Source organism: Mus caroli, unplaced genomic scaffold, assembly GCF_978045245.1.
Source record: "Mus caroli unplaced genomic scaffold, Mus_caroli_1 scaffold_5, whole genome shotgun sequence".
Classification (NCBI taxonomy): Eukaryota; Metazoa; Chordata; class Mammalia; order Rodentia; family Muridae; genus Mus; species Mus caroli.
In genome coordinates, this window is record NW_028227260.1 from 4646698 (window position 1) to 4718786 (window position 72089).

Consider the following 72089-nt stretch of genomic DNA (forward strand, 5'->3'; position numbering starts at 1 on the left):
CTTTACATTATAGTGCTCATTCCAAGTCCTTAGGTTCCTATAGCAGTTGCTAAGATTTTCCTTATTTTTGATGTTCTTGATTTTGAGGAATCCGGGTGAAGTTTTCTGTAAAATGTGCCTTTATTTAGTTTTGCCTAATGATTGTCTTGTAGTGCCAAGAAGGAGATGGTGATCCCTCCGCCCCACCCTACCCCACCCCCAAAAAACAGACAGGAGCTGAGCCAATGCAACTCACAGCAGGGTCTTCATTCTATTGGCACTAACTCAGGACCCTCAGCTCACACACAGGATGGTTTTGGAGAAAGGAGCCCCAAATATCTACCAGGCAAGCCTTTATAGAAGGCTACGATGGGGGAGGGAGGGTGAGTATGTAATCATCTAATTGAAAAGTTATTATGGCCTTTAAACATAATGGGCTGGTGCTGGGAGTCATATCATAAACATAATTTCTGCTTCTCTCTGTATAACCTGGAGACTGAAGCTAGGCTCAGGTTTTATTGGGGAGTAACTTGGAAATTAATGCTAGGTACCAGCCTATTAGTTTACCTGAGTTCAAACTTAGGCCAGGTTCTCTAAAATGGAGTCTGAATTTAAAAGATTTGGCTTCTCAGTCTCATGATTAGACTGGGGTCATGTTTTTTTTTTTTTAAATGGGACACCCACAGATAGGTGAAACACCATTCACCACATGTCTTAGTAACTATTCTACTGCTGTGAAGCGTCCCCATGACCAAGGCAACTTAGAAAAGGAAGTGCTTAACTGGGGGCTCATTTACAGTTTCAGATGGTGAGTCTATGACCATCATGCTGGGGAGCATGGCAGCAGGCAGGCAGGCAGTCATGGCACTGGAGCAGTAGCAAGAGTTTACATTTTGAGACAACAATGACAAGTCAGTGACAGACTGGGCCTGGAGTGGGCTTTTGGAACCTCAAAGCTCATCCCTGAGCGCCGGTGGAGATGGGGGTGAGGAAGGGATGCTGGAGAGATGGCTCAGTGGTTAAGAGCACTAACTGCTCTTCCAAAAGTCCTGAGTTCAATTCCCAGCAACCACATGGTGGCTCACAACCATCTGTAACGGGATCTGATGCCCTCTTCTGGTGTGTCTGAAGAAAGCTACAGTGTACTTACATACATAAAATAAATAAATCTTAAAAAAAAAAACAAAGCTCATCCCTAGTGACACACCTTCTCCAACAAGGCCACACCTAAAACAGATGATTCACCCACTAAGGACCTAGCATTCAAATATATAACTCTATGTATATCAGCCTCATTCAAACTACCACATATACACATAACAGAAGTTCCAGTTACCAAGTCACATTGTTGGTTACATGGGTGACTTAGAATTTCCAACTGTGAAAAAACATCCTTGCTTCCATGATGTAGTCTTTGAAAATGAATTACAGCCCATGTAAGAAGAAGACAGTTGGGTGGCAGGGTGGGGTGGGACTGAGTCTTCATCTTTTTGGAATTCTTTAAAACATGGAAGTTGTCTCTCTTCTCCCAAGTGCTTAATCATTTATTCATTTATGTATCTCTGCATGGTGTTTGCTTCATACATTGGGTTCTAATCCCATATCATATATATATATATATATATATATATATATATATATATATATATGTATATATATGTAATCCCATATCATATATATATAATATATAATATTATATATATATATATATATATTCCCTACTAGCCATTGGGATCTTATTCTGGTTAGGACATTTTTTTTTCTATTTTTCTTTTCATTCATTCTTTGTTTTCTTTCAGGTAGCAGACCTTATTTCATCAAAATATTTTAAAATAGACTGTGCAAAAGTATTAGAAGTCCCAACCTATCCCAGTATTCACATCAAGAAGCTAGTCATTAGAAGATGCTGTGCAAAGACAAGTTCTTAGGACCCAGACCTTCCTTTGTGCCAAGATGCAAGCTTCCCTTTTCTCCCCATCCCTTCTTTTTTCATTTGGTATGGTAGGTGTATCAATGAATATAGTGAAGAAAGATCTCAAATAGCCTAGGCAATGATGATGGTATCATAGCCACGAGGAACAGCTGACAGGAGTCAGCCAATAGGAAGGGTTTCTTTTCTTTTAAGAAGATTCTTTAACCCAGTGCTCAATTTCATATGCACATGTTCATGAATGCTTTCTTGTCCCTGAAGCCAACACTTCCCATGTGTGACCAACCTTCTGGAAACAGTCCTTCAGGTTGATCTCAAATGCAGTTTTCAGGTGAAAGGCATTAAGCAACACATAATAGTTCTCTGGGAACTCCTGAGTCATGACAAGAGGTATCCTCTTGTTCATGTCATTTAGAACTTAGTGACACATCAACAATCCCCCTTGAAATGTTTTGTGCCTTTAGCATAGGAAGTAACTGTGAGGAGTCAGTGCCATATAGTATAACCAGGGGAACTGCCTGGCTGATAGGATCAAGTGTGGACAAAATGCCCTCAGAGGCAAGGCCACACGGGCTCTTATTGCTGGAGTCCTGGCAATGGCCTGTGGCTCGACATCAGGAGGCCCCTGAGCTCCACTTGTAGTTGTTGCCTCTCAAGTCTAGAAAGCTATTATCTCCCATTATTCATTGAGAATGAAGACTGGTGATGAAAATGTAAGGAGCTATAAAGCATTTCCATATGATGCCATGTGGGGCGGTGAGCTGTGCACTGGCAGCCTGGCCCCCAGTTGAGCTCAGACTTTGAACCCCGGAGACCCAGCAGGTGACTTTCGCTCTAGTTCTTGCTGTCTCACTGGGTGCAACAGGAACTGCTGGAACAGCCCTTGTCCAAATACAACATCTGGCCAGCAACTTCCAAGACAAGCTTCACCAGGCAATGACTTCCACTACAGACAGCCTTGAGTCTCTTCAACGCCAGATAACTTCCTTAGTAGGAGAGCCCGAGACTAAGTGACTGCTGAACAGGGAGGGGCTTGTGTTTTGCTGGGGGAGAAATGTTGCTTTTATGTCAATGAATCTGGGCTGGTAGAACAAGATATACAAATGCTCAAAGAGCTCTGGAGAAACCTCCAGGCACGCTATACTCCCAAAACCCCTTCCCCTTGGTACTCTAACCTCTTGGTAGCCTAGACTCTTCTGCTCCTTGTCCCTATATTAGCCATTGGAGCCTTGCTTCTCTTGGCACCCTGTCTCATTCAGTTTCTAAAGCAACAGATGAGTAACATTACAATATCTCTACCAATCAGGTCTTGGTTCAGTATCAAACTGTTCCCAACATAGGAGACAGTTATTCTGGTGACACCTCTCCCTTATAAAAGGAAAAGGGGGGAGTTGTGGAGCAGTGAGCAGTGCACAGGCAGCCTAGTCCTAGGTTGAGCTCAGACTTTGAACCCCAGAAACCCAGCAGGTGGCTTTGGTCTGCAAGGGATGACAGGTGTTCGATCATGCCGCTTGGGCACCTGGCTCCTGTCGGAGCTACAGCATCCCACAGCCCCCCCCCCAGAGGTATGTGGCCATCAGTCACATAAGAGCAGCACCAAGCCCTCCCACATGCAAATAATGTTTCCCCAAGCTCTCAGACCAAGCCAGTGAGAAGTACCCGTTGTCAGACCCTGACCCACCCCAAAACTGTATATAAGAATCCTATCCAGAAGGATTAACGGTGTGCTAGAACTACTCTGTCATACAAGAACTTCTGTCATAAGAGCTGTAACACTTGGGAACAGGTCTGCCCTCTCAAAACGCCGCCTGAAACTCCCCTGCACTCCTCACTGGCTAGTTGGCCTCTCGTCGGCCCAGCCTGACTCAGTGCAGGGCAGCGTGGAGTAACCAAGACAGCATGGCAGAGGTGAAGCCAACTGCAGCAGCAAAAGTGGTGGAAATGACTTCCCCTCCCTGCTCACACTTGCTTCCCTTTGCATGAACTCTCGCATCCGGCTGGGCTAGAGATCTCCGTGGAAAGCCTCCAGTATAACAGGCCCACAGTGTCAGACTCAGCAACAATCCACAGAATGCTCTTGCTCCATCAACAAGCTCTTACTCTTTAATGCATCCACAGGTTCCCTGACCTGACTGGATATGGAATCCAACAAACATTTACTCCCTCTCTGGAGTCTGTCCTCCCCTCTCCCATGATATTCTGGGGCTTAGAGTAAGCCAGAGTAACAACTTTGCGTCTTCTCTGTTTCCACTCTGTGGTAGTGAGGAAAATTCCAGATACTACCATCTCCCAGACTTAGATGGGCTATGAAGTAACAATTTCCTCTTGTTCTGAGTCTCACAACTTACCCAGGACTTCTAAATTTGCATTGGTGGGTCAGGAAAAGCAGAAATAATCACCAAAAAAACCCTATTCAGTCCATCCCTAGAGAAAGGAACTGGATGGCTGCCATGAGGGCTGGAGTACTTTCAGTGGGTAAAAGTACTTGTCATGCCAACATGAGAACCTGAGAGGAAATCACCAGAACTTATGGAAAAGAACGACATGGTGACATGAGTATCTTTAATCTCAGACCTCCTACAAGGAGATGGGAGGTGGTAACAGTACAATCTCCAGAAGCTTGTTGACTAGCCATATTAAAGTCAAAGAAACTCTGTCCCAGACAAAATAGAAAGTGAAGACTAACACAAAAGGCTGTCTTCTGACCTTCACATATGCACTGTGACATGAATATAATTCACACACACATAAAGTAATGAATATAATTTAAAATTATTAAAATATTTGTATACAAAAGCAGAGAAACTGAGTGGTTATGATGAGATTTTTGTAAAAGAACTAAGAAGTTAGGACAGGACACCTGTTGAAATAGATGAAAAACTCATGACCAGCCTTTCCTCAAAACAGTGACAGAATACTTGATGTCATCCAATTTTTCACCTGGGATATTAGTGAAGAGAGATATTGAAAATGCATCAGAGCAGAACTTGAGTGGTGAGAGTTCTTATACTTACTTTCCCTGTATTGAACCCTTGATCTTTGGTTCCAGTTCCCTTACCCATAAAATTTGATGACTCTTTGTAGCTTTTAACTACTGTGGTTACTTGTCATTATTTGGGAGAGTCTGGCTTAAGGACATACAGAAAAGAATGGGAACTGGGAGGAAGACCTGGGTTTCAGATAATTATTCTTTAGCTCTAGAGGGACTCAAGGATGAATTTGTCAAGGACTATGTTGGGATCTTGCCTTCTCTTGTATCTGTTATTATACTAGCCATACAATTATACTAACCATAGAGAAAAGGTCTCTTCATCACAGTCAAATGCATTATTGTACACAGTTGCAAAGATTGGCCTCTGCAAACATACTTGTGCAACTACATAGTCAAGTAAGTTTGTCATTTAGCCCTCCTTCCTCTTACCTCGCTCTGTTCACTGATTTGGAACTATATTAGCTCACATAGAAGAAGCTAAGTCATTTACCTAAAGAGCCATCCATTCCATTCCTATTGAGTGCTGAGAAGTTGTATAGTGGAACACTTTGAGCTTGGAGTTGAAGTGAGGAATGAATGTGGAAATAGAAAACAACCATTGAGGCTGAGAATGAGTAGGGAACAAATGGCTCAGCAGAGAAAAATGAAAGATGTGATTAGGAGATATCCAATAGCTTTATACCTTGGATGGCAGGCAGGGCAGAGAATGCAGAGCAATTCCAGCAGTTACCAGTACTAACTCTTGGGCTTGGCCAGAGGGCAAGATCAGCTGACCACTCTGCATGTTGTATGGCAGACCTTCTTCACAGGTCCTACCTGACCTCCTATCAATTCTTTGTTCATTTTCATCATTGGTTGGGAACAATAATGATTTTATGCATTTTTCTGGAAGATAAAAGCCTGTGTGGGTGTGGTTTATGCTCATGTGTAATTGTATTTTATATGCTTCTTATTAACTGTTCTTATTAACTGTTGGTTGGTATTTTGCACCTTTGAACCCAGACCACAAGAGTCATATTCTTCTATCTGATCCAAGATAGCCTGCTCAGCCATCTCACTATGTTTCTGTTTGCGCTGTTATTGTTGCTTAGAGTATTGAGTTTCTAAAATAGGATGTCAACATGACCTGGAATTCACCATGGAGACCAGGCTGTCTTCAAATGAGTGGAGATCCTCCTGCTTCTACCCTCCAAGTGCTCAGATTACAGTGTGCACCATCATACTTGCTTAGAACTTTCTTTTGAACAGTGTTCAGGAGAAACAAAAAAAGTGAGAGGTGTCTAAATATAGCCTTTGATTTCTGAGGCCCCATCCTCCCTGAGGCCATGCCTTCCCTGTGGTAATGGAGCATACTGATTCTTAAACTGTAAGCCTAAGTAAATCTTTCCTCTGTTTAAAAAAAAAAGATTTCTGGTTATGTCACAAATGCTTAAGCTGTCTATGTTCCTTGATGACCTGGATCCTAGAAAGCTCTCCCCAACCATGGCCAAATCTTGAATACCTCAGGGACTGGTACTCAGAAGTCAGTCTAGGAAAGGTAATCCAAGGTATTCTGTGACTTCTTCAAGGCATTTTTTCCATAACCAGGCTTTCTGTGGTCCACATTTCTGTGAATGACACACAGTGTGTTTACCTCTTACTTAGTAGGAAAGGGCTCTATAGAACAGAGCACCTCACTCTGACATACTTCTTTCTCCAGAGGCCAGCAAGGACTTTCTGTTAAAAGTTGGCATTTTGGGACAAGAGGTGAATTTCTGATATCATGTATATCCTTACATGGTAACAGAAAAACAATATCTCACAATTATTTCATTTATAAAATTCAAAAACAGAATAATAAGTGAGGGCAGTATTTTACTATGTACATGGTAATCAGAAAAAAATTAGAATTAGTTTTTGAGAGGGGTGTTTTTATAATTAGAGATTGAAGCTAGTGTTCTTATTCAACATGCCAAATTGCCAAATGTTCCTTTGTAAATTTTTGGTTTTTTGTTTGTGTGTGCGTGTGTGCGTGCGTGTGTGTGTGCGTGCGTGTGTGTGTGTGTGTGTGTGTTTACTTGTGGACCAGATGTTGCTCCAAGGTTTTTGATTGTGGATACCTTTCTATGGGATATGTGGTGGGGCCCTGGCCCTGGAAGCTCCAAGTCTAATTTTATCCAACCAAATCAGAAAAGGGAAAAATCCCCAGCCTCTAGAATGCTCATCCAATCACTCTTGCTCTCACTCAATGGGGATTTCTTTTATTTTTTGAATGAACATTTATTGACCTTACATTGCATGTGAGGTGCTGCATGTAGAAGTGCTCCAGCTACAGTGGGCGATCCCTAGACACCTATGCAGCATGGCAGTCTTGAAAAGGTGTGGAACAAAGCAGAAGTATATACGAGTTAAATACCTAAAGATAAGTTTCAGAAATCCCAAATTTGATACAAATTTATGGTACAGGTGTTTGCTTTTTAAAATATTTTTTCATCAAAATATTATTTTCTCCCCCATTTTATTGCCTGTTTCCCTCCTAATCTTGCTTACCTAAACCCTACAGGTATCCATAGACATGAATATATGCCAACTCAAAAAAGTATGATGTGAGGGTTCTATGAAAATAATTTTATAAATGACTTTTCCTCTGAATTCAGTTTCGAAATTTTTAAAGCATAGCCAATAAGTGATTTGGCAACAGTTAAGAAATCACAAGTTCCTGTCTTCCAACATAAACTTCTGCAAATCCATTGCTAGATTTTGCTGATGCTAAAGCGACCAGATTTCAGAAGTTTGCCAAAGTCTGCTCTCTGCACAGCTACTGTACACAGAGGACCACACTGCACTGCTACTACAAGCTATTGAAAGAGAACCTTGAAGGGATCCCAGCCAGAAAGGGGTAAGCTGTGTGCGAGCTTGTCTCAAAGATCTCCTGCAAAATATAATTTCCCATCTAGAGATCTGGGTTGGTGGCTACTGATGGAAACAAAGAAAGTACTAACTGAGCCAAGTAGTAGCAGAAGCCAGAGGAAACCAGCAGCACACATTGTATGCTGGGAGGACTGCCTGTCTGATGAGTTTGTGTGAATGTTAAGATAAACTAATTAGAGAGGAAACTTTGAAAGCCGAATACAATGATAATATTATCATTCTGAACAGGAAAGCAAGAGCCTTCCAAGGAAGAATTTGAGCTGTTCTATTATTTTCTGGTCCAGCTATAAGCACATCTTCTTCCAGAAAAACAGAGTTGGATGTTAAGAGAGAAACAAACGTTTTACCTTCCTTTGTCTATAGAACATGGTAAGTTCCCTACTGCTAGAGCAGTGGTTCGCCACCTCTCTAATGCTGTTACACTTTAATATAGTTCCTCATGTTGTGGTGACTTCCAACCACAAAAATATTTCATTGCTACTTCATTACTGTAATTCTGCTCCTGTTATAAATTGTAATGTAAATATCTGTGTTTTCCTATGGACTTAGGCAACCCTTGTGGAGAGAATTCTTTGACTCCCAAAGGGGTCATGACCCACAGGTTGAGAACCATTGCTTTACAAACGTGGTTCAGTATCTGCAGTCTGGTGATAGTTGGTTTTAACTACTAAAAGCTGGCATTTCTGTAGCAGCAGCTCCTTTTCCTGATTGAAGTTTTCAAACGCACATCTCACTGCATCTGCTGCTATTGCCTTACACTGTCTAGATGCAGCAAGAGTTCTATTTTTATCAGTGTCAAAAGATACTTGATTGAAAAGCAAACAAACTACAAGTTTCTCTGAATGATGTATGTTATAGAAAATCCAGGGAAGTATAAAGAGAAATTGGAATATCTGACTTGAAAAGAATCTCACTTAAAATTGACCATGTATGTTTTCCCTAGCCATTTAGTGCATCTGAAAGGCCTTGGTGTGCTTTTGACAGTAATTTAATGTCTATTTAACTTATTGGAAGTTAATTTTTATGCTCAGTTAGGTCCATTATGGAGCTTGAATATCAATTCATTTTGCAGTAAAATTTTATGATCCTTACAAATGACTGTGATCTATATGGGATTGGTCCAAAGAGACCAAAAGCACATATGACACTGCAATTGAAGTCGTCCAGTTTCTACTTGGTAAATTGCTATGAGAGTCAAAATAGCTATGTCGTAAGAATGGAGAGTAGAGAACAGTAAGTGACTCAAAGTAAGCTTGTAAAGAAGTCCTTGGCTTCCACCTGTCACCAGAGGGAAAGAGGAGGGTAGGCTTTACACGCTTACATTGATTCTCTTACTGTTTATATTTTACTGTCTTATGTTATGTTGAATATCATTTCATTTTCTTTCGATCACTGCTTCTCATCCTAAATGATAATCCTAAAACCAGCAGAACTGATGGGGAAAAAGGCAGGCTATCAGGAAGTCCAGTTTCAGAGAACACCATACACAGGAACTCATTACAGCAATGTCAGTGACGCTTGCTGTGGTGACTTAGTAAGCACAGAAAGTCAAAGTGGAATATCTGTTCCCAGAGTCTATATCCTGTAGATTTGAAATGTATGGTAGTTTATTATATTTTTTATTTGTTTGATGTGTATTTGAGTGTTTTGCATGCTTGTGCATATTGCCTAGTGCTTATAGATATCAGAAAATGATGTCAGATTGCCTGAAACTAGAGTTATGAATAGTTGTGAGTCAACATAGATGTACTGGGAAGAGAATCCAGGTTTTCTGCAAAAGCAACAAACACTCTTCACTGCTGAGTCATCTCTCCAGCCCCTATCTATGATTCTTTCGCTCATTCCTGCAACCAGATCATTCTCAATTTGTTCTTTAGCTCCCAGCAGTAACTCATGAATTATTTGAGCATATCTATGCTCTATTTCAGTTTGGCTGCTTACTATGGGAGTGAACTTGGGTAAAGTAACCTTTCAAAGCATCAGGGTCCAAGTCTGGGAAACAGGGTTTTGATACCACCCACCTGTGCTGATTTGGATGAGGATGAAATAAATATATGGGTGCTTTGTACTCAACTTATGGCAAATCCGTCTATGATCCAAAAAGCATACTTTCCATATATCTTTAGTTGTTGCTGAATCGGGAGGCATCACTTTAGCATCAAGTTCATTTGACTGGCATTCTGTTTCTCTTGCTCTCCAAAGCAGTTCATGAATCCATTAGATTTAGAGTAGACAAAATAAAGCATCTGCTATTAATTTCAACTGAGATGATAAATCATATCTGTATATCTTTTATAAAATATTCTTATTTTATGTATATGAGGGTTTGCCTGTGTGTATATAAGTGTACTGCATGCATGACGATGACCTCAGAGGCAATATCAGAACCCCTGGAAGTGGAGTTATGGATTGTTCTGAGCTACTATATGGTGGAATTCAGGTTCTCGGCAAGAACAAACAGTAGGTGTTCTTAGCCACTGAGCCATCTCTGAAGCGTCCTGTATATAGCTATTCTTTAATTTGTTAACTGATATCAGTTAATCAGTGATCAACATCATCAAACAAAAACTAATTGAAGACCATTAAAAGTAAGAAAGAACTCCAGGCTAGCAAATTTTCAGCTCTGCTTCCCACCCACATGGTGCTGGAATGGCTAAATGATTTAGTTTGTTGTGCATAATAACCAATAGTATTGTTGGATGCCTTGGAGTTATCATGCCTAAGGAAGAACATGTCCAGAGAGGGGTACAGCTTGTATGAGGTAAATCATGCCATGTTAAAAGAAAACCATTTTCTTACGTTGCTACTGGGAAGGCTTCAAGGCCTTTGCCGTGCTCTGTGAGCACTCAACTGCTAAGCTATACTACAAAATTCTTTTGCTGGGTTAGTTTGGTTTTTATTTTATTTTATTTTATTTTGAGACAGGATTTTACTAGATAACTTGGGTTGGTCTTGAATTCATGATTCCCTTGCCTTTGGGTCCAGCTTGTCTTGAAGAAAGCCTTGAAGAGGGAGAACAGAGTTATCTGTGTGGATTGACTGCTTGAATCCTAAGAGCTCTATATCCTCCTACCCAACATGCACTGTGAACTGTGTGGGCTTCATTTAGGCCTCACTGAGAGGTGCTACGGTTCTAGTACTCATACATTTAAAGTTTTCCTGTCCGAAGACCACTGGACCAATGAGTACAGAATGGCCCCCAGCCCACTCATAATCAGTTGGGGGGGGGGCCTGTGGAGCTGCTCTTTTCATCACAACAATGTTTTCAAAGGGCTCTTTAGGTGTCCATCGGGGTATAGTGTGAGAAGAAAGATTAGTGTGTGAGGTGACAGAGGTAGAGTTCCTTGAGCTGTTTGATGTCCTCAGGAGAACTGAAGGCCATGTTCCATGGATGCAAGCAGTGTGCAGATCATGCACAGAAAAATAGGGGAAAGGTTGTGAATTGGCTACCAGAGCTGCTTTGGGGTACACAGAAAGGGAAGTTAAGCAGTTTTCCTTCTTTCTGTTGTTAATTTTTTGGTTGGTGTTTATGATTCATAGGCTTCCTTTAGATAAATGAGTTTCGGTTTTCTCCAGCTGACCAAGGCAACACCAAGTCCTTGGGTCCTGCAGCTCCACCCTCCTCTTCAGGGATTTTCATGCTGTCAGTTCATGAATTATGTCTGTGCAGAGACCATTTTGGACCAATTGCCCAGGTAGTGGGATCCACTGAATCATGCTTGTTTACACACTATGACTTTCTGTGTCACAAATGTGAGTGCTCAAACAGCAGAAATATGTTCCTTCTCAGTTTTACAAGAAGTCTAAAATCGATGTGATATAAGCAGACTTGAATTTTTTGTGGGTGCCCTGAAGAAAACCTAAGAATGGACAGGGGCACCAGGAAGTTCAGTATTCAAGATAAATAATTGCTTTGTTCGGTCTCTAAAAACAAACCAAGGGCTGGAGAGATTATTCAGCAGTTAAAACCATGCATTGTTCTTATCAAAGATCTTAGTTCAGTTCCAAGCACCCAACTAGGGCATCTCACAACAACCTGTAACTCTAGCTCTAGGAGATCTGATGTCCTCTTCTGGCCTCCAGGGGCACAAGAACTCACATGTACTCACCTCTCCCCATCCCCCACAAGTATATTAAAAATAAAAATAAACTTAAAATAAACCTTTTTAAAAAAATCTACAACTCAGGCCAGGTATGCATATGTAATCCTGGCATTCCAGAGGCTAAGGAGGAGCGTGAATTCTAGGTTGGGCTGGGCTTCACAGTGAGATTCTATCTCAAAACAAAAAGATAATCAAAAAAATTGGGGAAGCCTCAGTCCTCAGCCGATACCTGATTGTGTACAGAAAGTTATGCTGGAACTGGTGCCAGGCTGAGGGAAGCAAACAAGCTCTTGTATTAAAGATTCCTTTTCAATCATCATGGATTTTCATTGACCAAGTTCTGTTTTCATGGTCCCCTAACATTTTGCAGTTATGGCACATGTCTGCCTAGCCTCACCTTGATCAGGCTCTACTTGCCCAAAGTGAGTCCATGGAGCTTCCTGTAGGGAATACTGATGTGGATGTTCATAAGCAAGGTAGATGCTAGAGATCTCAGAGCTGAGCCTGGGATAAATATGGTGTTCTGTGCTCCACCAGCAGAGCATTCTTTAACCCTGCATCTCTTGTTTTCCCTCAGGATAGTTCATCCTGGCTCTGATTTGTGTCTAGGCCTCCTAGATTTCATCATTTGAGACTGTAAATCTTGGCAGAGGGTGCAACAAAAACAACTGCACACACACACTTGCTTGTATGTCTGTCCATCACTTGCATTCAGTGCCTGTGGAAGCCAGAGGAGGATGTTGGGTCCTCTGGAACTGGAGTTTAAAATAATTATATGATGCCAGGTGAGTGCTGGGTATATATTTCAGGTCTTCTTGTAGAGAAGTCAGTGCTCTTGACCACTGAACCCTGACTCCTGTCACCAGTACTCTTATTGAGATTCTTAGTTAATTTACTGGCCTGCCTCCTTTGGAGATGCCTTTGCCTCCCAACTCCAGAATCCTCCCATGATTTTATACTGCAAACTAATCCATGAAATTCTCCACCCCACCCCCCATGTGTCTGTCTCTGTATGTACTGTCTTTATATATCTTATTTTCATTAATGCAATCCTGTAGTATACTTGGAACATTGCTGCTTCTCTATTTTATTCTCATAGTTATCATGTCACATGTGTTTCAATTATTATACTACTGTTAACACAAATTTGTGGGAGGGTGCTGGAGAACATGCCCCAGTATGCACAAGGCCCTGTATCCCATCTTGAACATGTCAATGACATGCATGGGTGGAAGAAGAGGAGAGAAGAGAAGAAGGGAATAAGGAAAAAGAGAGAAAGGAGGAGAAGCTTCCGGTTTCCATCTGCACCTGGAGCTGACCCTGTGCCACAGCTCTCTATACACAAATCCCACTGTCAGCGAGATGGCCTCCCAAGAGTGTTGACACACCTGAGAGCACAGGTGAGACCACCCCTTCTGCTCAAATTCCTGGACCAAGAGGGACCTGCCCAGAACCATCAGGACACAGGAACAAAGGAACACCTGTGGACAGTATCCTTCCAGTTTCTGTCTGTGCCCCTGAGCTGACCCTGTGCCACAGTTCTCCATACCCAAATTCCTCCCAGAGAGAACTGGTCTCCCAGGAGGGCTGACACATAGCCTTACAGGAAAGACAAGCCACAGTCAGAGACAGCAAGACCAGCTAACACCAGAGATAGCCAGATAGCAAGAGGCAAGGGCAAGAACATAAGCAACAGGAACCAAGCCTACTTGGCATTATCAGAACCCAGTTCTCCAACCATGCAAGTCCTGGATACCCAAACACACCAGAAAAGCAAGACTCTGATTTAAAATCACATGATGATATAAGAAGGACATAAATAACTTCCTTAAAGAAATATAGAAGAACACAGGTAAACAGGAAGAAGCCCTTAAAAAGGAAACATTAAAATTCCTTAAAGAATTACGGGAAAACAAAAAAAACAGGTGAAGGAAATGAAGAAAACCATCCAGGATCTAAAAATGGAAATAGAAACAATAAAGAAATCACAAAAGGGAGGCAATGCTGGAGATAGAAAACTTAGGAAAGAGATCAGGAGTCATAGATGCAAGCATCACCAACAGAATACAAGAGATAAAAGAGAAAAATCTCAGGTGCAGAAGATACCATAGAAAACATTGACACAACAGTCAAAGAAAATGCAAAATGCAAACAGCTCCTAACCCAAAATATCCAGGAAATTCAGGATACAATGAGAAGAGCAAGCACAAGGATAATAGGTATAGAAGAGAGCAAAGATTCCCAAATTAAAGGGCCAGTAAATAATTTCAACAAAACCATAGAAGAAAACTTCCCTAACCTAAAGAGATATCCATAAACATACAAGAAGTGTACAAAACTCCAGATAATATTGGACCAGGAAAGAAATTCCTGTACCCTGCAGTTTTTATCACAATTGCTCTGTAGTACAGCTTGAGGTCAGGCATGGTGATTCCACCAGAGGTTCTTTTACCCTTGAGAAGAGTTTTTGCTCTCCTAGGTTTTTCTTATACCAGATGAATTTGCAAATTGTCTTTCTAACTCCATGAAGAATTGAGTTGGAATTTTGATGGGAATTTCATTGAATCTGTATATTACTTTTGGCAAGATATCCATTTTTACTATATTAATTCTGCCAATCCATAAGCATGGGAGATCTTTCCAATCTTCTGAGATCTTCAATTTCTTTCTTCAGAGACTTGAAGTTCTTATCATACAGATCTTTCACTTGCTTAGTTAGAGTCACACCAAGAAATTGTATATTATTTGTGACTATTGTGAAGGGTGTTGTTTCCCTAATTTCTTTCTCAGCCTGTTTATCCTCTGTGTAGAGAAAAGTCACTGATTTGTTTGAGTTAATTTTATATCCAGCTAATTCACTGAAGTTGTTTATCAGGTTTAGGAGTTATCTGGTGGAATTCTTGGGGTCACTTATGTATACTATCATATCATCTGCAAATAGTTATATTTTGACTTCTTCCTTTCCAGTTTGTATCCCTTTGATTTCCTTTTGTTGTCTAATTGCTCTAGCTAAGATTTCAAGTACTATATTGAATAAGTAGGGAGAGAGTGGGCAGCCTTGTCTAGTTCCTGATTTTAGTGGGATTGCTTCAGGTTTCTCTCCATTTAGTTTGATGTTGGCTACTGGTTTGCTGTATATTGCTTTTACTATGTTTAGGTATGGACCTTGAACTCCTGATCTTTCCAAGACTTTTTATCATGAATGGGTGTTGGATTTTGTCAAATGCTTTCTCAGCATCTAATGAGATGACCATGTGGTTTTTGTCTTTGAGTTTGTTTATATAGTGGATTACATTGATGGATTTCCATATATTGAAACATCCCTGCATCTCTGGAATGACACCTACTTGGTCAGGATGGATGATTGTTTTGATGTGTTCTTGGATTAGGTTTGCGAGAATTTTATTGAGTAATTTTGCATTGATATTCATACTGGAAATTGGTCTGAGGTTCTCTTTCTTTGTTGGGTTTTTGTGTGGTTTAGGTATCAGAGTAATTGTGACTTCATAGAATGAATTAGATAGAGTATCTTCTCTTTCTATTTTGTGGAATAGTTTGAGGAGAATTGGAATTAGGTCTTATTTGAAGGTCTGATAGAACTTTACACTAAATCCATCTTGTTCTGGGATTTTTTTTTTGATTGGGAGACTATTAATGACTGTTTCTATTTCTCTAGGGGATATGGGACTGTTTAGATTGTTAATCTGATCCTGATTTAACTTTGATACCTGGCATCTGTCTATAAAATTATCCATTTCATCCAGGTTTTCCAGTGTTGTTCATAGCAGCCTTATTTATAATAGCCTGAAGTTGGAAAGAACCCACATGTCCCTCAACAGAGGAATGGATACAGAAAATGTGGTACATTTATACAATGGAGTGCTACACAGCTATTAAAAACAATAAATTTATGACATCTTTGGCAAATGGAGGGATCTGGAGGATATCATCCTGAGTGAAGTATCATAAGATATGCATTCACAGAGAAGTGGATATTATCCCAGAAACTCAGAATACCCAAGATACAATTTGCAAAACACATGAAACTCAAGAAGAAGGAAGACCAAAGTGTGAATACTTCGATCCTTCTTAGAAGGAGGAACAAAATATCCATGGAAGGAGTTACAGAGGCAAAGTTCAGAGCAGAGACTGAAGGAATGACCATCCAGAGACTGCACCACCTGGGGATCCATCCCATAAACAACCACTAAACCCAGACACTATTGCAGATGCCAACAAGATTTTGCTAACAGGAGCCTGATAAAGCTGTCTCCTGTGAGGCTCTGCCAGTGCCTAGTAAATACAGAAGTGGATGCTCACAGTCATCCATTGGATGGAGCACAGGGTCCCCAATGAAGGAGGTGGAGAAAGTACCAAAGGAGCTGAAGGGGTTTACAGCCCTATAGGAGGAACAACAATATGAACTAACGAGTACCCCCAGAGCTCCCTGGGACTAAATCACCAATCAAAGAAAACACGTGGTGGGACTTGTGTCTCTAGCTGCATATGTAGCAGAGGATGGTCTAGTTGGCCATCAATGGGAGGAGAGGCCCTTGTTCTTTCAAAGATTCTTTGCTCCAATATAGGGGAATGCCAGGGCCAGGAAGCAGAAATGGGTGGGTTGGGGAGCAGGGGTAGGGGGTAGGGAATAGGGGATCTTTCGTGTGGAAACTAGGAAAGGGGATAACATCTGACATGTAAATAAAGAAAATATCTAATAAAAAAAGAAATGAAACTCCTCCTGTCACACAATAGTCAAAACACCAAATGCACGAAACAAAGAAAGAATATTAAAAGCAGTAAGAGAAAAACGTCAAGTATCATATAAAGGCAGACCTATCAGAATTACACCAGATTTCTTACCAGAGACTATGAAAGTTAGCAGATCCTGGGCATATGTCATACAGACCCGAAGAGAACACAAATGCCAGCCCAGGCTACTATACCAAGCAAAACTCTCAATTACCATAGATGGAGAAACCAAAGTATTCCATGACAAAACCAAATTTACACAATAGCTTTCCACATATCCACCCCTATAAAGAATAATAGATGGAAAATACCAACACAAGAAGGGAAACTAAACCCCAGAAAAAGCAAGAAATTAATTTTCTTTCAACAAATCCAAAACATAGCCACACAAACACAGTTCCATGCTGGTGTTAGAAACTTCAAGCTCCTCACTCAGGAATATCTCAACTTCTGTTCATTTCCTTGACCTATAATTCCTACTGTTACTTTAGGCTGTATGAGAATCTGGTTTCATCCTGAAAAAACTTTGACTCTCAATATATTCCTCTGCTTGTGACAAGAGGTTACTGGAGTTTTCATACCTAACTACTCTGCTCTATATAAAATATATAGTAGTATTTGAACCTAGATGGGGAAACCTTAGTTTGAGGAAGTGGGGCCACAGTAGACACAGCCTATTAGCTTGATTCACTAAGGATGTCTTACCAACCAATAGCTCTATTTGCCTGCAAAGGAAAATACCTGGAATCTAATTTTACCAGGATACATGTTCCCCATAGCCTCCTTTACAAATTATTTTTTTTTAGTGAAAAGTTAACCTCTAAGCCATCTCTCTAGTCCCACATTTCATTTTTTACTTTTAATATATTTTGGTGCATTTTCTATTGGGTTGTACTCATAAGATTCTACATAATAAGAACATTTTAAATATAAATAAACAGATGAAACAGATCAAGGAATTTAGAAATAAATTCAAACATGCACGAAAGTTGGACATGCATTATCATTATCAAAACAGGGATCAGACAATTCCACAGATGATAGAAACAACTGGGTCTATCCTGAGAAAAGAATAATTTAGGCTTATTTCTCATACTTTATGCCAAAACAGGTCTGGTTGGGTAAAATATTTTAATGTGGAAAAATGAAATCATAAATTTAATAGGAAAAAAATGTTAGGAAAATTGTTGTTTCTAGAATTGAAGTGTGGAAGTCTTTCCTAGACCCTACAAATAAGTCAAATTCCCTTGTTGGGTTGCTTATAGCATCAAGTTTTTTGTTTTTTTTTTTTTTAAATCACAGGTGAAATCTTGTCAGATTATTGTATGTGACTCATGTTTATCTACACATAAAACGATAGAATAACCAATAAAATGGAGTCCCCAGACCATTTACTGGCTGACACATGCAGGAAAGTATATAAAACGACCTTCAGACCTGACAATGTTCAGATTGGCATACATGTAGACTTAGATATGCATAGGGCCCTAGATAAATATAATATTTCCCACAGCATCTTACAAGTTGCTTACATTCCTGAGAGTCTACAATGCTTCATGTTCTCAAGCACTATCTTATGATATTGTTTTGATCTACGGTCTCATGTAGCCCAGATTTGTCAGGAGCTGGCCGAGAGATGAACTTAAACTCTTGATCTTCCTGTTTCTACCTACTGGGTGCCAGGATTATAAGCTTGTGCAACACCACTCCAGTTTAATCAGAGCTAAAGATTGAACACACAGGGCCACTGGAATGCTAAGGTGATACTTTACCAACTGAGCTACAGCCTAGCTGAAGTCATATTGTGAGGACAACTTCAAGTTGTATTAGTTTTCTATTGCTGCGCATTAGGTAGACTCCAGGTTTAGAGTTTTTGAGTGAGATCCATTTGCTTGCTTAGAGATGAAAGTTCAGTTTGAACAACAACCTGATTTCTACTCTAGAAGTGCATTCAATACTCTAGGTTGCCAGAAATACTTTTTAAGAGTCAGTCATGACTTCCTTAGAGAAATTTCAAATTTAGCAAGTAGCTGTTAATCTCAATGTTTGCATGGTCAATAGTCCACATTTTTTTTGCATGATCACTACATTTGAGGCATCATTTTACCCCATAGATTACAAAAGAAAATTAGTAAATATGAAGAGTGGCTTAAAAGAAATTGAAATCAGATTAGCTTAAGGCCCAGCACAAAACTATATCATTTTGAAAGTTATTTAACTCTTAGAGTTCTCTTGTTCTTCTGAAAAGTATGGACAATAAATGTGATCTTATGAGCCTTATTGTGGGTAAGGAAATGTTGTAGCACTTAGCACAGTACCTGACACTTTTGTGTGTGTGTGTGTGTATGTGTGTGCGTGATGGATTTTTCACGTTTTAGCAATGTAACGAACTAAGAGAATCTGATATGTATCATCGCCACAGAGAAACAGAAAAGCAGACGAAATAATTGTGAGAACTATGGAAAGCAAGTGATGACTTTGATTTAAGTGTCTTGGATGATACTACAATGGATGAATCTTCTTGGGAGACACATCCTACAATGAGCTCTTTTTGGTTGATGGCTGAAGTTTTATCACGAATCATGCCAAGAAGGGCTGGGGAAACAACTCAATGGATAAAGCACTTGCTGTGAGGTTTGATGACTCAAGTTCAGAGCTCCCAGCACCTACACATGAGCCTGGAAAAAGTGGTGGCTGCCTGTAACCCCAGCTCTTAGGAGACAAACACACTGGGTCTCTGGGGGCAAGCTGGCTATCTATACTGGCCAAATTGGCAAGCTCTTTATCCCATGAAAGAGATCCTACCTTGATAAATACAATGGGGAGTGTTTAAGGAAGAGAATTTGTGTCACTGTCTGGCTTCCACATGCAGACACCTGCACACATGCATGCATGCTACACTTGCAAAAGAATATTTATACAAGTAGTTTGTTGCTAAAAATATGTGCCACGTTATGCTCTACACTTATTTGACCCACACCCATGCTTCATCTAAAAGTTAATATAGTGGTCGGGCATCTTGATTAATTTCTTTTCAAAAGCTTCCTATCATCATGTCTCAGAGTTTTATCTTTACCTTTTCAGCTCCCTAAAAGCTAAAAACATATGAGTATTCTGAAATTCATTTGATGCAACATATTAAATAATTCATAGCATTTCAAATCTCACAACTCATAAGTGTGGTGGAACACTGTTAAGTTTGCCAAGCAACACCCATGAAATATTGCTACTCTAATACAGTACTTTCACTTTTGCTATTCCTTAGGAAAACATGCCCCCTCAGTCATGGATTCTGATGTGCTTTTGTCTGCTGTCCTCTGGAACCAGTGCGATCTTCCATAAAGAGAACCATTCCAGAAGCTATCCTTGTGACGAGATAAGGCACAATGCCCTTGTGATTGCAGAATGCAACTATCGTCAACTACATGAAGTTCCCCAGACTATAGGCAAGTATGTGACAAACATAGACTTGTCACACAATGCCATTACACATATAACAAAAGAGTCCTTTCAAAAGCTGCAAAACCTCACTAAAATAGATCTGAACCACAATGCCAAACAACAGCACCCAAATGAAAATAAAAATGGTATGAATATTACAGAAGGGGCATTTCTCAGCCTAAGAAATCTAACAGTTTTACTGCTGGAAGACAACCAGTTATATACTATGCCTGCTGGGTTGCCTGAGTCTTTGAAAGAACTTAGCCTAATTCAAAACAACATATTTCAGGTAACTAAAAACAACACTTTTGGGCTTAGGAACTTGGAAAGACTCTATTTGGGCTGGAACTGCTATTTTAAATGTAATCAAATCTTTAAGGTAGAAGATGGGGCATTTAAAAATCTTATACACTTGAAGGTACTCTCATTATCTTTCAATAACCTTTTCTATGTGCCTCCCAAACTACCAAGTTCTCTAAGGAAACTTTTTCTGAGTAATGCCAAGATCAAGAACATCACTCAGGAAGACTTCAAAGGACTGGAAAATTTAACATTACTAGATCTGAGTGGAAACTGCCCAAGGTGTTACAATGCTCCATTTCCTTGCACACCTTGCAAGGACAACGCATCCATCCACATACACGATCTAGCTTTTCAAAGTCTCACCCAACTTCTCTATCTAAACCTTTCCAGCACTTCCCTCAGGAAGATTCCTTCTATCTGGTTTGACAAGCTGTCAAACCTGAAGGAACTCCATCTTGAATTCAACTATTTAGTTCAAGAAATTGCCTCGGGGGCATTTTTAACAAAACTACCCAGTTTAGAAATCCTTGATTTGTCCTTCAACTTTCAACATAAGGAATATTTACAATTTATTAATATTTCCTCAAACTTCTCTAAGCTTCGTTCTCTCAAGAAGTTGCACTTAACAGGCTATGTGTTCCGAGAACTTAAAAAGGAGCATTTCAGATATCTCCAGAATCTTACAAACTTAACAACCATCAACTTGGGCATTAACTTTATTGAGAAAATTGATTTCAAAGCTTTCCAGAATTTTTCCAAGCTCCATGTTATCTATTTATCAGGAAATCGCATAGCATCCGTATTAGATGGTACAGATCATTCCTCTTGGCGAAATCATCTTCGGAAACCTCTCTCAACAGACTATGACGAGTTTGATCCACACGTGAATTTTTACCATAGCACCAAACCTTTAATAAAGCCACAGTGTACTGCTTATGGCAAGGCCTTGGATTTAAGTTTGAACAATATTTTCATTATTGGGAAAAGCCAATTTGAAGGTTTTCAGGACATTGCCTGCTTAAATCTGTCTTTCAATGCCAATAGTCAAGTGTTCAATGGCACAGAATTCTCATCCATGCCCCACATTAAATATTTGGATTTAACCAACAACAGACTAGACTTTGATGATAACAAGGCTTTCAGTGATCTTCACGATCTAGAAGTGCTGGACCTGAGCCACAACGCACACTATTTCAGTATAGCAGGGGTAACCCACCGTCTAGGATTTATCCAGAACATAATAAACCTCAGGGTGTTAAACCTGAGCCACAATGGCATTTACACCCTCACAAACGAAAGCGAGCTGAAAAGCAGCTCACTGAAAGAATTGGTTTTCAGTGGAAATCGTCTTGACCGTTTGTGGAATGCAAATGATCGCAAATACTGGTCCATTTTTAAAAGTCTCCAGAATTTGATACGCCTGGACTTATCATACAATAACCTTCAACAAATCCCAAATGGAGCCTTCCTCAATTTGCCCCAGAGCCTCCAAGAGTTACTTATCAATGGTAACATATTACGTTTCTTTAATTGGACATTACTCCAGTATTTTCCTCACCTTCACTTGCTGGATTTATCGAGAAATGAGCTGTATTTTCTACCTAATTCCCTATCTAAGTTTGCACATTCCCTGAAGATACTGCTACTGAGCCACAATCATTTCTCTCACCTACCCTCTGGCTTCCTCTCCGAAGCCGGGAATCTGAAGCACCTGGATCTAAGTTTCAACAGAATAAAGATGATCAATAAATCCTCCCTGCAAACCAAGACGAAAACGAACTTGTCTACTCTGGAGCTACAAGGGAACTATTTTGACTGCACGTGTGACATAAGTGATTTTCGAAGCTGGCTAGATGAAAATCTGAATATCAGAATTCCTAGATTGGTAAATGTTATATGTTCCAATCCTGGGGATCAAAAATCAAAGAGTATCATGAGCCTAGATCTCACGACTTGTGTATCGGATACCACTGCAGCTGTCCTGTTTTTCCTCACATTCCTTACCACCTCCATGGTTATATTGGCTGCTCTGGTTCACCACCTCTTTTACTGGGATGTTTGGTTTATCTATCACATGTGCTCTGCTAAGTTAAAAGGCTACAGGACCTCATCCACATCCCGAACTTTCTATGATGCTTATATTTCTTATGACACCAAAGATGCATCTGTTACTGACTGGGTAATCAACGAACTGCGCTACCACCTTGAAGAGAGTGAAGACAAAAGTGTCCTCCTTTGTTTAGAGGAGAGGGATTGGGATCCAGGATTACCCATCATTGATAACCTCATGCAGAGCATAAACCAGAGCAAGAAAACAATCTTTGTTTTAACCAAGAAATATGCCAAGAGCTGGAACTTTAAAACAGCTTTCTACTTGGCCTTGCAGAGGCTAATGGATGAGAACATGGATGTGATTATTTTCATCCTCCTGGAACCAGTGTTACAGTCCTCACAGTACCTGAGGCTTCGGCAGAGGATCTGTAAGAGCTCCATCCTCCAGTGGCCCAACAATCCCAAAGCAGAAAACTTGTTTTGGCAAAGTCTGAAAAATGTGGTCTTGACTGAAAATGATTCACGGTATGACGATTTGTACATTGATTCCATTAGGCAATACTAGCGATGGGAAGTCACGACTCTGCCATCATAAAAACACACAGCTTCTCCTTACAATGAACTGTGGCAAATGAAAGGGCTTGACGTGCTGAGAATAAGTGATAATTGGGTGCACAGCCCTAAACAGGACAATTATACCAGCCTCTCTAAGGCTCAGGTAACTTTGTGCAAGAGGGAGCCTGAAAAATGAATGGCCTAGGAAACAGGAAGAAGGGCTGGAAAATGCTGTCTTCTGGGCATAACAGCCATTGCAACCGTAATCACACAGCAGCTATGGTTGCCTGCAGTGAGCCTGCACAAGACTGGGCCTCTTATCAGTCAATTACAGATGGGGGCAGGTGCATAAAACTATACTTCATCTTTCTAGGGGGCAGGTCCCCTGTACTCCATCCTTCTGCACTATCAACTATTAGTGGGTCCAGGAAAGAGACAATCGTTATCTTCAGCTTTGAACCCATTGATGAGCCTAGATTCAATAGATGGTTCAAAACTCATGGTCACGCAGAAAGAGTTGGTAAAGTCAGTGCCCAGAAGACAAAACAAAAAGACCTGAACATGAGAAATGGTTTTGTAAGGAGGTGGGTAGGTTGTCCACAGTGAGAGAGGAGATAGGAAAAGGTGGGCATGAGAGTCACCAGAATGCATGGATCTCTCTCAGAGATTTCACTCTGGGATCCACTCTCAAGCTCACCCCCATGCAGTTGTCCTCAAGAGTCAGCTTCTCCTGGGTGTTAGCCAACAGAGAAAAGCTCAGCTCCGTGCTATGTGAACTTTCCCCAAGGCAGCTTGTTTCATCAAGGCCAGCGAGAGGGACACAGTTAGTCTTTTGGTAGTGAATCAGAAAGTGACAGCCTACTACTGCAGTTGTATTCTATTTGGTAAAAGTCAACCACAGATCCTACCAGCTCCAGGCACCAAGTATCTCAGGTTCAGGGAAAGCTATTGAAAGCCAGGGTAATAGATCTAGGGGCCTCTCAGCTAAGAGGAAAGAGTTCGAGATAAGTGATCTGATCGTCTGAGTTAATCATTATCCATTTCTTTGGACTGAAATTAAGAGACAGCTTGCCATCTTGGTCACAGATCATCAATACTGGGAAAGTCAAATCACATGGGCAGTCTTATGAGGCAGCTTATTATGCCTACTTTTCAATCCCTAAGAACATTTGCCACTGTATCTAATGATCTTGATATTAAGATGCTGGTGAAGTTGATATATCTATGACTGTGGGGTTATATTACATTGTGATTGCATTAATTTTTCCTTTACAATGACATTTTAAAATCTTAAGTTTTGAGACTATAATATAACTACATCATTCCATCTTTTTTTCTCTCTCCAAACCTTCTCACATGCCCCACTATGACTTTTATAAATGCTGCCTGCAATATTTGCTTTTTAAGCTTTTGATGTTGCTTAAATAAACACTGAAAAGGATATTTTTAAAAAGCCTTTTAATCTTAAATCATTTTAAAGATATTCGCTTAAATGAAAAGCTTTGGGGGGTATTTGTTATTTCCCATTGGTGTATATTTTCAAATGAATGATTAAAATGTCTTCATTTTACATGACAAATGTGTGATAAATCTGTAGTAGAAAACAGAACTCTGATATAAAAGTTGTCATTTGCACTGACTAGTTTTAAGATTCCTTTTTCATTGCTATTATTTTACACCCCAACTTCAATTTTCCTTTCTTCTTCTTCTTCTTCTTCTTCTTCTTCTTCTTCTTCTTCTTCTTCTTCTTCTTCTTCTCCTCCTCCTCCTCCTCCTCCCTATTCCTCCCTCCACCTCCTCTTTACCCATCCACATTCCCTCCTCCTTCATTTCTCCTCACAAAAGGGCAGGGCTCCCAGCCGTATCAACCAAACATGGCATATCAAGTTGAAGTAAGACTACACACTTTCTGCCTTAACCTTCCTTTTGTATTATGGCTGGATGAGGCAACCTAGTAAGAGGAAAGTGTCCCAAACACAGGCTAAAGAGTCAAAATACAGCCCCTGCTCCCACTATTAGGAGTCCCAAATGAAGACCAAGCTACACCACCATATATGCAGATGGTCTTGGTCAGGCTCCCTGGTTAGTGGTTCAGTCTCTGTGAGCCCCTGTGAGCCCAAGTTCGTTGACTCCATGAGTTTTCTTATGATGTTCTTGACTCCTCCATCTCTCCAATCCTTCCTCGCTTTCTTTTGCAGGATTTTACATCTTCTTTGACCACTGTATTAATTTCATCTATCGTTATCTTCTGCACCTGAGATTCTCTCTTCTATCTCTTGTATTCTGTTGCTGATGCTTGAGTCTGAAGCAGAAAATGATAGCCTACCACTGCAGCTGTATTATATTTAGTAAAATAAAGAAAAAATTCAACCACAGATCCTACCAGCTCCAGGCTTTGAGATTACAACTACATCATTTCCTCCTTACTTACTGGCTTGCTTCCCCTGCCTTGCTCAGCTTGCTTTCCTATAGAACACAGGACCACCAGCCCAGGGATGGCCCCACCCACAATGGGCCCTCCCACCCTTGATCACTAATTGAGAAAATGCCTTACAGTTGGATCTCATGGAGGCGTTTCCTCAATTGAAGCTCCTTTCTCTGTGATAACTCCAGCTTGTGTCAAGTTGATACACAAAACCAGCCAGTACAACAAGCAACACATGCTTTAAACCACTGAGCCATCTCTCTACCCCCTCAAAGTGTATACTTTTCAAAAATATAAAGCATTTCATTAAAGAAATACACCGTGAGGTATTTTCCCAGTGTCTTACTGCTGAACATTTGGATTGCTTCCAATATTTTGCCATTGGAAGTAATCATATAATACCTATGTCTTTGTGTTTATATGCACATATTGATAAAATAAAGTAAGATTAGAACAATTATTTGCAAAGAATCGTCTGAAGCACTGGTCTGTGAACTGAGTATGCATGTTCTATCCTTGGGGGTGGGGGTGGGGTTTCAGCAGCAAATATTGGGTTCCCACAGCTCTTCTAGGCATTACTCTAACAGGGACTCCCAGTGGTAGCTCCAGCCCTGCATCAGGTTTCCTCATGGTCTCCCAAGCAGTCGACAAGATCCTTTGTAACCTAAGAAGGGGCTGCCACGCCTCCATGGCTCTTGTATTATACACACCTGCAGAGTGAGTACCACATGGGCATTGCTAGGGCTAATTGCTTGTGATGGTTGAATTGCGTGATAGTGAATTGAGTGATGGTTGAATTGAGTTTGAACCCACTTGAACCACAGCTGAAAACCAGGGAGCAGAGGCCAAGGTGGTCCTGGGCAGTGTGCCTATTCTGCCCTTTAAGGCTTGCCCTTTAATGTTGCTGGGATGGGATGGGCGACCTTAAGATTCTCTGAAATGCCTTCGTTCTGATGCAGAGCACCTGGCTTAATTCATGCTGATCGCTATAACTAGCCAGTTGCTTGCAAACGCTCTTAACAGAACATTTCATTCTTTTACATGTACTGGCTGCAAATTACCCATGTTATGCTCTATTTATATCTTAATTATAATTGTATTTACATCGTGGGTCAGTCCTTTACCCACTCGCCTTACCATAGATGGTTGTATTCGCTACTTTTCTCTTTGCTGTGACTACATCACTAACAAGAAACAGTTTAGAGGAGGGAGGACTTGCACTGCATTCTAAAACCATCAAAGGGGATAAAATTAAAATAGCTATATTGTAAGTCATGACTTAGGTAAGTTGTAGTCATTACCTTAAACCAGGCATAAGAAAGTATTCCTTAAACCATTCATTCTCGGGGTGCTGGAGAAATGGTTCAGAGGTTAAGAATACTGACTGCTTTTCCAGAGGTCGTGAGTTCAGTTCCCAGCAACCACATGGTGGCTCACAACCATCTGTAATAGGCTTTGATGCTCTCTTCTGGTGTGTATAAAGACAGCGACAGTGTACTCACATATATAAAAATAAATAAATAAATAAATAAATAAATAATTAAAAAAAAAAGAAATCAAGGTTTTAAGATACACACTTAGGATGCTCTGAGAACTCCTGGTTCAGCAATATGTTTAGGTCTTCATTGTCAATATCCTTGAACTTAAAGCCATAACATCATCCACTAATTCCATGAATACCAGAGAAAGTCCCAAAGCATTCTCTTTATCTCTGACCTTGAGATAAAGGAAGAGGGGATTGGGAAACCCTCAAAACGAACTTAGCAATCCACTGTCTCCCTCCTTATTCTCAGGGGCCAGAAGGTTGATTGTGTCTAGGCACTATAGAATGTCAACAGACTTGGATGCTATAATGTCGATCCCACAAGGCTTAGCATCTGGGCAAGAATTACAAGCATTCTTATCTGACTCTTGGGCAAATGCTAGAAGTAACAGAAAAAAAAAAGAACTTGTAAAAGCACCCTTTCACATGCTCAGAATTGCATTTAAAGTCACCTTGAGAACTGATGCAGTTAATTATTAAGCTTTATTTAGCCTCCTGCTTTGTATTTGCTAGATATACAATTTGGAACAGATAACTAGAAATGGACATAGATTGTCTAACCCAGATATACTTAGTAGGCCCCTGCCCTTCAAACCTGTCAGAGTTCTACTGAATACAGCATTTAAAAGGCTTAAACTTGAGATGCTTAAAATGATAGACAGAGACTCCCACATCCTAGCAGTGACACCCTCAAGGTCTCCAAGAAGATACGGACACAAGAAGAAAGAGCTCCACATGGATTGTGGTACGATAACTACTGAGAAACCATTGAAAAAAGACTGCTCCATTGCCTTGCCCGATGCTGAGGCCTGTCTTGAACTGTGGACAAACAGGGACACTGGAAATGCCTTGAGTTAAGACAAAGCAAGGTCAGTCTTCCAAGTTCCTCATCTACAGGAAGGCTTCTCTGATTGGCCAGGCCTGGGAACCAAAGTTTCACTCTACCCTGGAGCCTGTGTCCCCAATGAAGCCATCAACATCACAGGAATCTAGTGAAGTGACTAGGTGTTGGGTAAGTCTGTCATTTTAAAGGGCGCATGGGCCATTTAGATTATAATATATCCTTCTCAGATCTCTGAGAGGGTTTGAAGCCAGTGATCAACAAACTGTGTGTCATGGTAGTAATTGGGTAGGAAAAGTTTATGTAAGGTCTGAGGATATGAAGGCTTCTAAGAAAGTATTTGAAAATCTAGGAAGGTGTTTTGAGGTTGGAAAACACAAGTTATGGAGGATTTATCTTTTTTTTTTGGTTTTTCAAAACAGGGTTTCTCTGTATAACCCTGGCTGTCTTTTTGTAAACTTAAAAAAGACTCTTGTAAGCTAGAGGAAATCCACTCAAATCCATTTCCCACTGTCAAATGGACTCAAGATAAGCACTGTCAATTATCAGCCTTTTTCCCTCCCCACCTGCCCATTCCTGACAGTGGGATCTGCTTCTCTTTCCCTGGACCTGGAATCCCCAACCCTCCTACTACTACCAAGACTGTGGGCCTAAGAGTTTCGAATGTACACCCAAGACAGTTTTTCTCCCTAAACTTTATCTTCTGTCCCTAACACCCAGGTGTTCTCTCAGCATCTGCATCCAGGAAAGTTCCAAAGCAGTCATTCACAGGTGCTCTGGCCCAGCCTCACAGACCACTTTAATAGGACCTAAACCTTCCTACTCGGAGAAAGTCCCACAACCTGGATAGCAATGAAACAACCAGCAATTCTTGGATTGGCTGACATTCAGCTTTTTGTCCACACCCCATAACAATGGCATCCCAATGTCAGCGGGAAGTAATCATGGATGATTTCATCGCCCATTATTCATTTATCATAATAATAATAATGAGAGGCTGGGATGTTTGATTTCAGACCCTGGTACAAGGGACTGGGGTTCATATTTTACATATCAAAGCAGACCTGACCTCCAGGTTCTCTCAGCATCCCTCAGTTCCTACCTGGCATACCCTGGCCCCCAACCCTAAACTTTCCAGCCCAGGAGCTGGGCTGCCCTTCCCCCAAAGGCTCCTCCCTATATAACTCAGACATTTGGGTCTCCCTTGCTTCTTCTCTCTGCACATGTATCCTTTCTCTCTTTCTTTGCCCCCAGTCCCCTCTCTCTGTGGCAAGTTCCCTGACCTCCTTCCTTGGGGCACTGAACTCCCTTACCCTAGAGTACTGAAACTAAGGGTTTCTCTTCCAAAATGCAGATTTAAAGGCCTGATGGAGATCCTCCTAGCCTGGTAATCCCTTGAAAGTGTTCCCAAGTGTATGGTGACAGTCACTATTCTGCCACAGATTCTTATGTTTTTAAGACGGGGGGGGGGACCCTTAAACCATATTTCTTGAGCTGTTCATATACAGTTGGTCTGCTTCTTGATCAGAAAGTACTAGTTTTCCAGAGGGGACATTATTCCAAAGAGACAGTTGACAACAAGGTGGATCATACTTCCGAAGTCAAGAACAAAGAAAAAGTAACCATGATAGATTCTTCTTTGATATCGGGGTAAGAGGATATTGTCTCCTTCAGTAACATCATTAGTCATAGACAAGAGAAGCTCAGTACTTGACACAACTGAAAATAGTCCTAACACTTCCCTCCATGGACTAGGCTATCCTCTGCTGCGACTGAAGGAAATGTCTGGTGACTTAATAGGGAATATTGTACTTTCAAAGGCTTTAAATCCCGTGGGCATAATTGAAGCAATTACTTTCTGATCTTGAAAGAATTTCTACCTTCAAAACAGCAAAGCTGATCCAACCAAAGTTAGATACCCTGGAGATACTATTTACATTGGAAAACAACATTAAATATGCATATGTATATACCAATAGTCACGTGTACACGTGTCTACCTGTAGATGGAGATGGCAATCATTAACTGTCTAGTAAGTATAAATAAAAGGGGCTGGAGAGTGGCTCAGTAATTAAGAGTATTTGCTGCTCTTGAAGATGACCAGGGTTTCATTCCTTGCATGCAGATGGCAGCTTGCAGCCATCTGTGACTCCAGTTCCAGTGGATCCGATGCCCTCTGTAGGCACCAAGTACATAAGTGTGCATAGACATGCATGCAAACAAAACACCTATACCCATTAAACCAAATAATAATAGTAAATGTAAAAAAATGAAAGAAGAACATGGAGTAGCAATAGTTTCTATTTCTGCACAAATGTTTTGGTTGTGTACATTATGTTCATGAATGCACAGTTGCACATATGTGTGTACATGTGTGCACATGGATGTAGAGGCCATATGGAAGCCTCAGTTGTAGAAGTAGAGAAGTTCAGGGTCATAAGCACTGGCATGGTTGTTTTGGGGTGTTAGAGAGTGAGATTTTCTCACTGTGGCACTGCTAAGATCTTGGATGACATTACTCTTTATTAGGGATTAGAAGGATCTGTCCTATACATTTTGGGATTTTCCACAGCATTTGAGCCTTGCTGCTGCAGGCCAGTAGGGCCCTCCCTTTTGCAGCTTATATACATTACATAGATGGAAAACATATACTAAATTCTTAGTGTGGAAATATGGGTCCGACAGCTATGATTTGAGAGTGGCTGGCTTTAGCCTTAAAACTTGCAAAAACAAGGGGCTATGTGCCTCCACCAAAGCAACTGCTTTGCCTAGGGGAGAGAAGGAGAAAGTTGCTGATGCTGACAAGTGAATGCTTCTGGAGATTCAATTTCTACTATTCTGGATTGACCTTGGTGGATGCTGTATTCACACCCAGTCAGGGGAGAATCCTAGAAGCACCATGAAAGCCTTTGTAAAGATCACATCTGCAGTGAAAAGTGTGAGGTGATCAACCTCTCAGACTCAGGCCTCAGTCAAGGGCATCCTCAAATTTACCACATACCTGTATTTTCCCATGGATGATGGGGCTTTATAAAAATAAAAGGTCCTAGCTCAGTCGGTAGATGCCTGCCTAGAATGCACAAAGACCTATGCCCCATCCCTACACATAAACTAGATGTGGCACAGGCCAATCATCCTAGCACTTGGCAGCAAGGGGTGGAGGTAGAGGCAGGAGGATCAAGAGCTCAAGGTCATCTTCAGAGTAAGGTAAAAAGGCCATCCTGAGTCAAACAAAAAGACCAAAGACAAGGTACACTGCCATCAGATCGGATCAGGAGTGTCTTTCTCTTATGGCTACCCCATTTTGATATATTGGAAGGAGCTCAATTTGCCTACGGAGACTAAGGTAAAATAAGGAGCCTAACTTATTCAGGCTTTGTTTATCAGAGGGACCCAGCCAGTCTTATGAATCGATACCAAGGACGGCCAGCAGATGGCAGTAAAGGTCCGCCTAGTGCTCTAGCTTTGGGCTAGCCAGGCGTTCAGGGTGTGGTATCTTCATTGTTGATTTTGAAACCTGGCCCCTCACCTGCCTGAAATCTGCCAGAAAAAAATATATATATGGTTAAAAGCCACATTCCCAGTGTATCAGAGAGCACTCCTAAACAGGGCAGTGTTCGGGAACCTCACCCTACACGGTCAGATAAGCCGTCTACGTGGATTCAATTCAGACCTTAACAAGTAAACTCCGGTGCAAATTTTCTATTGGCTCCTGGTGATGTCACTCGCTGCGGCTGGGAGGCTGGGAGAACTGGTTTTCTGAGTGTGGGGAACCTTTGTTCTCTGCAACACCCACCTGGAACCCTGAGGCCTCACTCTGAAGCCAGGGCCCCCAAGGTATCTGGATACTGCACACTGCTTTGCTCCAGCACACCCAGAGTGCCTAAGAAATGGAAGTGCAGAGCAAGGGTTAGGTGAATTCGCTGTACAGGAATGACTCTTACCTTGGCTCCCTGGAACTCAGTCCCTAAGCCAAGCCAGGCTTTGTGGAGCTTTAAGTCACTCACTTGATATTAGTTCTCCCCCTGGGATGGATGGAGTTCTTAAAAGGCCCAGAGTGGTTCCAGGCCTTCTGGATTGGTTCCTGGGTTCATTAAATCACCTCACCCTCTAGCCACTTTAGACTCTTTACACCTCGGGCACATTTAAAATAATATGCAAACCTTAACGAGGCAAGGGTAGAAGAATAGAAGCCCTATTACTATACAAAGTTGATTTCTGCCCCCTCCTAAACTGCCACGATTAGCACTGTTCCCAAGAGGTCAACTTGATTATTTGCTTTGTCCCTTTCTGAAAGAAGCACTTGTGTCTGCTTGTCTTTAAATATCTGCAGGTCATCTAAGAAGAAGTCCGTGTGGTTGTACTTTTGTAGGACCTGGCCATTTGTTTACATCCAAGCTCTTTAACCCTCTACAGCTGCAGGTGGAGAGTCCGTGGTTCTTCATGCACTGCCTGGACTCCACGCTCCATTTAGCTCAGCAGTGACCCAGGTGAGCCTGGTCAAGTGCCAGTTCCTCGGGCCACACTGACAGTGCCATTTCCCCTCCACTACTAATAATGTGGCGGCTGTAGTTGAACTTGCTGTTAAGTCCCACAGTTCTCTTGGGTAGTTAGACTAACTGTAGCCCTAAGAGGTAACCAGTGGTGGAAGAGCCTGGCATGACTGTGAGGATGTGGGAGAAGGAGCCCAAAGCTAGTTGCCAATACACGAGCTGACAACATGACCTGGCCACCACTCTAAAGCTGGGTGAGCTTATTTACAGAGCTTGTCACCACCTCAAAGCTTCACTTTGTTCACCTCTACTATCAAGGAAGAAAAAACATTCCTGAGGCTTTTCTTAAAGGAGGGCTAAACCTGAGGTGCGCTGAGAAATGACAGTGACTGACTTGTGGGGTGGGGAGAAGCCCTTTGCAGTGCTTGCCAATTTTCTCAGCGCAGGCACGTGCCCCCTCATGAGAGGACAGTCTCTTTCCTTGCCCAATCTAGGCTTTTGCTGCCTTCCTTGGCTCCCATACCTGGCTTTTAGCACTTCTGTGATTGCGACTCTCTGAACACTTTTCAGTCTTTTCCCTAATCCCTACGGATAAAATGAATACCTTTGTAGGTCTTTTTTTTTTTTTTTTTTCATCTCTCTCCACCCTCGCACTTCCTCCTTCTCAAGCTCACAGCAAAATTACTAGATTTGGAATGTATGCTTATGGAATAAATGAACGGGTGACTGGAAGCTGACATTAGCAACAGTGAGGCAGGGCCTCCAGTGCCAACCTCTTAAAGCAGAAGAACACGAAATCATTTCTTTGGGGGAGGGTAAGGGGCTACTGCAGCCCTTCCTGCGAGGCATCCTGGGATCTGCAGGGAAAAGCAAGACTGTCTGGCGGAAGCAGCCCTCCCCACAGACACCAGCTATGCCTGTGTTAGCATTTTTCTGCAGGAAGGGAGAAGAGGATGTCGGAATGCAAAGAGACATGGACTGTGCTGCAGGCATCTTTGTTTCTGTAAAGCTCCTACCTGGATATGGCCTTTAGACAAGTTGCTTACTTACTTACTTACTTACATTTCTCATTTATCTAGTGTGACAAAACCTGTGCTCAGCTTACTTCTAAGACATAGGGAAAAGACACAATAGATGTTCCAGCAGGCTTTTTAGACCTGCCACAGAATACGTGGCCAGCAGTTGTTCCCACGTGCTGCTAAGAAGGGGCAGGGCCACTGGGAAAGTTCACATTCATTCGCGCATGGGAAGTGAAAGTGAGTCACGTTGCTGTGTGTCTGTCATGTGACAGCTGTGGGGCACAATCAACTCACTGAGCTTCTGCTTCCTGCTGATAGGGTGACAGGCCATGCCTGGTGGCTTATACCTCTAAATTCTACCAATTGGGAGGCTGAAGCTTGCCTGAATTATAAATGGAGACCCTGTCGAATGAAGCAAAACAACAAAACAGGGGTGATAGTAGGTTTTATTTAGTAACCATGTCCAATGTGACTAGTCCTGCTCTGGCAGTGCCCCTCCCCCTGAAACCCCAGAATTTCAAAATGGCAGCCGCAGCTTCATTTTTGTGTGTGTGTCAAATGGTACCTAAGCTTCTTTGCATCTTTGCTGTGCACCATAAGTACAGCTTTTAGAAGTTGCTCTGTAAATTATCTTTTCAATTTTTTATTTGTCTTTATTACTTGACCTACATTATTGTTCTTGAGAGTATCTCTTTATGTAGCCCAAACTATCCTTGGACACATAATACTCCTAACTGCCTCAGTGTCACAAATGCTAAAATACAGGCATACAGCACTGTGCCCAGGGAGGGTTGTATACTTTCATTCTCTTGAACACATTTTGGGTAAATTCTCAATACACATTTATATTCTTTACTCCATATCTTTACATTTTCTTACCAATTTTTTTTTTTCGGAGCAGAAGCAATTGGTTTAGAAATTGAACATGTCAATGCTTTCTTTTATGGGGTATGATTTCAGTGACACATTTAAGAAATACTCGCTAGCAAGATGGGGTGTTATATGCCTGTAAACCCAGTATTTGGGGGGGGGCTGAGTCAGGGAGATCAGCAGTTCCAGGCTAATCTTGGCTAAATAGAGCAACCCTGTGTCAAAAACAAGCACATTATTCTAATTCTTCCCATGAAAAACAGAACCATTTTCTCTTCTGTTCATTTCTACAAATTTTGTAATTTTATGTTTATGTCTGCAATGAATTTTTAAATTTTCTTTATTCTTAAAAAATGCTATACATGTGTATAGTGAAATATCACATTTAGGCCCATTTCCCCCTCCAAATTCCCCCTTCTCCTCCTCAATTGATCTTCCTACTGATGCCATAATTTTTAAAATAACTTTCCAAGATCAGTTAGTGATGCCCACATGTATGGGTCTGGGTCATCCACTACAGTGTGGGAAAGCTTCTTGTGGCCACATCCTTAAAATGAATGAATCTCCCTCCTCCAGCAGCTATCCACTGCCAGTAAGAAGTAGGGCCTGGAGCTCATGGACCCTATCTACAGTAGAATTTTGTCTGGCCTGCTCTTGTGCAGGCCCCATGCAGGTAAGCACAGCTGCTATGAGTTCACGAATGACGCACCCTGTCACTCCCAGAGGGAAGTGTTTGGAGGCACTCCTCCCTGCCCTCTGGCTCTTACATTCTTTCTGCCTCCTCTTCCTTGTTGTTCTATGCTGGAGTTTATTCCTTATATGGTATGAGCTATGAATTTAACTTATGAATTTTACATATATTGAATTTCCTGAAAAATATTAAACTAATACATAGTATCAGGTTTTTTTTTTTAAAGAATATCAACATAGCGCCAGCTTAATGTTATACCAAACCTAGAGCCTAAGCTTGAGCTCTAAGCCACTGTGTGGCGGCACACTTAGGAAACCATTCCTGGGCAGAATGAGCACATCTACCCTAGCCTCCTGGCTCCAGATTTCTACTCATGACATTAATATTCATGACATATGGCTGCTTGAGAAACATTTGGGAAGTTGAAAGTAGGGTTATGCACCCCTGGACTAAAGAACAATGCGGAAATGGAACTCTGTGGAGGAATTAGGAGGAAGGAACTCTAAACCCGCCTGGCTGAAGTGTTGCTTACTTGGAGGAAGTAGAAATGCTGGCAGATAGGACTGGGTGCAACCAGTAGCACCAGAAGTTCTTCTTTGTCATGCTTCTGGGGGCAAGAAGTGCTGGCAAGTTCAGGAGCAAGGAGTGGCCTAGGCACAGGTCATGGATGTAGCGCTAGGGGGCAGTGTGGAGCAGAACTGGTTAGAGCAAAGGCTCTTTGGAGTCAGTTATTAAAAAGCCTTCCAGGAGTCGAGGTAGGCAGGAAAATGACATGAAAATGACCTTGGCCACTCTCCGGATTATAGCGGGTCAGGGAGGAAAGAACATTTATCATGGATACTGCTGGCTTGCATTTTTGTTTGGTAGGACATTAAGCCTGTCTGGGGTATCACAGATGACATACAGGCTATGTCTTTTACACAGCAATGGCAGTTCCAATCTCCAGGAAGTAAAAAGTCTTTGGGAAGAAAACAAACAAAAGAAAAACAAACAAACCAACCAACAAAACAAAATAAAGCAAAACCCACAAAAAAAAACAGAACAAAACAAAACAAAAAATACATGCATACAAACACATCATACACAACACCAATTAAAGTTCCTTAGAAGAACAGATGTTAGTGGCCATAAACTCAGCCATTTCTCAATTTGGTTTTCCCCCCAAATATCCCCTTTTGATTTTCAGAGAAATAGTCAGCTCTCTGCTTCTGTTCCTTACATATAATTATGTCACATAATAACAATAACAATGGAAAATGCTGATGCAAACGCACAGTGAAATTAAGAGAAACAAAATCAGAGAGAAAATAAACTTTTCAAACAGCTCCAAGATATGACTCTCAAACCAAATAGGAGACAGGGGTGAAGAACGTCACAAACACAGCTGCCAGGTTCAAATCCCAGCTCCTATTTGTCAGTATGTCCATGATTTGGGGCATGTAGGTAGCAAAGCTTCCTTCATTAAGCATGCATAATCTCAATCATCATGCCATCTGCTTCTGAAGGGAAGACAAGAGATATTTTGATTAGCCTCTAGCAGACAGTGAGCAGAGTAGAAATATCAGTCATTATCCTATCCTCCAGGTTTACTACATTGACCTTGAATAACATTCAAGGTTACATGGTTACATTCAGCAGTATCTATATATCAAACTATCACATTACTATCGTGTGTGTGTGTGTGTACATATATATATATATATATATATATATATATATATATATATATATATATTTCCCCAAGATGGATGGAATATACTATGAATGCCAGGTTGGGTCCAAATCTTATGACTGCCCTAAAAGCCTAGAAAGTAGAGCTCAAAGTCTTTCCATGCTGCCGCAAAGACTCTGGGCCAAATATGAGAAACCTGAGGCCACTCAAAGGGAACAGCAGCCCCATGCCTGCACCTGTGTTTAAAAGAAACCCTCTAAATTAATGAGTCTGCTCGTCATCATTCAGGGGCCTGGTCCTGCAAGCCCAGTCCAGCTGGGTGCTTTGTTTTCAAAAAGCATCATTGATTGTGGGCCGATGTTGCTGTTCCCAAAAGACACAAACCAATGTAAAGCCTTTGATCTACCATTGAGGAGACCCAGCCCAGCAGGAGGGGCAAAACAAATCAATACAAATGACAACAACTAGGACCGGTTATCACCTCCGAAGACTTTCCAAAGTCTTGATGTGGGAAGCCTGCTCCATGGTTCTCAGTGCTCATTGAAAACACACAAAATGGAGTGTATTTTGTTTTATGTTATTAAACGGCAATCAAATGGCCTATAAGAGATCATAAGGAAAGGAAGCGAGTTGTCCTGTTAGCACATTGCCTGCCACATGGTGGGCTCTTGGGAACGCTTGGCTACATGAACCCAATCAGCAGCACGGCAAGGCTAAGGACTTGAAGCTCACGGGCTTCCTTTCATCCTCCATGTTGTCCAACAGTACACAGCAGGGAAGCAGATGGAACCCGGAAGTATGGATCAGAGCTTGGGAGAGGAGATGGTATCTCTTTTCCCTGGGGGTCTCCCTTTTTTTCCAGTTCCCCACACCACCACATGTATCCCTCCCTTCCAGCACCCTTCTATAGCACTCCATTGGCACTCACTTGGGGGAGGCCTAGAAGAAGTCTGTGGAAACTTCCTTCTATACAAGCGTCTAGCTGAGAGGGCTGCCTGAGATATGAGGAAACCAAGCAAACCGCAGCCACTCGCCTGCAGAGGAACAAGCACAGAGGCCTTTGGCTGAGCCTGGGGCCTATTTCTGGCCTCACTGTCCTCTTACAAAGCACTTACGGCGCACCTGCCTCACTTCCTTGCCCCAAAGGTGAGGTGCTGGCTGCCTAGTGACAGTCTTCCATCCTGGCTTTCTGGGGCATGGGACAAGAATGAGTTCACAGAAACAAATGAATGCAAAAGAAACAAAACCAAGCACTTGGATGATAGTGCTCTTGTGAGAAGGTGCAGCCTGGTCACCCGTTCCTCTAAGTCAAGAGTACTCTCACAGAATATTCAAACACATCCATACACAGCTTCCCCACCTCCATGAAAATAGAAAGCAGGTCTCCAAAATGTAATGTTCTGCTCCATTTTACGGGAAGTTATCTATAGAGTAGCTGCTGAAGTTAGGAGGGTCTTAATGGGGTCTCAATGGCTGAATAGTGGGTATCAAAGGTACATACTAGAACGGAGTCTGATGCACGGTGGCCCAAGGGTTCATTTACTTTAGGATTGTTTCAGAGCCACAGGTACCACAAGAACTGTCTGCCTGACCTTTAAGAGCACAAGTTCCTTTACTTGCAAATAAGCAGGAAGTCCCCCTCCTTGGGTAGGGCCTCTGGGCGGTGCCTTTCACTTCCTTCCAAAGGTGTTTTCATCCTAAACCCCAAGCACCAGGGTCACATTCTGTTACTTTCACAGGCCTACCCAACTGCCTTTGGCTGGGCTTCATGGAAAGTGTCTTGATCAAGAAAAATAAAGACTAATTTTTAAATGCATGAAAGGTGAAGGTAAATGTAAAAATAATATTTTACATCAATATAAAAGTAGTACTATGTGTTTCTGGTACAAATGGTAAGTTCTATAAGTAGACTCTCCACTCGCTTTTCCCAGGATCAAACTATTAGTAGTTCTTGAAATTCTCTTGTAGAGAGCTGGTGAGTGGTGTTTAGTGAGCCCTGGCTGCCTGAGTTTGGAACCCCAAGACCTGTCAACATGGTGGAAGTGGAGAACTGACTCCTGGAAGTAGTTGTCCTCTTGCCTTCATATGCTCAACACATACACGAGTGCGCGCGCGCACACACACACACACAAGCACATACATGTATCCATGTGTGCCTTCCGTGTCAGTGTTTGTGTGAGCTCTTGGTATGTGTGTGTGTGTGCGCGTGCACGTGTGTGTGCGTGTGCATGTGTGTGTGTGTGTGTGTAACATAGTCGCAGTAGTAATCTACACCATAGGAACTCCTACATATATGGAAGCTGGAGGTTGATGGTTGGGTCACTTCCTCAGTTGCTCTCTATCCCCACAGGCAGTCTCTCTCTGAACCTGGAGCTTCCTTACTGGATAGACTGGCTGTCCAGCAAGCTTCCTGTCTCTACCCACCCCCCACCCCCAGTAGTCATCAGAACAATTCAAAATCCCTGGCTCCCACCAATTTTCCAAATCGGTTCCGGTTCTTCCTAGCTAGGATTTCCCAAAATACTGAGCCTGTATGGGGAGGGGGGGGAGTTCAAGTTGAGGCTCTCCAGCTAAAACCAATGTTGCAGAATGGGATGCCAGAGTCAAAGAAGACCCCTCAAATGTGTGAACACTGCAGGTGGGAACAAAAGAAAAGCTAAGGAAAAGTATCTCCCAACCTCCTCCCTTCCCTCCTTTGTATTGCTTCAGTAAATGGAATGAATCCAGGGCCTTGTGATGGGCTGCTATGCTGGAAAGCACTCTCCCACTGAGTAGAGTGAGTATATATCTGCAGACCTTGTGGTCTACTTTTAAGATAAACGAGACCATTTTGTGCCCAGCAAACAGATTGTTAACCCAGCTGTTGCTTTTAGTCTCTTCTAAAGAAGTCCTCAACAGTCCCATTGCTCTACAATTTCTTCAGGGGAAGACGAAGCCTCATTGGAGTAGTTACCATGAATGTACTTCGTAAATAGATATTTTCAGACTGCTTTTTGACACATTTCACCTTTGAAGATTTTCCCTTTTGGAGAATCCTGGGATGTCAGCTTACAGTAGGATTCCTTGTAAGGTGCTATCACAGGGGTGCCTTCATGCCCATGCACAATCTCACTAGTATTGGTGCATGGTGGGAGACTATTTCCCCACCATGGAGATCATAATGAATCCTCCCATAATTCCCACGCACCACGTAGGAAATAGAGAAATTAAAAGTTTGGGGGCTGAAGAGATGGATCAGTGGTGTTCAGAGCACTTGCTGCTTTTGCAGAGGTCAGTTCTCAGCACAAACATGGTGGCTCCCATTTTTCCTTAACCCCAGTCCTGGATGATCCGACAACTTTTCCTAACCTCCTTTTTCACCAGGCACCAGGCACTCATAGAATACACATATATACATGCAGACAAAACACCCTTATTCGTAAAATTTTAAAAAGAGATAGATCTTTATAGAAAATTAAAAAAGCATGTCTCAAACTATTGTAGCTTTTTGTGAAGAAATTCGGCAGATAACACCTTCATGAAGTGATCAGTGTTATTTTTTAATATTCTCAGTAACTAAATAAACCAAATCACTCTACTCTTGATAGTAGACAACAAGAAGGTCACATTATCCCTCATGCCTGTGGTATTTCTGCCCCCAAAGAAAACACACAAATTTAATCATGAGGAAACATCTATTAAACATAAATCAAAAGAAATTCCACACAACAGCTGTCCTATTGTCAAAAATATTAGTGTCATGGAACACCAAGAGAGCCCAAGGAAGTTCTATATTAAAACATGTCAACAGGATATAGCAATTAAACGTTTGCATGATCCCGAATTGGAAGCTAGATGAGATAGAAACTGTTAGAAGGACATTAACAGGCAAAACTTGAATGTGCCTGTAGATTAGATCACAGTATTTTAGCACAGATAATTTCCTGGTGCACATAATTGTACTGGTGTCTATGCTGTGGAATGCTTTTATTGTTAGTCAACATGCATCTAGGGATGGGAGGTGGGGTGGTAAAAGATTTCATATTCACAACTTATTTGCAAATGGTTTTAAAAACAATACACAGGCAAGTAGGTACATAAAATGGCTGGCAGAGCAGCAAAATATTAAATTGGGATGTTCTAGGCAAAAGGGTCTGCAGTCGTTAATTATCTTTGAAGCTTTTCTGTAAGTTTGAAATTATTTCAAATGATTTTGTTACATAGTCTGGTAATTCCAAACATGGTTTGTGTTATAAACAAATAACCAACCAGGCCTCATTACCAAAGCAAAGCAAACCAGTAAAGTTGCAGAAAGCAAAGGCAAAGAAGCCAAGCAGCAAAAGTGGCTCAATGGGTACAGGCACTTGCCATCAAGCTTGATGACCTGAATTTGATCCCTGGGATTCAAGTGATGGAAGGAGAGGATTAACCTTGCGGGTTGCCCTCTGACCTCCACACATGCACTAGTGTGTATGCACCCACACATACCCAAAATATATGCAGCAACAGTAAAAACGCATACGTTCTATCTTGACAAAAAGTACTTCTTACCTATTTTCATGACCAATCTCCCTTTCCTGGTGGTTTTAGCATTTTTGCTCACGAGAGTGATAATTCAGTGTGTGCTTTTTTTTCAATTACCCTTCACTATAAAATGTAAATCTCTTTCACTCAACTGATTTAAATCCAGTCCCCAGTAGGTTGTTCCTCTCGTTGGAAGTGGAAGCAAGAGAGACATATACGCAGAAGGTCCTCTCTGACTTGCCTCCTTTTTAACACTCTTTGTTATGGTGATGGTGCTTGTTGCTTTGGAAAATTGGATGTAGCATTTTTTGTACATGACATTTTTGTATATACATTGTGCATTTTGAAGCAGACAGCTGTTGTTAAGTGCACTCGTTGTGTTGGACAAATATTACTTCTACCTAGTTTTAAACCATTTTTATTGTTCCCACAGTAAGCCTTGAAACCATTACAAGGTCATTTCCCATTCCTCTCAACTCTTAGCTCCTGGGAACTACTAATACACTTATTGCTTCTGGATTTATTGAGGCTGGGTGCTTAATGTAAATAGAATCATACAGTATGTTGTCTTTGTAGATAACTTTTTTTCACATTGCATGTTTTCAAGGGTCTATGTGGTAGTATCGTTCAATTCTGTATCCTTTTGAGTAACAATGGAAATTGAACCCCAGGCCTTGTTACTAGAGTGATCTATATCACCAGCCCTTTAATCATTTGAGACAGAGTCTCACTATATAACCCACACTGGCCCCTTGAAATCAAGACTGACTTCAAACTTGAGACCCTCCTATCTTTACCCCCTGAGTACTGGGATTATAGACATATACCACCATACCTGGCATCGTATGGTAGGTAATTCAATGCTTAACATTTGAAGACTAAGGTTAATCTTAAACCAAGTTGAATCTATTAGCTGAGGTGAAATTCAGGAATTAATGTGTCTGTTGATTTCAATTGTTCATTTCATCTTTACCAATTCAGATCATGTGGACCTGGCTCTAAATTGTGCATTCTGGTAAGTAACTTAAGTGGTCTTTTCTTGTGCTTTCCTTTAAAATGAGTAGGGTTCATATCTATAATTTCTACTTTAGATGCAAAGACAAATGCCACAATGAACTACTGTAGAGTAAGATACCTCCCATGGGAAGTAAGTAGGGGTATGAGAGAATCAGTGAGGTGTACAGATGCTAGGAAAGGCTTGCTCTCTCACTAGCCATATATGTCCATCAATGTCTTCACACACGTAAGCTGAGAGCTGCAGGCCACCCTTAGACAGGAAAAAATAACATAGCCGAAAGGAAGAGAGCTTGTATCTGCGCACTACACAAACCCTAGGGACAGGTAATGACTGATCTAGGTCATCAGCTTCAAGCGTAATGAGGCAAACTGAACCTTTGCATAGAGGGGAGAGGCTGAGGCATTCTGTGCACACAGGTTGGCTGTTACGATAGCACAGAATGGGTGGAAGGTGAGGAGTCCAGAAACCTTCCATAACTGGCAATTTGAACGGCAAAGCAGGATGAGACAACCCAAGAACCTCCCCCCAAACCACTGGAGGTCATGAGAAGTTCCTTACTCATAGACATTGAAAGACCAGGGTTTCCTGGAGCTGTGTGTGTGTATGTGTTTCTCTGTGTCTGTATGCACATATGTTTGCGTGTGAGTGTACACATTCATGCACACATATTGTATGCTATTCACAAAAATGCTCAGGCAAGGTTAGCAAGGCTGGACTTCAACTGGAAAGGAAAATAAAAAGGTGAAAAGGATGATGAATTTCACCAGTAGTGGCGCTGGTGTCAACAGCTCTGCTGAAGCACCTCAGTCCCATTCCGCATTGTCCTCCCGCCCCACATTCCTCCCAAGTAGGCCAGAAGTGAGTAAGGACACAAACGGAAGTTTATGATCCCTAAAGTTCTGACAGCCAGGTCAATGTGTGCTTGGACTTCATTGTGTTTAATTTAAGAAGCCCATTTTCGTTCTTGAGCTTTCAAACATGTGTTCTACTTTCCTAAATAATCTTTTCCTCAAATCGCCACCACTTGTGGCTGTGAACCAAGATCAGAATGCTTCTGCAGCTGAGCATCATGGGTGGCTGTGGCCAGGGGCAAAAAGGAAGAGGAAATGAACACAGGTCCCATCCTAGAATCAGGAGGACAAGTTAATGGCAGTGGGGACACATAGGACTCTATAATCTGGCAGGGTAGGATTGGCTTCATAATGTAGGGGGAACTCTGTAAAGAAGGAACATGGTGAGCCTCTGCGGGAGAGCATGAAGAATTTCAAGATGGCAGCAGTTTATTACTATGTGTCAGGCTTTTCTGAGTGCAGGGTCCAGTCCAACACACAGGCCACACAGCCCTAAACAAGCTAATACTTTGATCAGCATCCTTCTCCACTATGAAGCAGCAACTCACTGCTTGGCTGCTTGGACTTGGTTTCTTCATCATAAAGCCAGAGTGCTACTTTTTGCTAGTAATATGGAAATTATATTCTCTCTCTCTCTCTCTCTCTCTCTCTCTCTCTCTCTCTCTCTCTCTCTCTCTCTCTCGTGTGTGTGTGTGTGTGTGTGTGTGTGTTTGTGTTTAAGTGTCTTATTCTTTAGGTATTATCTATCTCGTTTTCATTTTGGTTGTTGTTATTGATTTTGTTTTGTTTTGTTTTGAGCAGGATCTGTCTCTGGCCTGGAACTTATACTCTAGAGTAAGCTGGTTGTCCAGTGCACACCAGTACTCTGCCTACCTCCACCTCTCCAATGCAGGGATTTTACACACGAGCACCGCCACACCTGGATTTTTATGTGGACATTGGGAATTAAACTCAGGTCCTCATGCTTGCAAGGAAAGCACAGGGTTTAATGCATCAGCCCTGGGATATGTATTTCACAGAAAAGGTTTGACAAGAGTGTGGATAAAGTTTAGTGGTAGAGTGCTGCCTAGCACGTGTAAGGCACAGGGCTGGAATCATAGCACCATGAGGAAACAACAACAACAACAGCAATGTAAAACAAAGTTTTCACACCCATAGCTGAGCATGGCTTTTAATGTATAATCATCTTGCCTCCAATCCCAATGGCTGGAATCTCAAGCATATGACAGCATTATTTGCTTATAGTATTTATTATTTAATTATTTACATTTCAAGTATGTCTGTGATCCACATATGTGTCTGTTACCCAGAAAATCCAAAAGTCAGAAGAAGGTGTCAGATCCCCTGGGACTGGAATTACAATTCTGAGTCACCTTATGGGGACTTGGAATCAAACCCTGGTCTTCTAGAAAAGCAGCCAGGGCTCTTAACTGCTGAGCTGTCTCTCCAACCAATATCTATATTTTGAAGTGTGTTATTTTTTATTTGTTTTGAGATACTGAGGACTAAACCTAGGACTTTGAATATGCTAAGTATATGCCCTAAGGACGAGCACATTAAGTTGGAGGATTTATAGACAAAAGATATGCCTATATGTCTTTATTTCTAGCTTGTCTACACAGCCAGTCTGAAGACCTTAGGATGTTAGACCAACTCTGCATTTCAATGAGGCCCAACCACATCACTGGGGTTTCTGTATGATCTTGGCTTAGTGGGTTTGTTAATTTCTCTATAATTCCCTCATCTACAAAGTGAGGGAAATAATGGGCCTTCTTAGCAGGTCTTCTGGGATACTGCAGGGAGAGCTCCAGGATACAGCACAAAGTCAGAAAATGCTGGCTCTTACCACTGCTCTTATTATGACCATGCTCGCAAGCAGTATTATTCTTCAGCCCGTTACCTTCCTTCCTTTCAACAACATTTCCTGCCACTGTCTTTCCTCCCATGCAAGTCCCTTGCCAAACTCACTGCGCTCTGCAAGACTCAAAGATTCTGTTTGAACCGGCTCTCCTAGCTGGGAGACCGAGTAACCACTTGGAGGGGATGTTGTAGAGGCAAACTCAAGCTGCAGAAATTCCTTCAGATCAAGAGGAAGACAGGGCAATTAGCAATGCTGCACATGCAAGAGGCAGGGCGCGAGGAGCTCTTGGTTTTGTTTGTGCTTGCCGGTTTTCCTCCACTCATTTTTCTCACACTGGCGGGGGGTAGGGGGAGCCCTTTGTTTTACTGTACTGGAGCCACAACGTGGAGCTGCCATGGGTGAGAACTCTAGAGAATGCTGGAGAAAGAAAGGTCTCTTCAGTGAACCTAGTGGCAGGAGTCGAAGGAAGGAGATAGACTTGTAATAGGATGTTTGGTTTAGAGAAAGTTGCTTAAAATTTTAAAAGCCGCAGTTTCTTTCGTACTAAAACGAGGAAGTCTGTATCCAGTGCATAGAGGATGAGAGCTGAATCCTACTCTATATGCAAAGTCTTCAGGGACGTACAAAATCTAGCTAGGACTAGATTTTGAAATCGCTTCCCTCCTTTGTCCTTTTCATCTTCTGTTACCTAGGGACTCCTGGCTGTTCACGGGGATTTAGCTTCTCCTGGGTACAAGGGGGCGGGGTCAACTGTAAGGAAGAGTCCGAAGGAAAGGTGGCAATTGTAGGAGCCCCCAGGGGAGTGTGGGCTGCAGGCAGGTGGGGCAGATGGTAGGAGGCCCTAAACTCAGACAAAACGAGCTGGGTTTGAACAAGCAAAGAGCTGAGAGCCCTGCCATGTCCCTGGCTCCTCCTCTTTTTCCTTCTGATTAGTATTCCGGCCAAAACTAAAAAGTTCCGAATCATAGGACTCATTTTCATAGGCTCAGACTTCTATGGGCTGTCGCTCCATCATTGGAAATGCACACAATTTTGGCCTAGGCCCACACTGGAAAGCAAAAGAAAACAAAGTGCCAGCTCGCGCCACTTCCTGGATCCGTGGGGCATGAGCTTCCACAGGGAGGGGCAACTTCGTTGGCATGTTTCTCACAGGGTGCCATGACCTGTGAGCTGAGAGAGGCTTGCCTTTCACTGGAAGGCCCCAGAGAGCAGAATCCATCATGCAGCTGAAGGGACCAAGGCCTCTGAAAGCTATTATTATTATTATTATTATTATTATTATTATTGTCTCTTCACATCTTTGTCTTTGTCCCTTTAATTGGAATTGAAAACTCCCACCTCAGTGGTTATTGTGCCCAGTATATGCTAATCTTCTTATAAATGCTTCCTTCCCCGAAGCAGCAGTTATCCCTGACATCTGGAATATTAATGCTAAGTAGATTCAACTGTCTGAGATGTAAACCGGTTATTCAAGTCATCTGTTAAGGAACTGACTTTAAGTACTGAGAATCAACTGAAGCAGTGTGATGATGGTTAATTGAGCAAATACTATCTTCTAGGTGTCAAGAAACAGGCTGGTTTAGTACCCAGGCTAACCTCAAACTCACTCTGGATGACCTTGAATTCCTCATCCTCTTGCCTCTACATCCTGGGTACTGGCATTTCAGGTGCGTCATACCAGGCCTGTTTTATGTCACACTAGAGATTGAACCTAGGGCTTGCTGCGGTCTAGGCAAGTGCTCTGCCAAATGAGTTATTTTTATTTGCAAAGAAACCCCACAAAATATCTAATTTTCACTGATAATTTATTAAGTAAATAATATCGTCAAGTATTAGTTATGCAGAAATATGTAATGAAATATATACACTTCCCTTTATAAGAGATGAAATGCCAAATTACTTGAGGTTTTTGTTAATGGCAAACAAGAAAACATTTATTCTTTTCTTCTCAACTTTCCATTTTAAATAAGAAGAGAACACAGTGCTCGCCATTGTCCCAAGAACTTGATCTTCCCACAACTCCTACAGTTCCTTATCACCACTTGTCCACTTTACAGAGAAGAGTTAAGAGAAGAATGATCGTCAGGAGGACCTGGACACTCTTAAGACAAAGCCTCTTATTTGCATTTCATTTTATCCGATCACCCTTTCTTTTCTATTTTTCTGCCCAGTGGGCAAGGGAAGCCTGTATACAGAGGACTCAGTTCCCAGGGCAAGTTGCTTCCTCTCTTACAGCCTGCCTGCTCTTTTTCAGTCAGCAGCTAAAATAATCTGCCTGCTACGCTGTTACGAAAGTAGAAAATTCTAGATGTTTACAGATTCCACTCTTCAGTCTCCTCTGGCCGCATAACTTCTGTAAGGGCTAATCTTTCCTAAGGCAAACAGGCAACCAGGATCAAGGCGATAGCATTCCTTTGTCATAGGAAGACACGTAGACGGTGACAGCTGAGTGAAGGAAGGGACACTGGAATCCAATGACCCACCGAAATGGTGTCAGTGTAACTGCAGCTGCCAAGCAGAAGTCAGGAATGCACCCTGCAAGATCTGTACTGTGTTTCAACAATGCAGTGAACTCCCTCCAAGTGAACATGGGGAGAGAGAGGATGTGTTACCAGAGAAGTGACATCTAATGCATGCTCAAACAGGTCTAGGGCCCCATTCAAAGGGCAGAAAGGCAGGCTCCCAAGTAGAGCATTAACTGGGGAACCACATGGGTCACCTGCTCCTCCCTACCCCCATCTCCTTCCTCCCAAGTAAAAGGGAAGTAGATGAAGAAATGGGGAAGTCCAAGCTGCTCCAGCAGCGGCAGTTTAGGGTCCCTAATAATACTTGACATTACCAGAGAGGCAAAGCCTCTGCCATAAAAATGCTTAGCATAGGCTTTCTGGAAACATCCCTCCAGGGCACAGAAAAGGAGAAGGAGTGTTTTATAGTTCTCTGTGTCTCAGATATAATCCCAGCGATGCCTTTTTAAAAATATCCTACGTAGCTACCTCCGATCACCTGCCACTTGCAGGCACAAGCTTGGTATCTTTGTAATTACTTTTTAGTAGCAAGTGGGTCCCTGCTACTTACGGACTCAGGTGCCATTTTGAAACCGGCAGGCACATCTCTACCTGAATCGTCCACATGTGTTGTGGGGAAAACCTTCCCTTCAAAAGCTAGTTCGTGCTTCAGCTTCAATCCTCAGATAATAGAGCTAATGGACTTGTGGTCTTTGGGAATCCTTGGCTCTCATTAGCAATCACTTTTAATTGATGAAAATAAGAAAAGGAAAATTAACTTCCTTATTGTCAGTCAGTAACAGAAGTTGAATTTGACTTAATTTTTAAGGGGCAGGCTGTGTTCTCTATGAAGCTCTCAATTACCTTATACCTAGCAAATGTTAGGTACTCGACTCGATTGCTCACGGAAATTATAGCAAACAATACAGATGCTGCAGTGCTAAAACTTTTCTTTTAAAAATCCACTCAAGGATCCTTTATCGCCCTCTCAAATCAAGGGGGAGACAATCGAGGGAGACAAAGAGGGCCGGGTGGGGCTGTCCACTGGTCTGAAAGCTGAGTCATTGGAATCAGACCCCAGCAGCTCTTGTATGAGGGACACCTCACCCTATCTTGGGGGCGTTGGCTGCAGACAAAGCCGGTTTCAAAGTAAAGAAAAGCCTGTCCCCTTAGGTGCCACTCAGGCCATTAGTTATCACGCATTAAACCTTAAAAACAGGTTTGGGCGGCTGCCGCAAAAGTTCATGATAATAAAATAGACGTCAAATGGGGGGGGGGAGCATTTTGAAGGAGTTTGTTCCTTTTCTAGTTCCGCCATCGTTGTGGTTCAAAGGCGCTGGTGTATGGGGATGTGGGGGTTGGGAGGGGGTCTGACAGCCTCCGAACGCCCTTCCGGAGATGAGGCGCGAAGGAGTTAAGCCGGACTGCGAGTGACATCACCTCATTTGCATAGGAGCACGCATAAAGCGGCGTTCGCCGCGCCCCTCCCGACAATCCGCAGCGGCTTCTGAGCAGATCAGACTCTCCTTGTTCGCGCAGCTCGCTCGGGTGAGCCCCAGGGCCCCTTCCTTCTGTCCTTCCCTGCCTGTCCAGCGCAGGCGCTTGCCCCTCATCTTCCTCGTCCTTAAAGCCAAGTCCAAGGGGGTACTTCCAGGCAAGGTAGTTTCGGGGAATTTGGGGGGATGCTAAACTCTTCCAGATGCTGAGTAACGGGAAGGGGAACTTGATTAAGAAAAAGAAAACCCCACAGAATTGGGCATTCTGTTGCGCAGCTTAGAGGGGAATTGTTGTTTTTTTTTTTTTTTTTTTCCGCCTCGACCCTCTCTCCGAAATATTTTCCCTTGCCTAGCTAGCTGTAATTAATCAGAAATAGAAAGATCCTTTGTTCAAACGCTCTGTGCTCCCCTTAATCGCCTGATGGCTTCGAGGGCTGTTATCTGTGGCGGGTTTAACCTTCCCGGCCTTTAGCGTGAAAATTCAGAAGCCCTTGCAAACGAATGTATGCAAAGGCCGTCAAAAGGCCCCTGTATGCAGATCAAGATGCTTTTTCGAGAAGTGGGGAGGCAGCTTTGTGTGCCGAGGCAGCATTGTTGGACTAGAGAGAGGAGAGGAAGCGAGTAGGGCGGTGGTCGGCAGCTGGCGGCGTCAGCTCCCCCGCCTTTGTGCGGAGGAGAAAGCTGGACCGCCTGGCATCTTTTGGAGAGCAAGCCCTTCTAGAAAACGTAGATGCGTATTGCGACCTTGGCTTCTTTTTAAGAGATTTTACTAGACTTTCCCCCACTTAAACTGGAAGTGGCTTCGTTCTATCCCGACTTTAATTTTTCAAAACTCCAATGTTAACATTCCGCAATGGTGAATTTTATTATACGTGAATATTCACCTTTGACTATTTCCACCTTCGTTCTTTGAATCTTCACTTTGGGAATATTAAGGGGGAAGATTTTTTTTTTTTCCTATAGAAAGAGGAAGATCTTTAGGGAGGACTCGACAAGGAAAGCACTCGGAGAGGCAGTAGGATTTCAGGCTTTGGGCTTTCGGGCGCGGTGGGGGGGGGTGCTTTTGGAACTGGGAGAGGCGAGGGTGGGTGGCTCTTTCTTAGCTCTGGTCTTGGCTTTTGTACCTTCAGCTCCTTCCAGCAACCATGTCTGACAAACCCGATATGGCTGAGATCGAGAAATTCGATAAGTCGAAATTGAAGAAAACAGAAACGCAAGAGAAAAATCCTCTGCCTTCAAAAGAAAGTAAGCTGTTCGCCCCCACCCATTTTCAGAACGGGCTGGGCGGGAGCGGAGCAGAGCGGGAGCAGCAGCAGGGAGGAAGGGAGGGGCAGCGGGGAGGATAGGGGGGGGCTGCGGGGGAGGAGTCGACAGTTTGATGATGATGAATATGGCCTACAAAGGTTAATTAAAAACTGTTTTGCAGCCAACAAGCGCCAGGCTTTAGTGATTTAATAATGGAATATTTCATATTCCATATTATGCATATACATTTATTGAGTAACTGTACTTCTGTTTAGCATGTCTTGCTCAGCGAGGCTGTTATGTGTCTTTCTAGAATTTTTATAAGGCTTTTTAAAGGAAAATCATGTCATTTTATAGAATGCTCTAAGCCTCTTTTTTTTTTCTTTTCTTCACAGCAATTGAACAAGAGAAGCAAGCTGGCGAATCGTAATGAGGCGAGCGCCGCCAATATGCACTGTACATTCCACGAGCATTGCCTTCTTATTTTACTTCTTTTAGCTGTTTAACTTTGTAAGATGCAAAGAGGTTGGATCAAGTTTAAATGACTGTGCTGCCCCTTTCACATCAAAGAATCAGAACTACTGAGCAGGAAGGCCTCCCCTGCCTCTCCCACCCACCTGCTGGTCTGGCTAGCAGAGAGGGAAAAGAACTTGCATGTTGGTGAAGGATAAAGCTGGGTGGGAGATGATGAAATAGAGAGGAAAATTCAAGATGGTCAAAGATGTCCTGCAGGATGTAAAATGCAGTTTAATCAGAGTGCCATTTTTTTTTGTTCAAACAATTTTAATTATTGGAATGCACAATTTTTTTAATATGCAAATAAAGTTTTAAAACCTGATTGGTGTGTCTGCTTGGTGACTGGAAGGAGTAGTTAAATGAGTGATAAAACCCTTTCAAAACTGCCTTGCCTCTTGGTCACTGGCACATAGAAGAGACAAACCTAAACCGCCTTGGCCTCCCAGCTCTGGCTTAGTCCAGGTCTGTGAAATACCCTGTCTATAGCAAATGACTGGGAGGTCATCATAAGAGTCCCTAGTGGGTTACATGGAAGATTTAATGAAAAGATTTGAACTTGGTATAGCCACCATGGTTGGAAGAAGGGGGCTGTGGAATGAAGGGGTAGGGGGGAGGATGGCCAGCCTGAGGAACTCACGGGTAGTTAGAGCCTTTCAGGAGCTTTGGAAAGCCAACATTGAACTTATTACATATCACTCAACACAAAAGGTGGTGGTTTGGTACATTAGCATTAGGTATCAGCATGAACTTGGCTAACCAATTATCTGGTATTGAACAAGTGGAATTTAGGACAAAAAGGTAAAAATAAAGAGAACGTTTTAGTATTTGCTTTAGAAAGGAATTTAGAATTGGTTTGTCCTTGTCTAGCGGCCAGTTTGCAAATGAAGCTCAATGTTTAAAATCGGCTTTATTAAAGTAAATGTGTTTACCAGTAAGTGGTGATTTGAACTTAGTGAAATCCTCATAAGGAATGCTTGGGCTTAGAGGACACATGCAGGACAGGTGAAATCTGGGTCAGATAACCATCGGCTGACCCGAAGGGCTTGAGTCCTCCCTAGTCGGCAGTCATCTGAGCTGCATATTTAATTGGCAGGTACACGCAAAGTCCTTGTTCTGGCCAGGCCACAACATGTAGAAAGGGAGGAAAAATGAGCTATCACTTGTTAACAGTAAAATGAAGGTACTTGAAGCTCCGTCATGGATGACTCTGTTCTTTCCGAAGGGTGCAGATCTATTAAGCCAAATAGAGCAATATTTTAAGATCAGTAGCTTACCCAATATCTCAGCAAGGCTGAAGCATACAAAGCAAATGTCCACAGGAGGAAATTTTCTTCTAAAACCGGGCTTGTGAAAATACCGGTTTGTAGGGTGGGTGGTGCATTACCAAACCCAGTTGATTCCCTTTGCTCAACACTTCCTTTGAGAAATGCACACGAAACCACCTGTGGTTTAGACAATCGAGGAGACCATCAGTGAACAGACCTTTATCTGCCTGTCAGGGGTAGGATGTGTGCATGTGTTGGCCACAGCTCATTCACTCGGTGGAGAGGAGCCCAAGCAGCCAGCACAAAGGTTCTGGGGGTGGGGGGTGGGGCAGTCCTCTAGCCCTGACATTTCTTTGCTGACCTACAAGGCAGTTTAAAGAAAATGCCCAAACCACAGAGAGAAAATGGACACATGCAAATTTTTGCTGTGTGCATTTTCTAAAGGATCCAAGATGAAAAAAAATTAGAAAAATTTCACAAAATTCCAGGGTTCCTCAATTTAAAAAAAGGATGGGGGAAAGGAATGGTTTAGACAGGTCCATGGTGGAAAAGATGGCCTTTCTGTCCCAGGAAGACCAAGACAAAATGTAGTGGGGACAAAAAGGCAGAGTTAAAAATCCAGGCCTGGGGATATAGCTCTATTAGTCGAGTGCTTGCCTAACATGTATGAAACCTGAGGTTTGAGTCTTAGCACTACATTAAACCTGGAGTGGTGATGGAGGCAGGAAGATCTTTCAAGGCCACCGTCAGCTGCATAGGAGGTTTGGAGCCAGCCTTGGGTACAAAGGACCCTCTCTCAAAATAACGAAAATGAAAGAAAATTAGAAATGACCAAATGCTGAGAAATGGGTGCAAAGTCAGGAACAACTGCCCTCGTCATGAGATACTGGAATTTGACTAAAATGCTACTGGAATAGAAGAGAGTCCTTTGCTGCTGTTTTGTCATGGTTGTGATGGTGGTGGGGTATTATTACTATTATCATTTTTAAATGCTTTATTTGATGAAGCATTCTGTATTCTTCCTAGGAGAGAATCTTCCAGACGGGCTGAAGGTATTTAAGAATTCCTGGGGGAATTTATGTTTCTGCTACCTGAGCACTTAAGGTTGCCAGTATTTTCAGAGATGCTGAAGGAGAAAAGAAATATATCCTTAGTACACGAGAGAGAATATTTCAACTAGACACACTTGCTACCACATCTTTGACTGGTCTCCTCTCAGATGGAACGGGTCAAAGGACCTTCTGTACACTGCAGGCAAACTGAACCTAGTGGTGCATGCATGTAATCCAGGACTTGGTAGGATAAGACATGAGGATCAACCTAAGTTCCAGGGCATTTTGGGACTCCAGAAAAACTCCTGTCTCTAGAATAAAATGGGATAAAAGCCAGTCACAGAGTTTTGCAGTTCTGTAAACTTGGAACCAATCTAGATGAATAAACCAGAACTGGAGAAAAGAAGAGGCTCACTGAAAGACCCGGGGATTAGAGCTGTTTTCAAAGCTCACCAAATTTTCAACTATTTTAGCTGTGCATATCCCAACCTTCTCGTGGATGGACTTTTAAAGCCACTTTTCAGGAGAACAACACACTTTTAGTAGTGTGTGCAAAATGATTGAGCAAGTGCGGAGTAGAAGGCATGGGGACAGGTAAACAGTCTGATATGCGCACAGCCGCTCAGCCTTCCTACACTTCTTCCAGCCCTTGTAGCCACACCTAGGTTTTGTTGCCCATACACGCACTGAAGATTCTGTTTCTTTCTCCCAGAGAAGCATAATTCCTCAAGACACAAAACGGTGTTTGTTTCTTCTTTTTTTTCCCCCATTTCTAAAAATATGAGTGCTATTCATGCTTACTAGAAAGAATACTGCATTTTGGAAACTGTGTTACAGCCAGAAAATAAATTTAAAAAAATCGTGAGTCTTCTTTAGCTCAAAATGTACATTTAAAAAGGTTTCAATAATGTAGAGAGCACCAAATGTTTCCTTTTCCATAGCAGCCATCATGGGCCTAGTGTGAAAGTAAGAAAAGCAATGTAAGTGCTTTCTTTGCTCTCACCCCACTGTGCTCAGTTGTATATTAGGCTTTTAAAAGTTATTTGTAAATTATATTTTCATGAGCAGCTTACAAGATAATCTAATAGAAAGAAACACACCATTTGGGGATCCATCTATACTTTTATTTGTGTATAATGAAAGAGGACACAATGACAAGCTTAAGATACAAATGTAGCAAACACAGGAGTGGATGTTCACAGTCAGCTATTGGATGTATCACAGGGCTCCCAATGGAGAAGCTAGAGAAAGTACCCAAGGAGCTAAAGGGATCTGCAACCCTATTGTTGGAACAACATGATGTACTAACCAGAACCCCGGAGCTCTTGTCTCTAGCTGCATATGTATCGAAAGATGGCCTAGTCGGTCATCAATGGAAAGAGAGGCCCATTGGACTTGCAAACTTTATATGCCCCAATATAGGGGAATGCCAGGGCCAAAAGAATGGGAATGGGTGGGTAGGGAAGTGGGGGGCGCTATGGGGGACTTTTGGGATAGCATTGGAAATGTAATTGAGGAAAATACGTAATAAAAATATTAAAAATCAAAAAAAAAAAAGATACAAATGTAGAAAGAACTGAAACCCGCACGCATCAGTTTATATTTCCCTAGGGCATTTGTATAGTCTTCTCTAGGCATGTCGTCTGGTTCCTGCCTTCCTCAATTGTGTGGACGGAGTTGTGCATGCTACCTTCATTGGGTGTGTATTGAGTATTCTTTCCTGTTTAAAAGTCTCACACGGTAAGAGAAAAATTAATTAGAGCTTTGCTCCTTAATTGGAGACTTCATGCAATGTGCTGACTTAGAAGTACTTTTGAACATGTGATTAATATTCTAGATAGCACTATTATATGTTCGTGCTTTTTTATGAAAAAAATAATAAAGTTTAATTTAAAGCACACTATCAGAATATATCTGCAAGACTGCATTGGCAGCCGAAGAAGAAGAAGAAGAAGAAGAAGAAGAAGAAGAAGAAGAAGAGGAGGAGGAGGAGGAGGAGGAGGAAGAGGAAGAGGAAGAGGAAGAGGAAGAGGAAGAGAAGAAATAAAAGCAACCTGAAAATCATGTTTATTAGAAGACTGGAGAAAAATAATAATGACATTTAGCTTTAAAAATCCTAAGTTTCTTGCAAATCAACTTACTTCAAAGTGGAAGAAAGCTAAGTCATTTTAAATATCACAATACATGTAGGCTTCTTTCATTGAATATCATATACATTTAAAGGGAAAGTTATACAGAATTTCTTTCTTTTTCTTTTCTTCCTTCCTTCCTTTTTTTTTTTGATAAGATCAATTACTTATTTCTGAGAACTCTAAAGCCTTCAATTTGCCAGACAAAGAGCCATTGACTCTGTACCTACAGCCAGTAACATCTTCTCCACATTAAGCCTGAATGATGGATCATTAGTTTACTCTAACAATATTTACTGATTGTTTATTCCATGTTGAGTATTTTTATTTGCCACAGACATATACTCATAAGTAAAAAGGCATAGTAGCTGTCCTTGTGTGTTCTCCATCAATTAGAAGATACTGTTTTCATTTAACTTTGAGTAGAGAATGCAAAGACATTGCTCCCTTGAATTTCTAAATTCTGTTTTTCAGGAGTTGGGGCAGAAATATTAGATGTTCTGGGCCATCCTGAGCTATATAGTGAGTTTAAAACCAGCCCGAGGTACACGAGACTCTGTCTTAAATAAGTAAATAAATAAGAGACTGGTAAGATGGCTCAATAAGAGAATGTGGACAATGGAAATGGAGAGGTGCCTGCTACCAAGCCTGACCACATGTGTTCCAACCCCAAGGCACATACGGTAGAGGGAAAGAATTGACTCTTGCAAGTTGTCCTCCAATCTTCATTTTTGTGCTCTAAACAAACAAAGAAACAAACAAACAAAAAAGTGGAGATAAACCCTGAAGTTCAGCCAGTCTAGCCCAAAGAGCAAAACAGAAATGTTCAGTGAGAGATGCTGTCTTTAAAGATGATGTGTTTGAGAAGCCATAGAGAAAGATATATGGATATCAATCTCTTTTGTCTGCACAGGACAACTTGAGTAAGGACACCATCTCCAACCCCCCCCCCCCCACACACACACACTATGGTGAGTTTTCTAGAGAAATACTTCTTATTGCTAAGTCCTTCCTCTGTTCACATTATCTTTTAAACTTAATTGTAAAATTGTTGGGAACAGAAAGCATCACTGGAAAGCAGGAAAGATGATACAAGCCTATAGTCTCAGTACTCTGGAGGTAGAAACAGGAAGATTAGCACAAATTTTAGGCTAGCCTGATCTATATACAGCAAGTTCCATATCAGCTAAGGCTATATAGCAAGACTTTCTGAGAGGGAGGGAGGGAGGGAGGGAGGAAGGGAGGGAGGGAGAGAGAGAGAGAGAGAGAGAGAGAGAGAGAGAGAGAGAGAGAGAGAGAGAGAGGTCTGATGTTTGAGCCTCAGGGAATTTAGCACAATCATGAGTGCTCAAAGCTAGCCATAAGTACAGTACCTGGTTGGCTGAGGAAAAGGTCATATTTATTTAGTAGGGTCCCACAGCTTCAAGTATCAATGGAGAGGGTCAAGTTATGCTCATAATCTATTCAAAGCAGCAGAAACCATTCCTGTCACATAATTGTCAAACCACAGGAAATGATGCTTTTCCTCATTACCACATTCAGCTCTGTAAGTGGCTGATAGCTTTCCCTTCACAGTCTTTCTGATAGTGTTTTCTCAATTTAGAACCAAAAATACTTTACAAGATTAATGTATATGTAAAATGCCAGATGCCCTGGGATCATTTCTATTTAAAAGAGCAGCTTGCTTGGAGGTCAGAAAAGGTCCTTATTTTCTTCACATTTATTGAGAACCTACTGAGTACTCAACTTTTTCCTGGTTTCTGGGAACACAAAGTAATGCCCGATCTGGTGCTGGGCTGATATAAGAGGTGGATTCAAGGTGAGTGAAGAGTTCCTGTACAGCAGAAGTCAAGTGTGTTCATTCAGCAGCTATTTCCTCTTCTATTTTCGTTCAGTAAAATCCTGGGCTGGGAAATGACTTGGAACTGGATTGGGTACAGCTACAGCACCTGGTAAAATAGTTTGTACTTCACCCTTAGGCAAATGGGAGATATCAGAGTTGAATTCAGAGTCCTCTTGAAGCAGCTTGTAACTCTCCATTATGCTATGTAGGCTTAAGGAAGGCTGGGCAAGAAGAAACAGCCCATACTTGTCATCCCAAAAGCCGATTAAGATCCCCTTGTTACAGTAAGCTGGCACCAGGAGGTAATAAATCTTACTGTGATTGGGATTTCTTCAAGGCTGTGTGAGCTTGTACTATCTCTAGATTCTAAACACTTTTCTGTGCTCATTTGCTACCAATTTTAGACTGATGTGAACAAAAAAGCAATAGTTTTGAATACGTAAATTAGATCATAGTGTGTGTGTGTGTGGGGGGGGGATCTAAGGACTGCAGTCTAAAAGACCAGGCAAACACTGGTCTTCAATCATGTATTAGGCTCCTGAATATGCTACAAGAATAATCACAATTTTTAGAGCCCCAAACAGCAGAAATGGGGTTGGAAGGAGACTACTCGCCTACTAAATACGTGGGTCTATGGAAGGATAGACAGAAATTGAAGGGTTGGTAAACTGTATTACTTACTTCCCTCATTATGTGACAAAATAACCAACTGAAAACAACTTAAGGAAGGAGAGTTTTATTTTGGCTCAGGGTTGAAAGAGAGACAGTCCATTATGGGGGGTGAGGCATGGCAGTGAAGGTCTTTGGTTGTGGGAGTATGAAGCTACTGCTTGTTATATCTTGGCAGAATCACAAAGCAAAGGGATTAATCAGACTGTAACCAGACCCCAACTACAACTTTCAAAGCTGGCCCCTAGTGAACCACTTCTTCAAGCTCAACTATACTTCCGAAAGGCACTATAACTTCTTAAAATAGAGAATCAATATGTTAAGAAAAACTTGTGTGGACCATTTTACATGTAAACCATTACACAGTTTTATTGACAAACCATTCTATCTTTCAAGGGCTAATATAGAAAAACTTGTAGGAATTGTCATGGAATAGAATGAAAGGAATATCAAAGATTGTCTGTTGCCTGTGACTACAGACATGAATAACTCAGGTGTCAAAGAAGACAATTGTACTATTATAGTAGGTTAAATTATTTCCAAAGATGGGAAAAATACCATACAGGAGATAACTATATGCACCCTTTCATAAATAAACATTTCCTAGTAGGATTTCCTTAAAAGCAAAGGTAATTTACAGGGTTTCTGTTGCACTATCTGCTGAAGGAAAATGGTTAAGTTCCCAGGCTCACCAAACTAAGACTAATCTAAACTAAATAAAGGAATGTAAAAGTGAGAACTCTAGTTTGAGAAAGAATAGTTGTAATAACTAACCTGAACTTATAATTTCAACAATTGTTGGTAACTTGAATTCAAATCTGTGAGTTCATGTGTATAAGCATAAATACTTTAAGCCTCCTCTGTGTGTGTGTGTGTGTGTTTTATATTCTTCTAAATGTTTCATTGGCTGTCTATAGGTTCTGTACTATATAGGTATGTAAGAACACATGCATATATATCAAGAATGGACACAGCTTTGGGAAGAGGAGGCAAGAAGGCTTTCAATTCAATGCTCAGCTGTGCTATAAAGAGACCAATTATATATAAAAAAAGATAAAACAAACAAGATGATCTCACATAGAATCAACATATTGGCAGCTACTGTTTTGATCATTCATCCTCTGAGGAGTTGTTCTCTGAAACAGGCCTTAAAGTTTTCCAGTAGAGAGATGGCTATCCAAAAGGAAGTCAGGTTAGGCCTGAAGCCCATGTTTCAGTGAATGAATTCTTCAGGTTGGAAGCATGCAAGACCAAAAGGATCTAACATAGACATTAGGAGCCATGTGCTCCACAGAAGGATGGAGAGTTTCAGGTCAGCCTGGACGCCATAATGAGACCCTGTCTCAAAAAAATATATACATAGGGGACTGGAGAAGTAGCTGCTCACTGAAGAGCACTTGCTGTTCTTTCAGAGGACTGGAGTTTTGTTCCCAGTAGGGAGACTCATAACTACTTGGAACTCCAGTCCAAGGGATTCAGTGCATCCCTCTGGCCCCTGTGAGTAGCCCCTTCCCAGTACATACACAAATGAATTTTCGACAGCTAGAATTTATCCTCTCCCACTTCTCCTGGAAGCTCACAACCAAGTACAGCGCCACCATTGTATTGCTAGAATTCCATAGACATTTTGCTTGGCCAGGGCCAGTTCTGACTTGCTGCCATGACTTACATCATAGGTGTGTCCAGGTAAGATCCACTAGGGTGTGAGAATGAATTCGTGCTTTAAGTCACAAGGCCAGGTGAAGCAGAAGTGTGAGGGGCCCACACCTAGTTAAGGGAAGCTGCAGAAGCAGCCAGCTGTCCCCCATTTTAACCTCTACTCCCTGACCCCAGTTCTATGGGTATGAGGCCACACCCTAAAGCATGTTTTTCAAACTTCAGGCCTGGTCACAGGAAATCAAATTGAGTTGGTTCTTAGCAGCATTAAAAGTGAGATATAAAACAAAACAAGCAAACAATGGCAAGAAAAACAAGACAAAACAAATCACTACAAAGGAGTAGAACAGGGGCTACCAGCTTCTGCTCCTAGGAGCTGTAAGAATCATTGACTCAAATTTCTGTGAATTATTTCTGTGTGAGAGAGTAGGAGTCTGTGCTTTTGCATGCTGACATGTGATGTAAAATGTTCCTTAGTGTGAGGCAGAGTCACATTTGTCACGACTCCCATTTCTCAGCCTTTACCTTGTTCAAAACCTCCTTTTCTTTTTCTTTTTTCTCCATCTGGTTTAGATTCCTAATCATCATTCACTTCATACAGGCTTTGAACCCACTCTGTCCACACTCTGTTAAAGCTGGCCTTCATGCCCTAGCCCTGAATCCACTCCACTAACCTATTTTCCAATCTTCGGCTACACTTTCAACCACTAGCAGATAAAAAGATAAAATGGGACACTTTCCTATACTGCTGCCTCTGAACTTGCTGCTTATTCATTGTCTTTTTTTTTTTTTTCATCTACTAAGGACAGGAAAGGTGGCCACAAAGCATGGAGTTTCTGTGTGGGGGCTGAAAGAAATAAATAAGTATATCACAGATGCTCAATATATGGTCTCTGATTGCAACCCTCTTAGTTCTTAAATAAACACAATGTGATTTCTCCCCTTGCTTGGCCTCTTGCGGGCTTTTGATCACACTGATTGCACCTTCCGTTCTGAGTCCCTCTCCTCTCTTACCACCTGTTAGCCTCAATTCCTCTGTTCTTCTTCCATCAATTTCTCTGACTGCCTTTTCTTTCTCACATAGCCCTGACTCCAGGTTTATTACTTTGGTGCTGGACTTGACCCTACAAAGTGAAAGACAGTCCTTTCATATTGGAATATATATTCTTTTTGACTTCTGAGCTCTTGTCCCTGGAATGCAGGAACCCTAGAGAACCACTCACTTTCCAAAATATAAAGCCTTCCTTGCATGGCCTAGTGTCTTGACTTCAGAATGTGAGGTTACTCTCTTCTTCCAGAAAGCCTTCAAGTTACTGGTTTTATTAAGTTTCAAAAATAATTGGAGGGGCTGGAGAGATATCTCAATGGTTCTTAAGAGTACGTGCTCCTCTTGCAGAGAACAGGAATTTAGTTCCCAGTACCCACCTGATCAGTCACCACCATCTGTAACCCCCCATTCCAAAGGATTCAGTTCCATCTTCTGACCTCTAAGGGTACTGCTCACACCCAGTGCACATACATATATGCAAACAAAACATTCCTACACTTATAATTTAAAAACAAATAATTGAAAATTTATAAAGGTAGTCAAAAGAATGCACTACAGCCTTCAACTCCAATTACTAGTTACAAACATTTTAGTACATTTTCCCCCATTTTCTCTCTCTTTTTTTCCCCTTGAAATCTTTTAAAGCATTGTAGTCTATGTCACAATAAAGACATTCTCTTATGTACTGCGGTGCAGTGATCAAAAGCTGGCATTTGTAGAATGATACAAACATCTGATACAAAATCCATATTTCAGCTCTTGCCTCTTCTGTTTTCCTGCATAGCTCTTTTCTTTCTCATCTGGGATCCAGTGTGGGATCATACACTGAATTTGATTATAATGTCTTCCTCATTTGGAATAATCCCTTAGCTGTTGTTTATCTTTTTAAGACACTCGTGGGTTGTTGTTGTTGTTGTTGTTGTTATTGATTTTTTGTTTTTTTAAGAATGTGGACCAAATGGCTGGGAGAAGTCTTCTTGATTCGGATTTGCCAGTGTTTTCTGATAAACAAGTTAGGTAACTGTGGGTAGGAAGCACAGTAAAGGAGATGGGTCCTCCTTTGTACCTCAGAGCAGAAAGCATGGGGTGTCAGTTTGCCCTATATGCCAGTAATACATTTGCTCACTTAAGTATTTTCTACAAGGGTTCTTCATTATAAGCCTGTCTTTTGCCCCTTTGTAACCCTGTGAGAAGATTTGAGATTCAAGTGTGTTCCTCTTTTAAAATTTACCAGATAGTTTTGCATTTCTTGAAGATTCTTGTGAGAATCTAGTGGTGTGGCCCCAGAAGCTGAATTCCTAACTATCTGTTGCACAACAAGGTTTTTCTCGGGGAGATGTTACAGATATTACCCCCAGATAGACCAAAAAGTAGATACTACCAAAATCCAATTTAGTAAAGCAATGAGTTTTGTTGTCACCAAGGATGTCTCAGCAAGAATGACAGCTCACAAATGCTGGGAACCTGAAGCACATAGCTTGAAGGCAGCTCAACAGGCTTGAGGGTGTCCTTTCCAAAGGACTCAGTTGGTACCTCTCTCAGGCAACTGGTCTGATTTGAGTCTTCTGTGCATCTTGGCTTATCTGAGAGTCAGTTTTGTAGTTTGGCTTGTCTGAGAGTGACTCTCAGCAGTCTATATTGTTTACTCTTCAGAGGGAGGGGCCTAATGAAGCTGATCTCTTTCAGAGACTTCCTGAGCCTGTTTTGAATTGTTTGCCTTCTGCCTTAAGAAGCTTCCCAGCAGGGTGGGATGTTTCAATCTAGGAGCAGATTAAGACCACGCCTTTGCTTGAAGCATGGTACAAATGGGTAATCCCAGCTCTCAGGTGGCAGGAGGATGGCTGCCAAGTTTACGGCTAGCTTGAGCTAAAATAGTGAGTTCAAGACTAGCTTAGCCTAGTTAGCTACGTCTTGTCTCAAGGCAAAATGAAATAACAAAAAAAAAAAATAATAATAATGAGAACCCAAATGCAGATGTGGATGTATAAATCACATTCACATGCAGCTCACAGTAGATCCTTAAAATTTATTTCCATAACCACAAATACTACTCAACTTCCATTATCTGGCAGAGAAATTGACATGCCACGACTACAGCAAGGGTCGAAGTGATGTGGCTAGGCAGAAGCATAGCCTTTCAGGTTCCTACTAGACAAGGGAGTTTGCATTGTGAAGCCAATGTAAGCAGTACTGCAAGAGCTGGAGGCCAGTTCTGCCCCTGAAACACAGGAAGAAGACACTTATTTCAGAGAATCGAGAAGTTCCTTCAGAATTGCAAGCTTGGCTTCTGTCAAGTGCAAATATTTCAGTAAGCCTTAAGCAAACATCACCTGTTCTCCTGGTCAAGCACACATTCCCAGCCTTAGGGCAGGAGGGTGAAGAAAATGGTTGAGAGCTTCAAGGATGCCTGGCCCTATTCCATTTTCTCCCTGGAAAAAATGTCTTCACCCAAGCACTACTGTTTGCTTATAAAAATTGTGCCTTATATTATCTACATCCTGGGGCCAGTGCTAACACAGCTACGTATCTTGACAATGAGTCACCACCACCCCCCCAACTCAGTTTAAAGACATTTTGATTAGGGACTTATTATAGAAACCAGGAAAAAGCCAACTATTTCAATGAGACTTGTTTTCCAAGTCTCCACGTGTAATAATAAATAATGTAGAAAATATAAGGCACATTGATTTCTTGAGACAGAGTAGAAGCCCTCTTCTCTGTTCCCTGTTCCAGAAATAGCTACTTGCTTTTTTTCCCCCTTGTAGTGCTGGGGATTAAAAGGTAAAACTCTGGGATTGGGATATGTGCTCTTTTCTTAAATTATGGTCTATACTAGACCTTTTAAGAGTATTTTTAATTTCAAGTAAATGTTGACCCATCCTCCATATGGATGGCACTGACAGAGGGACTCCAGGGAATGCTTCAGCTTCAGTCAATTTGAGTTGCATGCTTCCTTTCACCCAGTCTAGGGGTCAAGTAGAAAAACGAAGACCAAAGTGTGGACACTTTGCCCCTTCTTAGAATTGGAAACAATCACCCATGGAAGGAGCTACAGAGACAAAGTTTGGAGCTGAGACAAAAGGATGGACCATCTAGAGACTGCCATATCCAGGGATCCATCCCATAATTAGCCTCCAAACGAGGCATTGCATACACTAGCAAGCATTTGCTGAAAGGACCCTGATATAGCTGTCTCTTGTGAGACTAGGCTGGGGCCTAGCAAACACATAAGTGGATGCTCACATTCAGCTATTGGATGGATCACAGGGCCCCCAATGGAGAAGCTAGAGAAAGTACCCAAGGAGCTAAAGGGATCTGCAACCCTGCAGGTGCAACAACATTATGAACTAACCAGTACCCCGGAGCTCTTGACTCTAGCTGCATATGTATCAAAAGATGGCCTAGTCGGCCATCACTGGAAAGAGAGGCCCATTGGACTTGCAAACTTTATATGCCCCAGTACAGGGGAATGCCAGGGCCAAAAAGTGGGAATGGGTGAGTAGGGGAGTGGGGGGGAGGGCATGGGGGACTTTTGGGCTAGCATTGGAAATATAATTGAGGAAAATACGTAATAAAAAAAATTTTAAAAAAAAAGAAAGAAAAACCGTACACACACACCCATTAGATTAGCTTTGGCTAACGTTAACCTCTGATGTATGGTCACTACAGTAACAATTGTTGATGTTATTTTTCAGGAACTTGGAGGTGATTTTTCATATATTTGAAACCAGTTAACACCAGTGTTTCATTTCCCAGGGCAAGCATCTGACAAGTGACATTTTGAGGGCAGGGGGCTGAAAACTACACCCTCAGATCATACCAACAGCTCCATTTTCTGTGTATGTGTCTTCTGACCACACATGGGCAGACCACCAATTACATCACCTTCCCCAGCCTCACACTACCATGCCCTAAAACTCAGAGCACTCTATTTCCTTATCCCATAAACACTTGAACACACTACCATCAGGAAAGACTTTAATAAAACAACTCTTTATGGATCAATTCTTTCTTTTGTGCAAAAGAAAGTGATTGACACATTTTTAGTGATTGACACATTGCAAGATAAGCGGACTTCACTGTGCTATGAACTTTTCATTTTATTGATGTTCTTTGATTCTCTGGGTAACCCTGTTTATTACTTTCTTGTTTAGCCTTTTTTTTTTTTTTTTTTTTTTTTTTTTGGTTTTTTGAGACAGGGTTTCTCTGTGTAGCCCTGGCTGTCCTGGCACTCACTTTGTAGACCAGGCTGGCCTCGAACTCAGAAATCCGCCTGCCTCTGCCTCCCGAGTGCTGGGATTAAAGGCGTGCGCCACCACGCCCGGCTCTTGTTTAGCCTTTAATAAATGTAGAAAAAAATATATCCCTTTTCCTTGTGCCATTGACAGTTTGTAATTTTTATACCTTAAAATTTTTATGATAAGAATAATTCATGTTTTTTTTTACAGTAAATCCACCACTATAGGAAAAGGGGAAAGTGCTAACCTTCAAAACATTTCCCAGTCACAGCTACTGTAAATTGTTTTATGCGAATCATGATGTTTTCTAATGATCATGTTAATAGCAAGAACCACTGAGAATTTCTTTTGAAAAGGTTAGAACTAGTTAATAAAGGTAAGCCATTGTTAAAACTTAAGTTACATAAGCTTATAATGAAATACATTATATGGTTTCTGGGGTGAAGCTCAGTTGGTAGACTGCTTGCTTGTCATACACAAAGCCTTGGTTTCAGTCCTTAGCACTACATAAAATAGGCATTGTGTTGTATGTCTCTTATCCAAGCACTGAAGTGGAGGCAGGAAAATCAGAAATTCAAGGTCATTCTCAGTTTCAACATAGGGTTAAGGCCAGCCTGGGCTATGTGAGACCTTATCTTAAAAAGGAAAGAAAGAAAGAAAGAAAGAAAGAAAGAAAGAAAGAAAGAAAGAAAGAAAGAAAGAAAGAAAGAAAGAAAGAAAGAAAGGGAGAGAGAGGGAGGGAGGAAGGAAGGAAGGAAGGAAGGAAGGAAGGAAGGAAGGAAGGAAGGAAGGAAGGAAGAAATGCAGAATACATTAAATGAGAAATGAAGGTAATAGATACTCAGAACACACCATTGCCTACATCATTTCACTGCACTTTACCTTTTTTGTGTGTGTTCTTGGCATTGATTTCACAACTCTTTGATTTCTATGATGAAAATGGTGTAAACTGGTTACTGCTGAGCCCCATTTTCAAATTCCTTCTGAGGACTTGACAATTCTTTTTTTATTATTAGATATTTTCATTATTTACATTTCAAATGTTATCTCCTCTCCTGGATTCCCCTCCTAACCCACTCCATCCCATGCCCCCTCCCCTGCTCACCAACTCACAGGCTCCTGCTTCCCTGTCCTGGCATTCCCCTACACTGGGGCATCAATCCTTCACAGGACCAAGGTCCTCTTCTCCCATTGATGTCCCACAAAGCCATCCTTAGCTACAAAGAAGGCTGGAGCCATGGGTCCCTCCATGTGTTGGGGGTTTAGTCCCAGGGAGCTCTGTGGGTACTGGTTTTCATATTGTTGTTTCTCCTATGGGGTTGCAAACCCCTTCAGCTCCTTGGATCCTTTTTCTAGCTCCTTCATTGGGGACCCTGTGCTCAATCCAATGATTGGCTTGAGCATCCATGTCTGTATTTGTCAGACTCTGGAAGAGCCTCTCAGGAGACAGCTTTATCAGGCTCCTGTCAGCAAGCAGTTGTTGGCATCCATGATAGTGTCTGGTGTTGCTTCTGTCTCCGACCAGCAGAAAAGAGCGACGACACAGCTTTCTTCTCAAAACAGTTTATTCAGGAACCTTTCAACATGCAAGCAGGAATCTCTCCTAGCCCCCAATCGCAATCCCTTATATAACCCCTAGCGCCTGTGCAGCTCTCACAATGGATGTGGCTTATTTTCAGGTGTATGAGGAAGTCAGGTGGAAGTCATAAGACTTGGCTGCAGTCCCAGGCGCCATCTTGGGACTACCACCACACCCGCTCCCCACAGTCTGGGTTTGGTAACTGTAGATGGGATGGATCCCCAGGTAGGGTAGTCTCTGTATGGCCTGTCCTTCAGTTTCTGCTCCACACTTTGTCTCTGTATCTCCACTCATGGTTATTTTGTTCTCCCTTAAGAAGGAACTAAGTATCCACCCTTTGGTCTTCCTTCTTCTTGAGCTACATGTGGTCTGTGAATTGTATCTTGGGTATTCCGAGCTTCTGTGCTAATATCCACTTATCAGTGAGTGCATACCATGTGATTGGGCTACCTCACTCAGGATGATATTTTCTAGTTCTATCCATTTGCCTAAGAATTTCATGATTCAGTGTTTTTAAAAACTGAGTAGTACTCCATTGTTTAAATGTACCACATTTTCTGTATCCATTCCTCTGTTGAGGGACATCTAGGTTATTTCCTGCTTTTGGCTATTATAAATAACCCTGCTATGAACATAGTGGGGCATGTGTCCTTCTTACCAGTTGGAACATCTTCTGGATATATGCCCAGGAGAGGTATTGCTGGATCCTCCATAATACTATGTCCAATTTTCTGTGATATCACCAGACTGATTTCCAGTGTGGTTGCACAAGCTTGCAATCACACCAACAATGGAGGAGTGTTCCTCTTTCTCCACATCCTCGCCAGCATCTGCTGTCACCTGAGTTTTTGATCTTAGCCATTCTGACTGGTGTGAGATGGAATCTCAGGATTATTTTGATCTGCATCTCCCTGATGACTAAGGATGTTGAAGATTTCTTTATGTGCTTCTCTGCCATTCAAGTTTCTTCAGTTGAAAATTCTCTGTTTAGCTCTGTTCCCCGGAGTCTAACTTCTTGAGTTCTTTATATACATTGGATATTGGCTCTTTATCAGATGTAGGATTGGTAAAGATCTTTTCCCAATCTGTTGGTTGCCATTTTGTCCTATTGACAGTGTCCTTTGCCTTACAGAAGTTTTGCAATTGTATGGGATCCCATTTGTTGATTCTTGATCTTAGAGCATAAACTGTTTGTGTTCTGTTCACATTTCTATTGACACAAAATATACTTTTGTCCCCCAAATATAAGTCTTACATGATGAAAAAAAGCAACAAAGTACTAATACACTTTTTCAATTTATTGAAAATTAGTTTTCTAATGAATGACATTGCCTAGGTAAAAAATTAGCCTATGCTCATGAGTATGATTTTGTTCTTTCTCTTATAGAAATGCTCAAGTAGGCAAGACTTATTTTTCTCACCCTGAAAAAAAATGTCCTTTCTGAGGCAGACAATAATTTATATCAATGCTCTCTACTTAGGATGGGAGGACTCATTCCTCAGCATATACTGCATTTAGTATCTCTTTTCCAAAGACTGAGCTATGCAAACTTAAAGGGAAAATAATTAACTTATGGTAGAGAAACTTAGGATATATCTCCTTAACCAAATGGCTAAAGGCACCAATACTAAGGATATGGCAAAGTTATGTATCTTTTGATATGTTTTCCCAGGAAAACCTGTTCATCTCTTCTAAATGCCTATATCTTCAGTTGAATGAAAACCCAGGAAATAGCTAAGCTGGTAAAGTGCATTGAATGAAAGTTTGTATCCCTAGGCTGAAGGTCAACAACAACAACAATAACAACAACAACAACATACAGGCATACTGGCACAGACCTGGAATCCCAGGGCTGGCTGAGATTCATTGGCCAGCCAGTTCAGCCAAATTGATGATCTCAAGATTACTTGAATGCTTATACAACAAGAAGAGGAGGAGAAGGAGGAGGAGGAGGAAGAGGAGGAGAAGGAGGAGGAGGAGGAGGAAGAGGAAACAAGCACTTACACAAGGCTAAATTGAGAGGCTGTTTATAAAATACTGACCACTATTCTGAAAACTAACCAGGTAATACAAAACAAGAAAGACAAACAACAACAAAGGAAAATAGAACTGTGACAGACCACAGACTAAAAAGAAGGTTGACTACATGCAGTGTGGCATCCTAGCAATTCTGGAATAGGAGGTTGTGATGGTTTGTATGCATATGCTCGGCCCAGGGAGTAACAATATTAGAAGGTGTGACCCTGTTGAAATAGGTGTGGCACTGTGGGTATCAGCTTTAAGACCTTCATCCTAGCTGCCTGGAAGCCAGTATTCTGCTAGCAGCCTTCAGATGAAGATGTAGAACTCTCAGCTCCTCCTGTACCACGCCTGCCTGGATGCTGCCATGCTCCCTGCCTTGATGATAATAGACTGAACCTCTGAACCAGTAAGCCAGCCCCAATTAAATATTGTCCTTATAAGAGTTGCCTTGGTCATGGTGTCTGCTCACAGTAGTAAAGTCCTAATCAAGACAGAAGTAATCTCATAAAAACAATCCTTGAGGTTTGTTAATAATCATATACTACTGTTAGTCTATCATTTTTGGAGCACACACTACCCTGATATACGATGGGGAAGGTTGGGTAAGAGATGAATGAATGAGTTAAGTACCAACCATTCTTTATTACCATTCCGTAAATATTCATGTAAGAAAACTAAACAGCAACAAAAGACACTATCTTTAATTAGATGCCATGTGTATACAGAATAGATTTGGTTTCCAAATTCAATGCCCCTTATATCCTTTTATGGTGCAGACAACCTTTTCATAGTGTAAAGACCTGTATTCCACTGGGAATGTGACATGACAGGTGTTCTTTAGTGCTTAGTGCAGCTAAAAGCAAGAGTATGTGTTTGATGTTAGTTTGTGAATTTTGTTTCATTCTGTAGTGGTAATCGCAGTTCCGTCTTTGTCTAGAGAAACTCCACATTCATGTATAATAAATGTTTGAATGTTTGAATCAGTGTGAGTAAATACTCACTGTGTCCTGGAAAATAATTGAAAGCACTTGTGCTGTTGAAGGTTAGCCAGTGGTACCATCCTTTGGTATGAAGAATAACTTGACTATAATTAAAACTTTCATTTGACTAGCAAAAGTAAAGAACTGCTGTAATTAAACTACTGATGTCAGATGCTCTGGGGAGTAAGTCCGAAAATGTTCTCAATAATTAGACAGGTACAAAACTTAATGGGCATGAACTCTTTTCATTGTTGAAATCTCATTTGCAAGGAAGTTAATGTTCTGAAAGTGGCTGCCAGTGGCAAATATTATTTCTTGGTCATGGTTGTCACCTGTGTATATCTTTGCAGATATCTGTTCACCATGTGTATGCTTGGTACCCATGGAGTCCAAAAGAAGGCATACATCCCCTGGGACTGGAGTTACAGGCTGTTGAGAACTCCCATTTGGGTGCTAGGACAAAATATGTACTATGCATATATTATGAGTCAGAAGTCTGATTTCTTGTACTGATTGCAAATGTGAGACTATAGGTAATCTTGGACCTTCCATGACCTTTCTAGACCAGAATTTCTAAATCTAGCCAGTTAGATAATTGAGTTATTAAACTTATTTGAGTATCTCAATAGAAAAGTTTAGAGTTTTTATTGTAATAATGAAAATAATGCTCCTTAATAAGACTTCTTTAGAACAGAAGTCATTGGTTATGACAAACAGTGGGTTTGTATTTTATTTATGTATTCTTGTGTGTCTGTATGTGTGTGTGTGTGTGAGAGAGAGAGAGAGAGAGACAGAGACAGAGAGACAGAGAGACAAAGAGACAGAGAGAAAGAGAGACTATTTATGTGTATACAGGTACATATGGAGTCCAGAGGCAGAGATCTGGTATCCTCTTCAATTTTTCTCCACATTATGTTTGAAACAAGGTCTTTCATTGAATTAGGAGCTTGCTGGTGGGCAAGGCTGGTTAGCTATCAACTGCCAGGGATCCTCTTATGTCTCCCTCTGCAGCGCTAGAATTGCAGTCACCCATCCTTTTGTCCAGCTTTCTAAAAATACACATGCTCCAGATCAAACTCATGTCCTCATATTTGCACATCAATCTGTTTACCAGCAGAGGGATTTCCATATATATATATATATATATATATATATATATATATATATATATATATCACTTTTCACTTCCAAGTGTATGTATATATGATCTAAATACATGTGTACAACTCCTTTATCACACATGCAGAAATAGCACTTTAATATAAAGAAGAATAAAAAACATTGAAAATACAAAAATTGTGTTATTCTATTCTATCTAATTAGGATGTATATATTCTAGTTGATTTCTTTCTGAGTCTTGGTTAAACTAAGGTGTTGTGGTTAGGAGAGCATTCATCCGTTTAAATGACACTGTTGCCAAGACACCTTGAAGACTGAATGTGGCTTCCCAGTCCTCTCCCTGTCTTTCTTTTTCCATTTGCCAGTTTTAATATTTGTACTTTCTCTTTACAGACCCCACTCCTCAGTTTTTTATCTCCCCTTCATTACATTAAATAAACAATGAGCTTTAAAAAGAACATTCCTCATGGCAGATATCTTGAGAGAGCTCGTATTTATTTTAAACTGAGTTCTTGCCAGACCGCCCAAGTAGATACCCTTAATTCTTTATTAGTCATCGACATATTTCACCTTGATAACTACACTGGCATATAAATGGTAGAGGCAAGCAGCAATTAATCCTCTGACAGCTCCTTAGGACAACTCACAATAATGGAAACAGTTTTGTATCTGGTTGCAGAACAATCATGAACAGCTTTCTTTTGATGTTTGTCTTTTACAAATGGCAAAATCCTACATTGCTATTTGCATGCTGACGATACTAAATTACTATGTTTAGTGCCGACTTGCTGGGTTGTTAAAAATGAGGTTGCCACTTACGTTTCCATTAGTCAAAGAGATTTCTGTTGTTGTTGTTTGAGAATAGGCAAAGGTTATTGTCTTTAATGTCATTTAAAATTAGATTTGATTGCTTTTTAACGCAGTGATGCAATGGTCAACTACATTAAAGAACAACACATATGTTCAAACCAATGTTTGAACACAGAAAAATCAGCCATTTGAGTTTTCCCATTAGTAACTTAGGTTGACAGAGATCTGAGTGTGCCTAAGACAACTTTAATTCAATATGCTTGGCTAATTAGTACCAATCAAAACTAAGGGTTCTGATATTTTTAATAACTGATTGGTAAGTCAAATAATGAAAGGACACTGTAGTAATGTTAAGGTGCCATATAGGTCTTCACTGGTAAAAACAATAAAGTACATTGTAGATTGGGTGTATTGTATTAAATGGAAAAATGTACTCAGAACCAGTTTCATAAGAAAACTTCAGGTTGTTTTCTCTTTGAAAATGTGGCCCGAGTGTTTAATGGGATTGCTGTAAGTATACTTAGTGACAGGGAGATCTCTAAGGTCTGCCCTGCCCAGGACAGCAGACATCGTGGACTTTTACAAGTTTTCTCCAAGCCTCTGAATAAAATGTTTCAACAACAACAACAACAACACAACAACAAAAACAAAAAAGAAAAAGAAAAAGAAAGAAAGAAAGAAAGAAAAAAAGAAAGAAAGAAAGAAAGAAAGAAAGAAAGAAAGAAAGAAAGAAAGAAAGAAAGAAAGGAAACGATATTCACTTTTTCATTCCAGAAAAATGGTTGTTGCCTTCTAATTACACAAAGGTATTTGCGAGACAATAGATGCATAACACAAAACTTGTAGATATGTGGAAACCACAACAGTGAACTAACATGAAACCAAATAAGCTCAGTTTGTTGCATGACACAATTTCTAACAGAGCATTTTGCTTGAGTGGGATAAAGAAAAATCTGAGGAGAAACTTCCAACCCAAACCAACCAACTGAAGAATGAAAACCCCAATGATCAAAAGCCTAAACACTGTGTAGCAGGAAAGTTTGGAGAACAGAACAGAAAGTTTCAAAACATGTTCTCTGAACTGTCAGAGTGTGTTCTTTACAGATTAGCTCA

The 72089-nt window shown here is 41.5% G+C and overlaps 2 protein-coding genes across 2 annotated transcripts; both read left to right on the top strand.

Annotated features, from left to right (window-relative positions):
• Positions 1 to 7683: 7683 nt before the first annotated feature.
• Tlr8 (toll like receptor 8) lies at positions 7684 to 24532 on the top strand. The gene is made up of 3 exons (XM_021154000.2): positions 7684 to 7779; positions 8040 to 8180; positions 19932 to 24532. Exons 2-3 carry the CDS (start codon positions 8178 to 8180, stop codon positions 23025 to 23027), a joined length of 3099 nt encoding a protein of 1032 aa, XP_021009659.1. The 5' UTR covers positions 7684 to 7779; positions 8040 to 8177; the 3' UTR covers positions 23028 to 24532.
• Positions 24533 to 48660: 24128 nt separating this feature from the next.
• Tmsb4x (thymosin beta 4 X-linked) lies at positions 48661 to 50887 on the top strand. Its single transcript, XM_021153262.3, has 3 exons — positions 48661 to 48856; positions 49935 to 50049; positions 50445 to 50887. Exons 2-3 carry the CDS (start codon positions 49950 to 49952, stop codon positions 50477 to 50479), a joined length of 135 nt encoding a protein of 44 aa, XP_021008921.1. The 5' UTR covers positions 48661 to 48856; positions 49935 to 49949; the 3' UTR covers positions 50480 to 50887.
• The last annotated feature ends 21202 nt before the right edge of the window (positions 50888 to 72089 follow it).

Bases quoted from the DNA above. Each gene is read 5' to 3' on its own strand.
- Tmsb4x (XM_021153262.3), top strand. From the start codon at position 49,950: ATGTCTGACAAACCCGATATGGCTGAGATCGAGAAATTCGATAAGTCG. The intron at 50,050-50,444 runs GTAAGCTGTTCG...TTTTCTTCACAG, and splicing joins TCCTCTGCCTTCAAAAGAAA to CAATTGAACAAGAGAAGCAA.